This window comes from Nicotiana tabacum, chromosome 9 (genome assembly GCF_000715075.1).
Source record: "Nicotiana tabacum cultivar K326 chromosome 9, ASM71507v2, whole genome shotgun sequence".
In the NCBI taxonomy this organism is placed as follows: Eukaryota; Viridiplantae; Streptophyta; class Magnoliopsida; order Solanales; family Solanaceae; genus Nicotiana; species Nicotiana tabacum.
This window is the reverse complement of record NC_134088.1, coordinates 87,491,557-87,563,645: the sequence shown is the minus strand read 5'-3', so window position 1 is coordinate 87,563,645 and position 72,089 is coordinate 87,491,557. Positions and strand designations below refer to the sequence as shown.

The following is a 72,089-nucleotide window of genomic DNA, read 5'->3' as shown; positions in this document are numbered from 1 at the left end:
CCATAATGAAAACAAACATAATTTAAAATTATGGCTAATAAGTACTATTATTTACATGACTAACCACTAAAAGAAAAATAAGATATACATTTTATCTAAACCATGGAAAAACTAAAAAAATAGATATCCAACGGTATTTTCATTAGTACAATTGAATTGAATATCTTTTATTAGTATTAGTATTGATTTGATTTTGGTTTAGGATTTATTTGAGTTACTAACATTTATGGACTATAAAACTTATTGGAGCATCCAAAATTATAAGCCCAAGCTTGAAATAATACGTTAAAAGAAAAAACTATGAAAAAATTTAAGAAATATTTATAAACTACACTACCATAAATATTTTTATGTATTAACTATTTTTAAAAAATTTATACATATAATGTCGGGTTGGTTTGGTTTCGGTTTGACTTTTTTTAGTTAAAACCAAACCAAACCAAATATGATCGTTTTTTTTCCAACACCAAACCAAATCATAGTCGGTTTTTTTTCTCGGTTTGAGTCGGATTATCGGGTTGGTGCAGTTTGTCGGTTTCATTTGTTCACCCCTACCTATCTCAATGAATATAAAATTTTATTAAATCACATAGTTTTTATTTAAACAATTAGTTTGTTTTTTTTAAAAAAAGTATGATTCTATTTCAGCTAGATCAATAACAAAATTGCAATTAAATTAGTATCTCTTTGATACGATGAATTGCCCTACCACTATCCCACTCTCTTGTGAAAGTTTCTTCCATTATTATTTATGCTATATTATGATTTAATTTGTTAAATAATGTAGGAAAGTAGAAATATCTAAATGAAATCTTAATAATCTATTTCACATTTATCAGAAAATCTAAATCAGACAGATTCTTTTCTAAGAGGGGCCTAAGATAAAGTTTTAATGGTTTGCCACTTTGTTCTACCAATTTAATTGTTTGTATGAATTAATATTAAGTAATTGTACTAAAGTAAGCGCCTTGACCGATTAAAAAAAATAAATTCACAAACAACAAAGAGAATGCAAAAGCAAAATTTCATAAAAGCTAAAATCTTACTTAATTTTGAATTACCAAATTTTAGGAGCTCTATACATTCCAAATAAGAAACGACTTAATAGCTAAAATTTTAGTGAATTTAATTCAAAAAATAATTAATTGATAATTTTATCTAATATGAAATTCTTTTAAAGAAAAATTAGCCGATCATATGTAGCCTTTAAGATTATTATAAAAATATTTATTTAAACTATAAATCCAAGAAGCACTACGACATATATCTTGTCGACTTTCTCGATCATGTGCGCTTCGACTTCGATTCTTGAATTCTTCAACAAATCAAGAACACAATACCATACCCCCACCGATAGCAATGTAAAACAAGTGCTTTTCACGATCGTATCTCTCTATGAATTTATAAGCTAATATTAGAATACGCGTTTTGCGCGTATTTTCTATATCAATAAATATATCGTCTTAAAAAATTAAAATAAATAACATTAACTAAAGTGTTTGAGATACAAAAAAAGTGAGTCCCTAAACTTGATAGAATGTTAATTTCACTTTAGCTAATTCAATAAAAGAAGAAATTATGCATCATAGAAGTCCTTAGAATTATGTGGAATATCTTGTAAAAATTATTATTATTTTGTATCTAATATCAAAAACAAAAAGTAACACAATCTTACTTACCACAATCGATCAAAGATTTGGCAAATAGCACAAATTTAAAAATATTATCTCTTGGTCTTCTTGAGATTCGGGAATGAAAATTTTGCCCTATAGCTCTTAGAAAAAAGGTACATGTGAATAGAGTCTAAGAATGATTAGTATTAAATTAATATTTTATAACAAACAACTAAATATACTATAAAGATATAGGGAGTTCAATTTGTAAGAATATTTATAAAATAATAATAATAATAATAATAATTAATTAATGACAAATCATATAGAATATAATTTTTCTTCTATTGTTTCATCTTTATTGTTTCAAGTTTGCATTTTTACCTACTTAATATTTCACAATAACCGATCTTACCCTATTTCTTGTTCTTTCATTGTTAATGCACTTCTTATGGAACAAATATATGAATGCTAGATAAGTGATGCTTGCTCAGTTAGTAAAAGCACCTCCACCCACGACCGCTAAGTCCTGGGTTCGAGTCATGCTGGAGGGGAAGTGTGAAAACACTATAGATCCTCCTAATTTGGGAGGGGTTTTAAAAAAAAATTAATATATATATATATGAATGCTAGGAGTTTTTTTTATTTGAAAAATACTTTACTTATACGATAATTTTGGGGGAAAAATTGAATCGCATTCTTTTGCTACTTAACCAATTTAATTATTTATTTTACGTATTAAAGAAAATATTTTCTTTCATTAATTTAAAACTTAATATTAACTCATCCCAAGTTTTAATATTTAGCTATAATTACAACTTGGGATAAATTCGAAAACTTTTCTTCGAAATTCTCTTTATAACACAAACTTCTATTGCGGTTTGAGAATTATTCTCACATCTCTTATTTTTATTTTTTATAACAAAATAAATTTCACATAATAACATCTATGTAATGTTCCAAATTGTCCTTCAATAGCATTAGATATTAAACACTAAATTTAGTAATACAAAATTCTTTACATTAATACAAAATAAAAGTATTTGCACTTCCAAAATGATAAACCTGGGATTAGAACTCCTTCGTCTCAAGCTCGAATTTAACCTATTCCATGTTTCATTTTGCATATTTATTTACCTGAACTGAATATTGATCTTTAGAAATGAGGTAAGTTAATCTTTTTTCTATTCAACTATATCTTTCAATTTATTTATTAATATTATAAAATTGTGAATGTATGATAAAAATTTAAACCATAATTTTATTGTGCTAATGTATATTAAGAATCTAAATCACTGAAATATGTCATATTATAAAATATATTAGAAGCAAAATGTTAATATTCTGTATTGCTGTAATAAACAATTAAACTTTCTCGAAAAACAAAACAGAAAGTTAGCAATACTTGTTTAACGAAATAGATTCTGGAAAACAAAAAAAAAACAGTATAGGAATAAATCGAGCCCACTGAATACACAGTGTATCCTTAAGAAAATTATTCCCCTAAAGTACCCGAGGTGCTGGAATATATCCTCCCAGGATAGAATGATTTAACTCACCAGTGTATTGGTACCAAAAACTCTGATGAACTGCGAACCACTCAATGGTCGTAAAACATACTGGAAAATATTGTGCAGAAGAATAAGAAGAAGAAGCTCAGAAAATTTCATAAGGAAAGATTTTGGGATTCAAACTCTATTTATAGAGTTGCTGGCATTGTTTCTGAAAAGGTTTGCAACCTTTCAGAAACAGCCATGGTTGTTGGAAAAGGGGTGTTTGAAATATTGCGGGAAAAATATATTTAAAATAATCCGGAAAAAAAAACGGGCCTGACCGAACCAGATCGCGGGTCATGGGTTATTCCGGATTGAATTTTTCGTTAATTATTTAATTAATTAATTAAATAATTGAAAGAAATTTTGTCCAAAAAGATTAATCAATCAATCTTTGACCAAATCCAAATTCGAATCCGAATTCGAAGCCGAGTCGAGCGAGCGACGACGACGGCGACGACGGCGCGAGACTTGCCTTTTTCTTAACTTTTTAAGAGTTAGAAGAAGAGCAATTATATATATACCCATCAAAAGCCTTTTCTTCCTCCGATATGGGACAATGTCCCTTTCCCAAGGAAAACTCAAATATTTCATTTTCCCTCCATTTCTCATTCACCTTCTTTAAGCTACACAAGCTTAAAATCCCAACACTCCCCCACATGAATGGGGAATGGCTATAAAATAAAGGAATGCACGAACGCGTGTGTGTTTTACATGCAAGAATTAATTGCATCTGGATAAGTAGGTTTCCCTTTGAACTTTCCGTAGTGAACTTATATCGGATATACTCGGTCAATCGGTAGATTTGATATCTTTGAACCGTCGAGCTTTGTTGTATACCTAGACAACATAAGTCACACAATCAATCCTTAACCATCTATGATTCTCACGGTTGTATTCGTTTCAGCCATGAACACCGCCTGGTTTCATGAGTGCTTAGAGAATAGGCCTTTACTTTCATTCCCTTTGAAGCGGCTTACACTTCACACTCACATAGGTGATTTCTAAACGTGTAATCCTATAGACACACTATCTGGTCATATCCTGCTAGACTTAGCAAATCATTAAAAAACCCTTTAAGCTTTGTTGACTCAACAAAAAGCCTTAATGCTTTACCTCGATTTCTGAACATTGTCTTCATCACGAGAATGAGTTGAGTTATTTGACAATGTTGAACCGTCATTCATAACTTTGTTTGATCTCTTTGAACCTAGCTCGTGGGATCTCCAGTCTGCTAGGTAGAGTTACCGTCATGATGAATTGTCCTAGACCTTAACCTCATTCCCTTTGATGATCTTTCAACTGCCTCTCTAGATAGGCCTTTTGTAAGTGGATCCGACACGTTATCTCTTGACTTTATATAGTCAATTGTGATAACACCACTAGAGAGTAGTTGTCTAACGGTATTGTGTCTCCGTCGTATATGACGAGATTTTCCGTTATACATAACGCTCCCTGCCCTGCCTATTGCCGTTTGACTATCACAATGTATACAAATAGGTGCCAAAGGTTTGGGCCAAAATGGAATATCTTCCAAGAAATTCCGGATCAATTCAGCTTCTTCACTGGCCTTATCTAAAGCTATGAATTTAGATTCCATTATAGAACGGGCGATGCACGTTTGTTTGGATGATTTCTAAGACACTGCTCCACCCCCAATTGTGAAAATATATCCACTCGTGGATTTAACTTCAGATGATCCAGTGATCCAATTTGTATCACTATATCCCTCGATCACGGAGGGATATTTGTTATAATGCAAAGCGTAATTTTGGGTATGTTTGAGATACCCCAAAACTCGTTTCATTGCCATCCAATGTATGTGATTGGGATTACTTGTAAACCGACTCAGTTTACTAATAGCACATGTTATATCTGGTCGTGTACAATTCATGATATACATCAAACTTTTCAATACTCTTGCATAATCCAATTGTGAGTCACTTTCACCTTCATTCTTTTGAAGTGCATAACTCACGTCAATTGGAGTCTTGGCAATTTTGAAATCCAAATACTTGAACTTGTCAAGTACCTTTTCAATGTAGTAAGACTGTGATAATGCTAGACCTTGTGGAGTCTTGTGAATTCTGATTCCTAAGATCACATCAGCAACTCCTAAGTCTTTCATATCGAATTTGCTAGCCAACATGCGCTAGCAAATATAAACAAACAATGACTTCATGACCTGGAGTGTATTTAATGTAAACACATTTATCGCACTCGTTAATTTTAAACCCACTTGCCAACATTGTTTGGTCAAATTTGGCATGCCATTGTTTGGGTGCTTGTTTAAGTCTATAAAGTGACTTAACAAGTTTGCACACTTTCTTTTCTTTACCAGTTACCACAAAACCCTCAGGTTGTTCCATGTAAATCTCTTCCTCTAATTCTCCATTTAAGAAAGCTATTTTAACATCCATTTGATGGATTTCAAGACCATACACGGCCGCTAGTGCCACTAACACCCTAATAGATGTTATCCTCGTTACTGGCGAGTAAGTGTCAACAGTTTTTGGTCTGATTTTAACCCTTTTAGGTAAAGGAACTTGTACCTTTGCTAGACACCACCACACTTTGAAATATTTCAAGTTGGGTTTTCTTCCTTTCCATTTTTCATATGGAATAGATTGCGTTTTGCTGTGGGGTACTCTGTTGAGTATTCGGTTAGCTGTAAGGATAGCTTCGCCCCACAAACTTTGCGGTAATCCGGAACTTATTAATAAAGAATTCATCATTTCCTTTAATGTCCGATTTTTTCTTTCCGTAATTCCATTGGATTGAGGTGTGTAAGGTGCAGTAGTTTGATGGATAATTCCATATTCCAAACATATTTCTGCAAATGGAAATTCATATTCTCCACCCCTATCACTTCTAATCATTTTGATCTTTTTATTCAATTGATTCTCTATTTCATTCTTGTATTGCTTAAATGCTTCAATTGCTTCATCCTTACTATTAAGTAAATAAACATAACAATATCGAGTGCAGTCGTCAATAAAAGTAATAAAATACTTTTTCCCACCTCAAGATGGTGTCGACTTCATATCACAAATGTCAGTATGAATTAAGTCTAAAGGATTTGAATTCCTTTTAATAGACTTATAAGGATATTTTTCAAACTTATACTCAACACATATTTGACATTTTGATTTATTACACTCGAATTTAGGCAACACTTCTAAATTAATTAACTTCCGCAAGGTTTTGTAATTGACATGTCCTAAACGAATATGCCATAAATCATTTGATTCCAATAAATAAGAAGAAGCTGCAATTTTATTCATACTGTCAACAACCATTACATTTAGTTTGAAGAGGCCCTCTGTGAGGTAGCCCTTTCTAACATACATTTTATTCTTGCTTACAACAACTTTATCAGAAACAAATACACATTTGAATCCGTTCTTAACAAGCAAAGAAGTAGAAACTAAATTCTTCCTAATAGTAGGAACATGAAGAACGTTGTTGAGCGTTAATACCTTGCCGGAAGTCATCTTCAGGAATATCTTTCCATAACCTTCAATCTTGGCTGTTGCAGTATTTCCCATGGAAAGCTCTTCTTCGGGACCAACAGTAGAGTAAGTCGCAAATGCTTCCTTGACAACACAAACATGTCGAGTGGCTCCAGAGTCAATCCACCACTCCTTCGGATTTCCAACTAGGTTGCATTCCGAAAGCATTGCACACAGATCATCAATGTCATAATTCTTCTCCACTATGTTGGCATGTCCCTTCTTCTTATACTTTTTCGGGAGACGACAATCAGGGACTTTGTGACCGATTTTTCCACAATTATAACAGCTGCCCTTGAATTTCTTTTTGTTCTGCTCCTTAGTCTGTCCAGAAGACCTCTTTCTCTTCTTACTTTTTGGAGCAGTCTCCTCAACGATATTAGCTCCCATGATCGTTGAATTTCCACGAGACTTCTTCTTGGCTGTTTTGTTGTCTTCCTCAATCTTGAGACGAATCACAAGATCTTCCAACTTCATTTCTTTGCGCTTGTGCTTAAGATAGTTCTTGAAATCTCTCCACGAAGGAGGCAATTTTTCAATCATTGCAGCCACTTGAAATGCTTCATTCACGACCATACCTTCAGTAATAAGGTCATGAAAAATAAGTTGAAGCTCTTGAACTTGGGTTCCAATAGTTTTACTGTCTATCATTTTATAGTCTAGAAACTTGACAACCACGAACTTCTTCAAGCATGCATCTTCAGTCTTGTACTTCTTCTCAAGTGCGTCCCATAATTCTTTCGAAGTATTCATCGCACTGTACACATTGTACAAGTCATCCTCTAGAGCGCTTAAGATATAGCCTTTGCAAAGAAAATCTGCCTGCTTCCACGCCTCAATAATCATGAATTTCTCGTTGTCCGGCATGTCCGCAGCAGGCACTGAAGGTTCTTCACTAGTGAATTTCTGCATACCAAGTGTGGTAAGCCAGAAGAACACCCTTTACTGCCATCCTTTGAAGTTGGCTCCGGAAAATTTCTCCGATTTCTCTGCCGGTGGAACAACAGTCCGGCTTGACGAGGCTATCGTCGTTGCCGCAATAGTCGCAGAAGAATTTCCGTTATCAATTTCCATTTCTCATTGTAAACAACATAAGAGTTCAATTAATGGTAAAATCAGAACAGTAAACAATACTGTTATTAACAAAAACAGTATGTATAATAAATAAAACCGAAATTTTTATATATTGTTTCACAGAAAAACGATGAAGTTTTTATGTTGTTCAAATCGTTTTACGAATTTCAATACTCTGATGAAATTTTTTATATCTTCAAATCAGAATAGTAAAATTCAGAAGGAGTAGAAAACCACACAGATTTTAATCTCCACAAATAAAATACAGAATATAAAAAAAAAATTCCTTAAGAATGTTAATATTCCGTATTGCTGTAATAAACAATTAAACTTTCTGGAAAAATAAAACAGAAAGTTAGTAATACTTGTTTAACGAAATAGATTCTGGAAAACAAAAAAAACAGTATAGGAATAAATCGAGCCCACTGAAAAATATTGTGCAAAAGAAGAAGAAGAAGAAGCTCAGAAAATTTCGTAAGGAAAGATTCTGGGATTCAAACTCTATTTATAGAGTTGCTGGCATTGTTTCTGAAAAGATTTGCAACCTTTCAGAAATAGCCATGTCTGTTGGAAAAGGGGTGTTTGAAATATTACGGGAAAAATATATTTAAAATAATTCGGAAAAGAAAACGGGCCTGACCGAACCGGGTCGCGGGTCATGGGTTATTTCAGATTGAATTTTTCGTTAATTATTTAATTAATCCAAAGCCGAAGCCGAGCGAGCGACGACGACGACGGCACGAGGCTTGCCTTTTTCTTAACTCTTTGAGAGCTAGAAGAAGAGCAATTATATATATACCCATCAAAAGCCTTTTCTTCCTCCGATATGGGACAACGTCCCTTTCTCAAGGGAAACTCAAATATTTCATTTTCTTTCCATTTCTCATTCACCTTCTTTAAGCTACATAAGCTTAAAATCCCAACACAAAACAACCCCCCGAAAGTTGTAAGACACTAAAGTAATCATTTCAAACTCAATTTTAAATTGAGTCCTACGTTTTACGTACGACATGTAAAAAAAAATACTTAGACAAACATGTCAAAAAATAAAATGGCTAATGTCATTTAAAATTTCATGAGAAAATTCAATTGATGAACAAAAAAAATTACAATTATTGTTCTTTAATTTTTATTAATAATTCGATATTCCTTTTAATTTTTTCAAATACAATGAGTATTCTACTTTTGTTTGATATATAACTTATGTTTACCTATTTTTAGTAGCTTTAAAGTAGTGCTAATCTACGGAAAAAAGGTAGTACATGTATGAGTACTTAATTTCTAAGTTTTGAATTATAAAAAAATATTATAGTTTACAACAACTTTAATATTAATGGGCTTGAAATAAGGAAAATTATATAAAATAAAATTTAATTGCTTTTGGAATCCTAAATATAAGATTCTCTACATAATTCAGTTATGAAAATTTAATAATAAGAATTATAGTTGATTTCAATGTCCCACATATTAGAAAAATAATTAAATGACTATTACTACATATTAGAAAAATATTTAAATTACTATTTTATCCAATGTGAACTCTATTTTTAAAGGGTAAAAAAGACGAACGACATTTCGCTAAGGGCCTTCGTGCTTTTAATATAGTACTAGTTTTTATGTACGTGCGTTGCATGTTAATAATGACACGTGATGATGTAATCAATTCTTTATATGAAGGGACACCAAATTAAATTAATAAGATAAATATCAATAATAAAACAACCCTTAAAATATATGTATATATAATGCTGCCATAATTTAAAATGCTTAGAAATGTTATTACATATACTAGCATAATATGGGAACTCAAACTCATTGGATATAATCGTATGAGCCTGTAAAAATGATCAATTAAGTCATGTCAGGTTATGACGTACTATTATGCGCTTATTGTTTATAAATATGTAATGTGATGATATGTTACCTAAGACTTCTTTGTATAGGATATTCTTTGTGTATGTACCATTCTGACGCTTTGGTTGCTCAGTAATGATAAAAACTTTTGTTGTGGACATTGATATTTCTCTTGAAAATGCAACATATAGTTGTCCATGCGAGAAAACATGTTGCGGGAGACGCAATCCAGCATTCGAAATTGTTTGTCCTTGTGCTTTATTTATTGTCATTGCAAAACACAAGCGTACTGAAAATTATTTACGAACAAATTTAAAAGGATATCCTTCATTTTTCCAACTCCTTGTGCACAAATAAATAGGTAGAATTAGCAGCTTTCACACGACCATTTATAATGTAATAGTTTTTTTCTGTTGAAATAAAATTTTCCGATCTTCAACATTTTTTTTGAAAAGTACTGCCTTGATCTTTGTCCCCTATAAATTAATATAAACAGAATTGTAGATTAATTAAAAATAATACGAATAAGTAATAAATTATATCAAAATAAATATACAAAAGAAGCCTACTTCTTCGTCAACAAATGTTAAATGCCAATGCAAGCCCTCTCTGTTGTCGTTCTTATATTTTATTATTGGTCTTCTTCGAATAACCAATACATTAATTACCCATTCAACATCATAAGGTTTAAGGTTATTTATTGGGACACATTATTTTTTCAAATCTGATTCCATTACGCCGCGCGAAGTACCTACAATATATAAGTAAAAGCTGCAAAATATTATCTAATAGCTGAAAATTAATATTGTTACACTAACATTAGTTGAAATAACACAAATTACTGATCTCTAAAGATATACAATTTAAACATAATACTACGTCAATGTAAAAGACTTTGATATCCCAAATTAAAAACTACGCCGAAAAACAAAGAAGTACGACACAAAAACAATTACAATAAAAGTTAAGATGTCATTATTTTTCTCTCTAATTCATAAACATGACCATAAAGTATTACTAAATTACGAAAAATGGGAACAATAGAGAGAGCTAATAAACCACTTTCATGCCATTTTTTCATCCCAAGTTTTATCATTATCATTGCCATTGGGAAGGTATCCATGTGAACATCTAGTCATCTAGGGTGTTGGAGAATGGACTTAGGGTTAATATTACAATTAGTTATATCACATGTAGAGACTTTTTCATGTAGAAGATTTTTGAAATTTATAGCTAATTTTGCACGGTAGTTTATTTCATATAAAATTATATATACAAATATATTTTGGAAAAACTATACAGTATAACAGTTTTCAAAAATAATAGTCCACAATATATATTTTTTTGTATGTTAATATATAATATTCATATTTTATATATTTTTTGTGTATATTTAGCTATTCGACCGGCCAAATGTATAACTTGTCCATATATTTTCATATGATATATTCTATGAGTCAAATCAAGAGAAAATTTGAAGCCTTATGGAAAAGAAAAAAAGGGCAAATATCACTTTTGGCTCGCAACAGAAATTATTTATATCTAATAGTCACAAAAGTATATAAAATTTATAATTTTTTTTATATATAACATACAGAAATGTATATATATACTATTTCTTAGCTATTATTTTAAGAGCGGTTGTACAAAGTCATTTTCCCAAAAACAATATAAAGCCTATTTAACAAAAAAGTCCACGGCCCAAGCGAAAAACTCCTCCTAGCAGGCCCAAATAATAAACTTCAAGGGTGATTTGTACAAATAGGACACTTTGGTGTCATTATTTAGTTTTCGGAAAAGGGCCAAAAATGCCCTTAACCTATTGGATTTGACTCAAATTTGCCCTCCTTCCACCTATTGATCCATAATTGCCCTCAACGTTATATTTTGGCCTAAAAATACCCCTAACACTAACAAAAAATATAAGAAGGATTTTAAAAATGACAAGGCACCATATAATTAGTCCAGGTGGCCTTAAAATGCCCCTGAAACTAACAGAAAATCTAAAAGGAATTAATGAACCACTTCACCATAATTGAACCCGGCCCAACCCTCCTACCCAGTTGTCTTAGCGACCCAAACCCCCCATTAATTCATTCTTCTTTCTCCTCAATTATTTCATCCTCTTCACCAACTCGATAACATCAACTTCTTTTATGAACTTGAGAAAAATATTTTAAGGCATCATATAGACATTGTAAAGCTCATCTCATGTTAAGTTTTCTTCTTCACTTCGACTCAGATCTTCCTTATTTATTTTCAGACCCTGTAATCAATTCAAACTATAAATGGGCTAATTGTAGAATACTGCAAAGTTAAATATTTACACATAAAAATAATTTCTTTATATAAAATTCACACTTTTTCTCCAAGTTATGCCAGAATCAATTCAAACAGCAAATGAGTCAACTGCCAAATACATAAAAATTAAATCTTTACCCATAAAAAGTTATTTCCTTTTATACTAATTCATACTTGTTCAGTGAATCTATTGCTAGAGATTCAAATTAACTGCAATTGGGTCAGTGAGCAAAACACCTCAAATCAAATTTTTAGATATAGAAGTGATTTTCTTAATGTATAATCGAACTTGTTCATCAAATTTTAAGGCCAAGAATCGATTCAGACAATAGCCCATTGCCAAATTATCTCAAAATAAAATCTTTACACATTAAAATATATTTTATTTATTCATACTTGTTCGTCAAATATTGATGCTAGAGGAAGAGATGACAGATATAGGGAAGTCGTTCCCTCAAAATGGGATGGGGATGGGTAGGGTGATAGAGATCAAGTTCCTTGAGAAGACTACAACTAGAAGTGAAAATAGGCTAGAAACAGAAGAACCAAAGGGGGATTTGGGTTGTTTTAAGCAATTGGGTTGGACGGTTGGGTTATTGGGTCGGGCCATCAATGTAATTTATAATTCCACGTGGACTAATTATATGGTGTCATGTCATTCTTAAAATCCTTCTTATATTTTCTGTTAGTGTCAGGGGTATTTTTAGGCCAAAATATAAAGTTAAGGGCAATTATGAATCTACGGGTGGAAGGAGGGCAAATTTGAGCCAAATCCAATAGGTTAAGAATATTTTTGGCCATTTTTCATTTAGTTTTTGACCTGACTTTTTTAATGAACAAAACTTAAAATTTAACAAGTGTTGACAATCACTTGCCTATGGGCAACACACATTTGACATTAAAGATTTAATCATTAGTCAAAAAATCAAAACCGTTCATTTTCAAGGTCATTGGGTGCCTTGTTCTGGGTGCCTTTCTCCAACTAGTTGCCTTCATAATTTTCTGGGAACTCTGCAAATTTTGAGTCTTAGCAGACACCATTGCGCGCTTCTTGTTCTGCAGTTCCATGGCGTTGAGGGCAGTTTTGCTAGCGAGTAGTAATCAAATAACTGACTACAAGATCGCAGTATGTGTTGAAAAAATAAATTAAATACATCATCAATTCACTTAGTTCATGTTTTAAGATATTAATGTGACTTGCATCATCCCCCATATTGAAAGGGAATCGAGATTACTCCTTCCTGAATTTCCAACAGTATGATCCTTTCAAACTTTATGATATTAGAATATTGTTGGTTCTTAGCAGCTAAACTTGTTTGAATTACTAGTACTAATTAACACCTATTAAGATTCGCCAGCATTGACAGTTAGCATACTTGTCTTTATTGGTTTACTAGATTCCCTTGATAGTTAGCCTCATTTCTTACATACTAGTTAAATTGTTCGCGCGAAACATTAGTGCATTACAAAGTGATTCTCTTAAGAATTTTAGTCGAGATTAAAAATTTATAATTTTTATAACGCCAACAATATAAAAGATAATGTAAGACATACATATAAAAAAATTATCTTAATAATTGTAATTTTATAAATTAAGCCTTTAAATCCTGTTAAATGTTATTCATAGTAATACTATACGAATTATTATAGATAATAATATTTAGTAGTGATTGTATTTAGAGGCAAATACTGTTCCTTGGTAATATATAGTAATTATTACAAACAATAATATTTATTAGACTTTTGGCATAGGTAAGTCATCCTGCCTTCCAACCCCAACTTAATGTTGTTCCCTAGAGAATAATGGGTCGTTTGCTACGCGCACTAAATTATTACGGGATTATAATCCATGGACTAATTTATCCTATCAGGAAGGTGGAATAATATAATCCCAAGTTTGATGGGATAAGGTGGGATATCCTGTATTAAGACTGGGATTAAATTTATATTATGTTTGGTTGACAGTATATATTTATCCTGGAATAAATTTATACCGTCAATCAAACATGGTATAAATTTAATGCCACATCTTATTCCACATTATCCCGCGTACCAAACGACCCCTTAGGGTGTGGCCCTTCTCATAATCCTGCGTGAACGCGAAATGCATGTGTGTACCGAATTGTCCTTTAATATTTATTAGTAATTAAATTTAAGACTTTTAAAATAATATTTATCTTATTTATTATTAACACTTGATTTTTTTGCCTTCTATTCCTACTTAATGTTGTTCCCTAGAGCTTTCCCCCTCTAGTGGTCATTCATTCTTTTGATGGGGGCATTTGGGAAAGTCGGGCCGATCGGGTGTCTTCGTTCAAGCGATGCATCACACCTTAGGGGTACGATCTTTCCCGGGATCATGCGTAAACGTGAGATGCATTATGCATATACATATCAAGATGACAATACACTATAGTTAAACAGAACTTTCCTAGTCCTATAGAGCAACTTATTTGTTGTTCCAATGTAAAAGACACAACATATGAAGCAAATATTTTTGCTGTGAGGCCGACATGATCAGTTCCTTTAGATGGGCATTATGCTTACTCCTATGAAACTTTTCAAAAAATAGCATTACGTTCTTTTTTCTTGAAATCAACAATTAAGTGTAATAGAGATGAAATTATTTTTTCACCTAATCGAACTTTTAGATTGTATATAATTATTGATTCAAATTTCATTTGTGTCAAGTCCCATCTTTACTTGGCTATTGCCAATCCAGAGAATATATCAATCGTCCCATACAGTCACAAACAGTAAAGAATAGAGTCTATAACCACATTAGTATTTCTCTGTTACAAAATATTCAATGATATTGAGTGGTGGATTTTTTTATTTTTTTCTTTCGAAGAAAGTGCCCAAAGAAGAAAAGAAACATCACTAAAAACTTTAATTAAGAGGCTGTTGTTCACTGCATGGCATAAAAATCATAGAGTGGCTGAACGATTGCCCTGAAATATAAAAAAATATAAGTATGAAAGGGAAAAACCTTTGTAAGTGTCTCGTAAGAGTTTGCAGTTTGGGCGTAAGAAGAAGCAGAAGGGCACAAAGTGCAGAGAAATTAAGATTTCCAGGAGGTTTGAATGTGCGTTATCCAGAAGTTACAGTATGTAACGGTAGCCGTAATTAATAGACGACGGTTAAGGAAAAGATAATGTAATAACTTTTTAAAAGAGGTGACTATTGGATTTTTTTAGTAGAACTACGTTATTTAAAAGGTACAAAAAAGCAAAATTCTAAGAAAAAAGATAAATAGAAAACTTGGCATAACAGAATGCCACATCAGCTTGGCTATCGCCCTCCATTATATTAATATATAGATTGTATACGGTCGAAATGAATTTGGCATGTCCGGTACGGTTCGAAGGGTGATATATCGAAGTAAGATCCCGAAGGGGGTTCACGAACTAATCTAGAGCCTCGGAAGGCCGGTCCGTGTTGAGATCGATATCATAATCAAACTCGAACAAGAATCGAACCATGGCGCGGGTAGATCTATCGTGCAGATAATCCAAAAATCAACCTACATCGACCAGGAATCTGTTCGAGGGCTCGAACCGGGATCGAGTCAAGATCACAAGTTCGAGCCGAAATCAAGCTCGAACCAAAATCGAGGATTCTAAGCAAGATCGGGCTCGTAGACAAAAGCCGTTGTAATCCCACTAGAGGGAATCTTGGCAGAAATTATGGATAAGCTAATTTATCATGGGTTTCCCACTGAATGTTTATTTTATTATGCTTGGAGCCAAAACCCCTTCACTATAAAAGGACTTGTTTATCATTTTTGTAAGGCATCCATTGGAGGACTTACACTATCACAAATTGTATTATCCCATCTACAAGCAAGAGTGATCTTTCTAGTTTCTTGGATTGATTCTATTTTTGTTAAATCCTAAATTTCACTGTTCATAATTGATTGGCATAGATTACGTTTTTCTCCAATCTATATTCGTACTTTTATTTATCCTAGCATTCTGTATTAAGTTGTACCACGTATCTTCGGAACTACGTATAAATTCAACTATATCCCTTTTTTCGGGAAAACAGTTTGGCGCCCACCGTGGGGACGAGGATAATAGTGGTCACTTATTTCCGAAAATAACCTTCAATTCAGTTTCGGCTACGAATAGCCACCGACCAAATGGCTTCGCCGACCGATTACGAAGCCGGCCTTCAAGATGAAACCAACAACTTGGCACTACCCGAGATTCGAGCCGGAATACCACTAGATGTCAATTCACAAATTGCTTTGGAAGCAAACCAGCGTTCCGAGCTGGAAAGAAGCATTCAGGGCGGTGCTCGATCCGTAGCCCAAGACACCCAAAACCCGGAGGAGATCGGGGTCAGCTTACGCATGATCTTCGAGATGTTACAAGCCCAACAATTAGCAATAGCTCAGCTACAGAGCCAAACTCGCGCACAAAGCAGGCCGGTTTCCAACCCACCTCGAGAGGTCACCCCCAGAACAGAGCCTGCCATAGTAAAATCTAACGAGCAGGAATCGGGGACTAATCCCGGAATTACTAAACTACTCGAGGAACTCACGAAACGAGTCGAAGCCAACGACAAGAGGGTGGAGACGTATAATGCCAGGGTCGATCAAATCCCGGGAGCTCTGCCAATGATAAAAGGGCTTGATTCAAAAAACAAATTCATACAAAAGCCTTTTCCATCGAGTGCGGCACCAAAGCCAATCCCCAAAAAGTTCTGTATGCCCGAAATTCCCAAATATAACGGTACGACCGATCCTAACGAACATGTCACCTCCTACATGTGTGCCATAAAAGGCAACGATTTGGAAGATGACGAGATTGAATCCATGCTATTGAAAAAGTTCGGGGAGACCCTCTCGAAAGGAGCTATGATTTGGTACCACAATCTACCACCAAATTCCATCGATTCTTTTGCCATGTTGGCAGATTCGTTCGTAAAAGCACATGCTGGTACCATAAAGGTCGCAACGAGAAAATTAGACCTCTTCAAAGTAAAGCAAAGGCAGGGAGAAATGCTGATGGAATTCGTATCCCGATTTCAAATGGAACGCATGGAATTACCCCCGGTCACCAACAATGGGCCGTACAAGCTTTCACCCAAGGATTGAACGAGCTAAGTTCGGCAGCATCACATCGGCTGAAGCAAAATTTGATCGAGTACCGGGCGGTAACTTGGGCAGATGTACATAACCGATATCAATCGAAAATTAGGGTCGAGGACGATCAGTCGGGGACCCCGTACGGACCTGTTCATCAGAATAAGATGGTTATTAATCAAAAGCAGATCGACAGAGAACAAAGGTCAAATAGAGACCGATATCGACCATACATCACCGATCGAGTAAACAATGGTTCAACACGCAACGCAATTCGGAACAGTCAAAGAATTGACCGAGGACAAAATTCTCGGGGGCTTATAAGTAAGAGCGGCTTCGACAAATATGCCGAGCCTATAGAAGCACCTTGATTATCAGAGTATAACTTCAGCATTGGCGCATCCGCTCTCGTATCGGCCATCGGACGCATCGAAGACACTAAATGGTCCCGACCAATGCAAACCAATCCTGCCCGGAGAAATCCCAATCAAACGTGTGAATACCATGGAACCCATGGCCACAGAACGGAAGATTGCAAGCAATTAAGATAGGAAATAACTCGCCTATTTAACAAAGGGCACATTCAGGAGTTTCTGAGTGATAGAGCAAAGAGCCATTTTAGAAGTAAGGATGTCAGCAAGCAGAACGAGCAAGAAGAACCACAACACGTTATCCACATGATCATCGGCGTCACCGATACCCCTCGGGGACCGATGCTTAAGCGCACTAAAACATCGATGGTGAGGGAAAAGCGATCTCGGACTCAAGAGTACTCACCCATGGGGACTTTGTCTTTTGGTGATAAAGATGCAGAAGGGGTCATCCAACCTCACAACGATGCCCTGGTAATATCCGTACTCGTAAATAAAACTAAGATTAAGCGTGTGTTGATCGATCCAGGTAGCTCGGCCAATATCATCCGATTAAAGGTAGTAGAGCAGCTCGGCCTGCAGGATCGAATCGTGCCTGCAACTCTGGTCCTAAACGGGTTCAATATGGCATGCGAAACCACCAAAGGGGAGATAGCCTTGCCAATAAACGTGGCCGGAACTGTCCAGGAAACAAAGTTTCACGTGATCGAAGGCGATATGAGGTATAACGCCCTTTTCGGAAGGCCATGGATCCACAACATGAGAGCCGTGCCTTCGACCCTGCACCAGGTCCTCAAATTTTCGGTGTCGGGAGAAGTCAAAATGGTATACGGAGAGCAGCCAGCCGCAAAAGAAATGTTCACCGTCGATGAAGCCAAACCAATGTCCTCACTTTCGCTGATAAAGGGACCGGGCCCGAAAGGAGAACGGGACACCAAATAGCAATCACAGACAGTGACTCCAACCCAGCCTAACAACCAGAAAATCAAAGAGAATGAATACCAAAGGGTCCCTCGATCTTTCGTAACTCCAGATGATTCGGATGCCACAAAATCAACGATCGAGGAGCTAGAACAAGTCGTATTAATCGAGCGCCGGCCCGAGCAAAAGGTATACTTGGGAACGGGGCTGAGCCCTGAACTCAGGAAGAATCTCGTTCAATTTCTTATCAATAACATCGATTGTTTCGCCTGGTCCCATTTAGATATAACAGGGATCTCGCCGGACATAACGACGCATCAGCTAAGTTTGGACCATCGGTTCAGACCGGTGAAGCAAAAAAAAGACCCCAGTCGGATAGAAAGAACGCCTTCATAAAGGACGAGGTAACCAAACTTCTCAAAATGGGGTCCATTCGGGAGGTAAAATACCCCGAATGGTTAGCCAACGTAGTCGTAGTCCCTAAAAAGGGGACAAACTTAGGATGTGCGTGGACTATAAGGATTTGAACAAAGCATGCCCCAAGGATTCTTTTCCATTGCCCAACATCGATCGCATGATCGATGCCACGGCCGGCCACGAGATCCTCACTTTTCTCGATGCCTATTCCGGGTATAATCAAATACAAATGAACCCAGAGGACTAGTAGAAAACCTCGTTTGTCACCAAATATGGGACGTATTGTTATAATGTGATGCCCTTCGGGCTAAAAAATGCAGGGGCCACTTACCAACGCCTAGTGAATAAAATATTCGAAGAACAAATAGGAAAATCAATGGAGGTTTATATTGATGACATGTTAGTCAAATCCTTGCGCGCAGAGGACCATTTAGTTCATTTGCAAGAAACGTTCGAGATTCTGAGGAAATACAAAATGAAGCTCAATCCCGAAAAATGTGCCTTCGGTGTCGATTCAGGCAAGTTCCTCGGCTTCATGGTATCATATCGGGGAATAGAGATTAACCCCGATAAAATCAAGGCTGTTGAAGACATCACCGTCGTAGACAGCGTAAAGGCCGTGCAAAGACTAACGGGTCGGATCGCCGCCCTAAGCCGATCCATATCGAGGTCATCCGATCGAAGTCATAAATGTTTTTCTCTACTCAAAAAGAAGAACGATTTTTCGTGGACCCCGAAGTGCCAACAAGCATTAGAAGGACTAAAACGATATCTGTCAAGCGCACTACTGCTTCACACTCCAAAAACCGATGAGAAACTTTGCTTATACCTAGCAGTGTCGGAAGTCGCCATAAGCGGTGTCCTGGTTCAAGAAGAGCAAGGTATGCAATTCCCAGTTTATTATACAAGTTGAACCGTAGGAGAGGCGGAAACTAGGTATCCGCTCCTAGAAAAGTTGGCGCTTGCACTAATAAGCGCCTCAAGGAAGTTAAGGCCGTATTTCCAATGTCATCCCATAATCGTATTGTCTACTTACCCGCTTCGTAATATTTTGCACAGACCCGAGTTATCAGGCCGGCTGGCCAAATGGGCTGTCAAACTCAGTGGGTACGATATCGAATATAGACCCCGTACAGCCATCAAGTCTCAAGTCCTAGCAGACTTCGTGGCCGATTTCACACCAGCCCTCATACCCGAAGCCGAAAAAGAACTGTTGAAATCAGGTACATCATCGGGGGTATGGGTCCTTTTTACGGATGGGGCTTCAAACGTAAAAGGGTCCGGACTGGGCATAGTTTTAAAACCACCCATGGGTGGCATTATTAGACAATCTATTAAAACTATCAGATTGACTAACAACGAGGCCAGATATGAAGCCGTGATTGCAGGTCTCGAGCTAGCTAGAAATTTGGGAGCAGAAATCATTGAAGCCAACTGCGACTCCTTGCTGGTGGTGAGTCAAGTAAACAAAACTTTCGAAGTTCGAGAAGGTAGAATGCAGAGGTATTTAGATAAACTGCTTATCACTTTGCGCCATTTCAAACAATGGACTTTATGGCATGTACCACGGGAACAGAATAATGAGGCCGACGCACTGGCGAATTTGGGGTCATCGGTCGAGGTAGATGATATGGGCTCGGGGAATGTGGTTCAACTTTCGAGATCGGTAGTCGAAGAAGGACACGCCGAAATAAATTCTACAAGCTTAACTTGGGATTGGAGAAACAAGTATATCGAATATTTGGAAAATGAAAAACTCCCATTGGACCCTAAAGAGTCCAGAACCCTACGGACCAAGGCTGCTCGATTCACTCTGGCTTCAGACGGAACACTGTACCGAAGAACGTTCGGCGGACCATTGGCTATATGCTTGGGTCCGGAGGATGTCGATTATGTCCTACGGAAAGTGCATGAGGGTACTTGCGGGAATCACTCTGGAGCCGACACATTAGTCCAAAAAATAATCAGAGCAGGGTATTATTGGATCGATATGGGCAAAGATACGAAGGAATTTGTTCGTAAATATGATAAATGCCAAAGGTTCGCGCCAATGATCCACCAGCCCGGAGAACAACTCCACTCGGTCCTATCCCCGTGGCCTTTCATGAAATGGGGAATGGATATCGTCGGCCCTCTGCCATCGACCCCAGGTAAAGCTAAATTCATTTTGTTTATGACTGACTATTTTTCTAAATGGGTTAAAGCACAGGCGTTCGAGAAAATAAGAGAGAAAGAAGTTATAGACTTTATTTGGGATCATATCATATGCCGGTTCGGGATACTCGCCGAAATAGTATGTGACAATGGAAAGCAATTCATTGGCGGCAAAGTAACAAGATTCCTCGAAGACCACAAGATAAAAAGAATATTGTCGACGCCGTACCACCCCAGTGGGAACGGGCAGGCCGAATCAACGAATAAAACTGTCATTCAAAACTTAAAGAAGAGGTTAAACGATGCTAAAGGGAGATGGAGAGAAATCCTGCCCGAAGTCCTTTGGGCATATCGGACAACATCAAAATCCAGTACGGGGGCGACCCCGTTCTCCTTAGTATATGGATCCGAAGCATTAATACCAGTCGAGGTTGGTGAACCCAGTGCCAGATTTCGATTCTCGATGGAAGAATCAAATAACGAGGCTATGAACACAAGCCTCGAACTATCGGACGAAAGGCGAGAAACTGCCCTCGTCCGAATGGCCGCCCAAAAGCAACGAATCGAAAGGTATTATAACCGAAGAACCAAGCTTCGCCATTTCAAGCCTAGGGACTTAGTGTTAAGAAAAATTACCATCAATACCCGGAATCCGAATGAAGGGAAACTAGGATCAAATTGGGAAGGACCATATCAGGTAAACGAGGACATCGGGAAGGGATCGTACAGGATCAACATTATAAACGGCAAACAGTTATCAAGCAACTGGAATGTATCACATCTGAAATGGTACTACTGTTAAGGTACAACCTTTCCATATTCGTTTACATCTCGAAACTGACCCCTGCAGAAGTCCGAACATGGGACGGATCTCTCATCAGAAAGCACGCGTTGCACTCTTTTTTCCTTAAGACCGGTTTTTATTCCAAATGGGTTTTTCGGCAAGGTTTTTAATGAGGAAACCACTGGCCGTGCAGCACTTATGATAATATCCGAGGCCTCGTAAGAGAGTTACTTCACAGCAACAAGGTCCCGATAGGAAAACTGTAAAGAGCCAAATGATCAAAGCGAGCCATGATCGTATAAGTTGGCCCGAACCCAGGCGTGTAATAACATGTGAAGAATTAAGATATAATGCGACCATTAAGCCTACGGGCTATATATTTTTTTATCTCAAGTTCGAGCAAAAACTGTTTCGACCAAATAAGCCTACGAGCTATTTCTCATTTTGAGTTTGAGCAAACACTCACTCGATCAAATAGCCTACGAGCTGCATTAATTCGAGTTCGAATCATTCACTCGACCAAGCCTACGGGCTATTCTTTAATTCGAGTTCGAGAAAACACTCACTCGACCAAATAGCCTACGGGATGCATTAATTCGAGTTCGAATCATTCACTCGATCAAGCCTACGGGCTATTTTTTAATTCGAGTTCGAGCAAACACTCACTCGACCAAATAGCCTACGGGCTGCATTAATTCGAGTTCGAATCATTCACTCGATCAAGCCTACAGGCTATTTTTTATCTCGAGTTCGAGCAAAAACTCACTCGACCAAATAGCCTACGGGCTGCATTAATTCGAGTTCGAATCATTCACTCGATCAAACCTACGGGCTATTCTTTAAATCGAGTTCGAGCAAACACTCACTCGATCAAATAGCCTACGGGCTGCATTAATTTGAGTTCGAATCATTCACTCGATCAAGCATATAGGATGTTCTTTAATTCGAGTTCGAATCATTCACTCGACCAAGACTACATGCTACATTAATTCGAGCACAAGCAAACACTCGCTCGACCGCCGCGCCCACGGGCTATATTCTCTTCAAAATCGAATCATTGACAATTAAATCGAGCATAAGCAGACGCTCGCTCGGTTGAAGAGACTGCGAGGTTCGAGTTTGATTAATTGGTTTAAAACATTAAGGAAATATTCATGAGACAAATCACAGCAACCGAGGAAACAAATCAAAAGCAAGTCGGCAAAAGAAGAGGCCTATACACAAAATTTCCATATATATGGGTGGCTACAAAAAAAAAAAAAATTAAACGGGAGCGGTCTTTTCTTTATCAGATCCCCCCCGCTCTCAGATCCACTTTTGCTCCCATCGTCGTCATCATCATCATCGAAAACCAGAGCTTCGGCATCAGCCTCGAGTTCTTTTACCCTTTTTATCTCTTCCGTGAGATCGAAGCCGCGAGCATGAATCTCCTCGAGGGTTTCTCTCCTGGATCGGTACTTATCAAGTTCGGCAACCCAATGCGCCCGACCATCGGCGGATTCGGCTGCCTCTCTTGCCTGAACTTGGGCAGCTTCAGCATCAGCCCGATAGACGGCCACGAGCGCGTCCACATAAGTCTTTGCCTTTTCGGCATCGGAGTCGGCCTTGGCGAGTACTGAGGCCAACCGAGCCTCAAGCTCCTCGATTTTCTTTGCTTGAACCAAGTTTTTCTCCTTCACTTTCTGAAGTTGGGTTTCAGACGACGATAACTGGGCTTGAGCGTTCTCTTTTTCTGCAGCAAAGTGGTCCATACCTTCTTTCCACCGCAAGGATTCCATCCTTATCACATCGACCTCCTCACGCAGCCTCCCTATTATCTCGATTTTTTGCTGCAGCTGTGAGATCAAAATGTTAGATACCGTTCCGGTATCAAACCCATAGGTTTTCAAAAGCATCATTACCTGCTCAGACAAATCATTCTGGTCTCGATAAGCCTTGGACAGCTCGGCCCGGAGATCTTTTATTTCCTCCTCTCTCTGTCCTAAGGAAAGTTTGAGAGAGTTCCTCTCATCGATAGCGCGTTTCAGGTCGGCCGCATATCGATGCAGCTCATTCTGGGAACGAAAACATTGTTCTCGATGGACTGCCGCAGCCTACGAAGAAACAAGGAGCGAAGTTAACGAAAGACGAACATAAAGGCAATACCAACAAAAAGGTTTTTCAAAAGACTCACTTGGTCCAGAGCCTGCCGCAAATCGTGAAAAAGATCCGATTCATCACCGGCACCGGCACCGGCAACATCCTCGATATCAGTGAACAGGTCACGAAATGGATCCTCTTCATCATGAGGCCTATCTAGATTAAGGTCCCCCAGAGCTTGACCTTCCTGAATCACCCTTGCAGAAAAAACGGGAAAGAGAGGCGAGTCCTCGATCGCTGCTGCCTCGAGTGAATCACTCGGAGCATTTACCTCGGCTCGGAGGGGTTCGAAGGGCTCCCTGATTATAACCCCTGCGGGTTGATTCCGATGAGAAGTGTCTTCGACATCCGATAGTTCGGGGACTCTGCCGGAACCACTCTCCGGTATATTTTCAGTTTGAGACGGAGCCCCATAGGGCATCATCGATCCAGCGGGCATTGAAGCATCGATGGCTCTCTTCGTCCGGACCACCAGCGTGGACTCATCATATTCTTCTTCTTCTTCTTCTTATTCATCATCATCCCTTAGGCACAAAACGGATTCTACGGTCAAAGGAATGATATTCTTGTTTGGTTTACGAGCCGTCCTCTTCTTCGGTTTTGGATATTCGGACAACGAAGCTCTCTTCTTTTTATTTTCCTTCACAGGCTTTGGAACGAAGGTCGAGACATCCTCCTCATTAGACAGAGGTCTCAAGACCGCATCCTTATCCAAACCTGCATATGGGAAACCTTATCAAAAATATATCGAAAAATGCCTCGTCAGATTCCGAAAAATGAGCTTACCGTGGTTTTTGGCCTCCCACCGACCCTTAGACAAATCACGCCATGAGCGCTCGGCGTATGTGGAAGTCGAAACAAGAGCCCGTACCCATTTCTTGAGGTCGGGAACCGCTTCTGGCATCCAGGGAACCGCTACATCATGAAAAGGGGAGTGTCGATAAGAGAACAAATGAAAGAACAAAATAGAAACAAGAGCAAAATCACACTTACGTTTCAAATTCCATTCCTCGGGAAAGGGCATCTTTTCGGTCGGGATCAGGTCCGAAGTCCTTACTCGAACGAACCTGCTCATCCAACCCCGGTCCCTGTCCTCGTCAATACTCGAGAACAAAGCCTTGGTAGCCCGACGCTGGAGTTTTATTAACCCTCCCCGAAAAAGTCGGGGACGGTATAGCCGGATAAGATGATCAAGGGTGAACGACATCCCCTCGATTTTGCTCACAAAATATCGGATCAGAATAACGATCCGCCACAAAGAAGGATGGACCTAGCCTAAGGTTACCTGATACTATCGACAGAAGTCGATAACGACGGAATCGAGGGGACCCAAAGTGAAAGGATAGGTATATACGTTCAAAAACCCTTTTCACGTGAGAAGTAATGTCTTCGTCACGGGTAGGTATTATCACTTCTTTTTTCCCCCAATTGCAATCCTTCTTTAACAGATCGAGGTGCTTCTCAGTAATCGAACACATGTACCTCGATACCGGCTCACACCGGCCAGGGACCGATGAACCTTTATCAACTTTAAAATCTGAAGTAAGGACGCACGCCCCGGGGACACACTTCTCTGGCCGTGGTTCCACCGGTGTCTCATCGGCGACACACTGTGAAGATGAAGCTTTCTCTTTCTGAGGAACTATTTGCGATGTTTTCGCCATTTTTTTCAAAAATAAGGAGCAGAAGGAGGTGATAGAGATTTGGTAGAATTGAGGGATCCTTTCGGAAAGAAATCACAGTTTTTTTTGTAAGAAGAGATTGAGAAATTTTAGAAGATTGAAGATGTAAAATTGGTAAAAGATAAAGTTGAGAGCGATTTATAGGTTCAAAGCGGCGGCAGCTCATTATCAGCAGTGACCGACCATCGCCTGATATGCATTAAATGCCTTGGGAGACTAAACCGACAGGACATCTATCATATGCGTCATGATCGAACCTGATGGAATCAACAGAATATAATCCGATCAAGCTATTGAAAATCATATCGTTTCTCGCCGTATTTATTTCTGAGAAATGAGGGGACTATCTGTATACAGTCGAAATGAATTTGACATGTCCGGTACGGTTCGAAGGGTGATATATCGAAGTAAGATCCCGAAGGGGGGTTCACGAACTAATCTAGAGCTTGGGAAGGCCGGTCCATGTTGAGATCGATATCATAATCAAACTCGAACAAGAATCGAACCATGGCGCGGGTAGATCTATCGTGCAGATAATCCAAAAATCAACCTACATCGACCAGGAATCTGTTCGAGGGCTCGAACCGGGATCGAGCTCGAGTCAAGATCACAAGTTCGAGCCGAAATCAAGCTCGAACCAAAATCGAGGGTTCTAAGCAAGATCGTGCTCGCAGACAAAAGCCGTTGTAATCCCACTAGAGGGAATCTTGGCAGAAATTATGAAAAAACTGATTTATCATGGGTTTCCCACTGAATGTTTATTTTATTATGCTTGGAGCCAAAACCCATTCACTATAAAAGGACTTGTTTATCATTTTTGTAAGGCATCCATTGGAGAACTTACACTATCACAAATTGTATTATCCCATCTACAAGCAAGAGTGATCTTTCTACTTTTTTGGATTGATTCTATTTTTGTTAAATCCTAAATTTCACTGTTCATAATTGATTGGCATAGATTACGTTTTTCTCCAATCTATATTCGTACTTTTATTTATCCTAGCATTCTGTATTAAGTTGTACCACGTATCTTCGGAACTACGTATAAATTCACACACACACACACACACACACACACACACACACACACACATATATATATATATATATATATATATATATATATATATATATATATATATATACTGGGAAGTGTTTTGACATCCACTACAAAAGAACTATCCAGTTAAAACGTTTAACCATTCTTAATTTCTTGTAATAAAACTTGTTAAGTCTTTCTTTCTATGTCCTGATTAATTATTAAGAAGAGAAATTTATGGTAAGTGAATTATTATGCCTGGCCGCCTGGGGCCAATATTGACAGTGTGCATTATCATCAGCTATAATTTTCTCATGCTGTTGAGAGGCTAATGTATAGTTAGGTTTTGTTTTCTTTCTCTTTGGGGCACATGGGATGAGTCAGGTTAGCTCTATGTCTTGTCAGAAATTTCCATTAAGTGGAAGACAATAGTACTACCATATTCTCTTAAGATTGTTTTTTAACTTCACTGAGTTGAAGACAATAGTACTACCATATTTTTAACTTAGTTAAAGATGTTTGAAGTTCCTTCAGCTTCAAACAAAAAAACTAGTTTGAAGTTCTTGCACAGATTATTGTCTCTATTAACGTAACCTTGTTCCTGTCATTGTAAATAACTTACCAAATTTCACAGTGACACCATTCACCTCTAACTTACAAGACAAAGATAAAAGCCAAGATTCCTTCAGCTTTTAAGACAAGTTGGGAGTCGTTTGGTTAAAAGACAAGTTATGTTGGGATTACTTATACTGAAATTAGTTATATTGGATTAGTTATTTTGATATTATTTTTGATTGACTGTTTGATATGTTGTATTAATTCTGAGATTGTCAATTTTACTTCTTTATCCTAAGATAACTTATCTCAGGATTACTAACCAAACAAGGGATAAAATAGTACTAAATTTTTATCCCAGGATTATTTTTGCTTATCCATCATACCAAACGACCCCTTAGCATCTTAATTTAGACGCAGAAAGCAAGAAAATCAATTAACAAAGAGGACAATATATATTACAGAAGGGGAAGGGTAGCGAGTAGTCATTGGTAACTTTTAAAAGAATAGTCGATTACTAGTAGTCACTTAGTGATAGTAGTTAGCATTAGTTAATGAAAGTTACGTAGTTAGTGATGGCTGGACACAACTAAGTTAACAGTTAGTTAGTGTACAGTATATAACTGAAAGTAGTTAGCCTTTGTATTCACTTAGTTCATTTTGTTATCTGAGAAAATGTTCTTTCCATAGTCTCTCTAATATCTCCTCTCGTTTATTGAAGATTATCCTCCAGAAATCATCAGGGTATCAGAGCTTGCGGATTGATCTGAGTTTCGTTCACTCTTATCTGGTGTTATCTTCAACTACTCTTCATTTCACCCAATTGTTTTCGATTTACCAATTTTTGGTGTGATTCTTCTTTGAGCAATCAGGGTTACACAAATCAGAAATTTCTTTGAGATTTCAACTTCATTATCAATGGCGATTGGAAGTTCAGATGACATTATTGATACTCCTGCACCATCTCCAGCTAGAGGCAGTATTGGAGCAATTCCAGTTATAGATCAGTATCATCCACACTTTCTCCAGCCCTGTGATATTCCAGGTAGCTCGGTCATCTCAATCAAACTCACTGGACCTGAGAATTATGCCTTATGGAACAGTTTATGCGAGTTAGTTTACTTAGAAAGAGTAAATTAGGATTTGTCGATGGTAGGTATTCTAAGGACAAATTTGATCCATCTATGCATGAGTTGTGGGAGAATTGCAATGCTATAGTGCCTTCATGGATAATGAACTCTGTTAGCGAGGAATTACTGAGTGGTATGGTATATGCTACGAGTGCTCAGAAGGTGTGGACAGATCTTAGGAAAACATTTGATAAGGTGAATGGATCTAGAATATTGTACTTTCATAGGCAAATAGCTACTTTAACTCAGGGGATCTCATATGTTTCAGTTTATTTCTCAAAACTAAAAGAATTGTGGGCAGAGTTTGATGCCTTAATGCCTTGTCCTGGTTGTGGTTGTGAAGAGACTAAAAAGTATGTTCAGCATTTTGAGTCTCAAAGGTTTCTGTAGTTCCTAATAGGGCTGAATGAGTCATATGCTTAGTCTAGCAATCAGATAATGATGATGTCACCAACTCCATCTATTTAATAAGGCATATGCCATGATTATCTCTAAGGAAAGCAGGAGGCCATTGACTCGTCCCACACATGTGCCTGAGGTAAATGAGGGAATAGCTTTGTTTAGCAACAATGAAGGGTAAAATGTTGTTAATATATCCAGTCTTGAAAACACTTCCATGTTCAATTGCAAAGGAGGATCTGCTAGTTCAGGACCTATCTATAGGCACAAAAAAAACAACTTGTATTGTGACTATTGTCATTTCAAGGGGCACACTAGAGATACTTGCTATAAGCTGGTAGGATATCCAGCAGATATCAAAACTAAGAAGAAGACCCCCTCTTTCTATTATGCTAGAGACAACCAACCTAGCAATGATGTTAAATCTACTTCCACCAGTGATGGTTTTGGTGCAAGTGTCAATCTTGCTAGAAATGCAGCACCTTGTCAAGGTCAGAATCAGAATATTCAAGCTAGACTAGCTGAAATTCCTTAGTTCACTCAGGAGCAGTATACTCAGATTTTGTAGATGCTTGGCAAAGGAAATGAGAATGGTGGTTCATCTGTGCTGCAAGTGTAGCAAATGCAGTTACTACCACTAATGAGGATCTAATTAAGTGGATAGTAGATTCTGGAGTATCCAACCACTTGGTTAACAACATACAAATTTTGACTGAAAGTAGCTTATGTGATAAATCTAAAGAGTACAAAGTTCATCTACCTACGGGAGAGTCAGTTACTGTCAATCGCATAGGTTCTACCTATCTCTTTCCTGGTCAAAAGATAACCAATGTGATGCATATACCTGGATTCCAATATAATCTTTTGTTTGTGTCAAAGTTGACAAAAGAACTAAAGTGTATAACCTTGTTCTATTCTGACTTCTTCATTTTTCAGGACCTCTTTAGTGGCAAAGTGAAAGGGGATTGGTAGAGAGGACAGTGGTCTATATGTGTTCAACCCCAATAGCATGCTTCATGTTGATTATGCTGTGACAACTGTTCCAGAGAGTAATGCTTCAAAATATTTCTCAAAGTTAGTTGTTATAAATACAATAATTGGCAGTAGAATAAATGTAGATCTTTGGCATAGAAGACTAAGTCATGTGCCCATTAGTACTTTGAAACAAATGAAAGAGTTTCAGTATGTAGAACTTGATAAGTATGAAGGTCATTGTATTGTTTGTCCATTAGCTAAACAATCAAGACTGTCATTTCCTTTGAGTAATACTGTTTCTAATGCTTGCTTCCATACCATCCATGGGGATATTTGGGGCCCATACAGAGTTCCTACATACGATGGCAGAAGGTATTTTCTAACTTTAGTAGATGATCACTTCAGGCACACTTGGATTTTATTGCTGCCTTTCAAAGGTGAAGTAATTGTAGTGTTAAGGAACTTCTTGCTCATGGTTCAAAATGTCTATTCATGTTTTGTAAAAGTCCTCATAACTGACAATGGCTGTGAGTTCTTTAATTCACAGATGACTACACCTCTTCAATCCTTTGGAATCATTCATCAAAGTTCTTGTGTCTATATTCCTCAACAAAATGGAGTAGCAGTGAGGAGACACAGGTACATTTTGGATGCTGCAAGAGCTTTGTGATTCCAAGCATCAGTTCCTCTAAAGTTTTGGGAAGAATGTGCTCTAACTACTGTTTATGTGATCAACGGGCTACCAACACCCACTCTTCAAGGCAGGTGTCCCTATGAAGTGCTATATGGTCATTCACCTTCCTTGAGTCATCTGAATGTATTTGGCTGTCTGGGATATGTCACACATCTCAAAAGAGGGGATAAATTCTCACCTAGGGTTATTCCTGCTATATTCCTTGGTTACTCTATGACACAAAAGTGATATAAAATGTATGTTATTCACTCAAGGGATTTTCAGGTTACATTCAAAGAAGATGTGTTTCCATTTAAACCTCTTCCTACTAATAGACATATCTACTATCTCCTCTACTGCTCCTGTTATTCCTACTTCATCAGAAAGTGCTGGCTCTGCTGATTCAGCTGTGGAATCTGTCATGCCAGAAGCAGTTGTACAACCTACTACCATGATGGATACACCAGCATCTGTTGCACCCACTAAGGTAGTTGATGCCACCAGTTCTACAACACATGGAATTCCCATGACTTCAACTGCACCTGAAGAAGGCAGGAAATCCACCAAAACTAGTAAACCACCAGTTTGACTAAATTGGCTAAAAGACTATGTCACTCAGAAGCAAGGAAATGATATTTGCTGCTATCCTATGTCCAATTACGTTTCCTATGCCAACATATCTCCTTCTTTGGAATTGCTCTCTCTGTATACTCAGCTATTGAAGAACCTAAGTCTTACTCTGAAGCAGTGAAGAATAAGCAGTGGATAGAGGCTATGCAGTCAGAGATTGCAACGTTAGAGGAAAACAACACCTGGAGCATTATTGATCTTCCTTCTGGAAAGATGCCTATAGGCTACAGATGGGTGTACAAAGAGAAGTACACTGCATCAGGAGATGTAGAGAGGTATAAAGCCAGTGGCTAAAGGCTATAGCCAACAAGAGGGGCTAGACTACATATAAACTTTCTCTCCTGTGGCCAAAATGGTCACAGTGAGGTCTGTCATTGCTATTGCAGTAGCCAAGCACTGGCCTATTTAACAAATAGATGTTCATAATGCCTTTCTATAAGGTGATCCCCTAGAAGAAGTTTATATGGACATCCCTCAGGAGTTTGCAAGCCAGGGAGGGATTCCTAAAGTCTACAAACTTCATAAATTATTGTGGCTTAAAACAAGCTCTTAGGCAATGAAACAAAAAAACTGATAGATGCATTACTGGATCTTGGTTTTACTCAAAGTCACTATGATTATTCTCTCTTTACCAAGAAGGAGCAGGTTGCCCTGGTAGTTGTCTTGGTCTATGTGGATGATTTGCTAGTGACAGAGAGCTGTTCTAAGTTGATAGTAAGAACCAAGAATGACTTGAAGCTCAAGTTCAAAATGAAGGACTTGGGTGAACTAAAATTCTTTCTTGGTATAGAATTTGCTAGGTCCAGGAAAGACAGAGGAAATATGCATTGGAAACTTATCTCTGAAATGGGATTAGGAAGATCCAAACCAGTTGGTACTCCATTGGAATCCAATGTGAAACTCACATCTGATGAATATGACTCTTTTATTAAAGGAGACTCAATATCTGAAGTGGCAAAAGATGACAACCTACTTTCAGATCCAGATCAATATCAAAGGCTAATAGGGAGACCGTTATATCTCACTATGACCAGAATTGATATTGCCTATGTTGTGCAAGTCCTCAGCCAGTTTATGCACAAGCCAAAGCAATCACTTAGAGGCTGCTCTCAGAGTGGTGAGATACATCAAAACAGCTCCTGGTCTAGGCCTATTAATGCCTTCAGACAGCTCTGACACACTTGTAGCCTATTGTGATTCAGATTGGGAGGGGGGGGGAGGGGTGCCTACAAACTAGGAGGTTTATTACAGGGTATCTAGTGAAGTTTGGTATCCTGGAAGTCAAAGAAACAGGACACATTAGTTAGAAGCTCAGCAGAGGCAGAATTTAAAAGCATGACTTCCACAGTTGCAGAGGCAGAATTCAAAAGCATGGCTTCCACAGTTGCCGAACTGAGCTGGTTAACAGGCTTGTACAAGGAGCTGGGAGTTAATGTTAACCTATCCATTTCCCCCTCTATTGTGACAAGAAAGCTACTATTCAGATTGCAGCTAATCCCATTTTTCACGAGAGAACTAAGTATATTAACATTGACTATCACTTGGTTAGGGAGAAGATTATTCAAGGTGTGATAAAAAACTTTTCATATTTCAACCAAGGAGCAACTAGCAGACTTCTTGAGGGAGGGTATTGAAAGAATAATCGATTACTATTAGCCAGTTAGTGATAGTAGTTAATGATAATAGTTAATGATAGTTAGGTAGTTAGCTACGGCTAGACACAACTAAGTTAAAAGTTAGTGTACAGTTATGAAAGTAGTTGGCCTGTATATTCAGTTGGTTCATTTTGCTATCTGAGAAAATGTTCCCTCCATAGTCTCTCTGATCTCTCCCTCTCGTTTATTGAAGATTATCCTCCAGAAATCATCAGTAACAATATTTGAATAAAAAATAGTACAGCCTATCTCTACTCTCCAGATATACAAATTGGGAAAAATCTAAAAAGAAGAGATTAGGCCCTTCTACACTATTACAGTTAATACTAATAAACAACATTGCATTCCCCTTGGAAGGGAATCCAGTTCCAACTTTTTGATGCAACAACAAGGTGGAAAACAAGAAAATCACAACAAAAAAAAAAAAGAAAAGAAAAGAGGAAGTGTCCACATGATTTCCCCCCTAACTAATTCTATTCAATTAGAATCAGTCATGCAAATTATATTGCCGTGGCATATGCTCAACTGTCCCTTGTTTTCCTTCCAACCTTTTTTAAATAATTCACTGCCATCTTTAAACCCTTAAGTATACAAAGCTTGTAAACAAAAGGGCCATTGTGAAAAAGATAATGCTGCTTTGATGAATAGCAGTCCCCGCGGAGGTGTCGGTCATGCCACTTCCTGTTGGTCCAAGTCCAAAAACTGGATTTGTCCCTGTTGTGGTTGTGCCTGTTCCAGTGTTCATTCCTGTGCCAGTCCCGGTGCCGGTGCTGGTGCCACCTGTTGATGGATTTGTGGTTCCTGTTGTTGGAGTTGTGGTTCCACCGCTGTTAATGATAACCAGAAACAAAAGGATATCAAGAAACAGCACAAATAGACATTCCAACCAATTAACCGCTATAAAATACTACCTCGGATTCATATTTTCTTTATTATAAGATTTTTGCACACCCTTGTACCCCCTTTACTCTCTTTAAATGTCATAAAATTAACACTCAGACTAATTGAAACCTCAAGGGGTAGGATTTTAAAATTTTAAAAAAGTACTAGCAGTAATGATTTCTTGTTTTTAATAGTTAACCTTGCAAAACAACTAGTCATTTGGCCGGCTATTGAAAGAAAAAGCTTGCATCTGCTTCCCCTATTATATAACCGGTCAACCTAACGTGGTAGTTTCCCATCATAAGAAATTGGAGGACTACCGATTGATTGACTCGGAAGTAAAAAATGACGGTTCGACGAGCTCTTATTCGCTCCTGGCGGACCTGTATACTCTTGTTGGTATAAAGGACACATAGTTGCAGGAACCGAACTTGAGAAAGCAAGTTGCATGATACAAATAAATGAAGGACCTAACATGATTAAAATATGTTAAATGATGGTAGATACACACCTGAAATTTTCATTATAGCAAAAGAGAAAGGTACACCGTACTCATTGAACATTAATAGACAGATGATATCAACATCAAGACAGTTCACATGCGCATATATATAATGAAAGAAACAAACACTCAACAAATGACGATTTGATAGTGACAGTACACTAACAATGGCTATTGGAAGATTTTGGTGAAGTAGAAACAGTACCAGCAATCTTAATTAGTATACAACAATAGACAATTGTGTCATAATCAAGTTACACTTTAATTTGCATTTAGGCATGAATAATTGCAACCTTTTCTTATAAACCTTTTCATACCCAAAGACACAGTTTTAACTTCCATTACCAACCCCTTACCTTCAAACCTACAATTTGTAATTAACACAAATTTGATATCATCAAGTCACCAATTTTATTTTTAAGATTATAAATCTTGCAATTTAAGGTTTTTATATAACTACACTAAAAAAAGAACCTTTTTCTTCCTTTTTTCAAGACTCGAGAGGATGAGAATCAGCTTCAAGTTGAAGCTATTATCATACAGCCAGGAGCAACAGTTAGAATCTTTCCTTTATTTTTAAGGTAAAGCTTTAGGTGGAATCTAAATAAAGTCTTAAAAAGCCAAAATAGAAAAACTGTATATAAAAAAAGAGGCTTTGTAATGGAAATATTAGCAAGATTTCTACATTGAAGAGATGCTTATGTAATGCTAGCTAGATCTAAAATCAAATATGCCATAAGCTTAGAAAACATACCCAGCAGTGGACTGATATACACATCCAGAAGTGGCTGATGATAAAAAACAAAAAAGAAAAGTTAATAAATCTTTGAAAAGATAAAATAAAGGATCAAGTGAAGATAAAGAGGAAACTTACAAGATGGTGCATTTGAACTCAAAGTAGCAGTACCCTTAAAGTCACAACTAGCACCAGACCCACCCTTTCTCTGATAATAGCTATTTACAGCATAGCTGCAGTGATCTTTGATAGTATCAGGGTTGTAACAAGCACCACCTTGATGTATAGCAGTACAATCTGCTCCAGATCCACACGCATAATCTATGTTCTCCTGCAGAATCTTTTCATCTACCCCATCTTTGCAAACACAGTATGAAGCACCTACAACAACAACAAAAAGGCAAAAGACTGAATCTTTTAGCAAAACCCATGTCAAGAAAAATATGAAAAATGCAGAAAATAGAAAAAACTTGAGGGCAGAGTAAAAAGTGACAGCTTACTTGAGTGACCAGTGATAGCCAAGAAAAATACCAAAGACAACATAAAAGCAGCCATGATTTTGTTACAAGATCTTGAAGCAATAATGAAGAGATTACACACAATAGTCCCTTTGCTTTTTTCAAGAATAAGAGGTTGGTAAAGGAGATGAGAGAGGAAACAGAGTTTTCTTGACTAATAAAATGAGAGTGAGAGTGGCTAGTCTTATGAAGTACAGGAGCTAAATGTCTGTTTTAGTGGCTTGTTATATATGTATGAATAAGTGTATTAATGTACTATATTTTCGTATGTGTTTGTTAAGAATGGGAGACAGTGTTTTAGGAAATTGAGCAGTAAAGCAAAAGCCTTTTGTCATGTAATTGACAGTACCTGTACTTGTGTACATGTGTGGCTCTTTGCCTTTCAAACGGTCATAAACTCATCTTCATGGTCAAAATCTAACTCAACTCTGGTTAAACTTACTCCTCAAAAAATGAAAAATAAAAATGAAAAATTCTAGGGTTTCCAGTCTTGTTGCAGAAGAGGCCCCATGATAGGTTGTTTCAGCACACTTTTTCTGGTGTGCTGTCACTCTGAGTTTGCATTATGGTGTCCCTTTGCATTCAATGGAGGTATCATAAATAGTTCAACAGATTCTTCCCACAAGTATAGTAGAGTATATAATAATTACAGCGAAAAAGCTTTAGTTATGATTTGAATATGATCAAATATTTCTCCTATAGAATTTAAGGTTTCATTAATTAACTAATGATATAATAAAGGTTTCAATAATCAAATGATATCATTTAAGTAGATCTAATAATCACGTGGAAGAAAATTTTCTTACTAAAAGCACAAACGTAACAAAAAATGAGACACACTAGAAAAAAAAAAGATATAAGCGACACCATTTAGCTCAAATGTAAAAAAGATATAAGCGACACCATTTAGCTCAAAACATTTACTTTAAATCTTGTCAGAGTTATAAGTAGTACTAAAATATAAAGAACCTCTAGTGTTAGAGATATTTTTTTCCTTTTTGTCAAATTTTATTTTTATATAATATTTGACTCATGAGATGAGCCTAAATGAAGTGATATATATTGAAAGTGATGATTCGTAATAACCAACCACAACTTAAGTACTTGTAGTTAAGACAATTGTTGTTCTATTAACTAATAATATAAAAAATGATGTTCACTATAAATTGGTCGATTTAAATAGAGTACACATTATCTTTTTCAAATTATCAACTTATGGTTAACAAAAAACATACTTTTAAAAAACAAAATTATGTAAATGTTTCTTGTACTACGAATAAATGAAATTCATAGTCAGCTGGCGGAGCCAGAATTTTCGTTAAGGGGTGTCAAAACATGTAAAAGTAAACATACCAAAAAATTAAGGGGAGTCAATATATAGTATATATACATATAAATTATTTTTTTTACCTAGCTACACAGTGTATTTTTCTCGCAAAGGGGTGTCATTTGACACCCCTTCCAATAAGGTGGCTCCACCACTGTGACTGCTAGCTTAATTCTCCCTGTCCACAGCATCTTGTAGTTTAATTTTAAACTATCCAAGGGAAATCAGATATTTTAAAATTCATCCTCTGCTATTTTAAAATTCTAAAACTTCATATATATAAGCTAATCTCAGTTAAAAGATGCTATAGAAAACTGAATTTTTTTAATCATCACATACATGTTCTTTTTTAAAAGCTTACATTCTATATAATTTCTTCATTGCGACTATTCCCATGTACAAACATGTTATATACTGCTCTAATGAAGAACCTTGACACTCTTATTCATAGCGTTATACAAGAATGCTTCATATATACATCTTTTACGTACCTTAGCAAATGGAGGAGTCCTCCTATCTTGGGTAGTTAGTTATCCTACTAAACCATCCCCACTAATTCTTTGTTGACTAGTTATACCACCTTTAGCAAATATACTTGTGTTATCGCCATTAGGATTGGTAGGTTAGATTTATGTTCACCTCCTTTAAACTTTTTGTTAATATTTTAAGTGTGATGTTTGCGAGTCATCGTGCTTTTTACCCATTGAGTTCTAATAAAACATCTGAACTATATTTTTCTTTGATTAAAATTAATATACGAGGTAAAGATTAATACCGATCCCCCCACTATTATGAAAGTGAAAGCCTAAATGGATGGACTTAATTAAAAAATTTAGTTAAATTTGTACTATAAAGTTTGAAAATAGCAACACAACTTGAGACAGAATACAATTTGTTTATTAAGAAATTGAACTGGCGAGAAAATCGAAAAGAGAAAAAGCAGAATTTCTTATTGTTTCAACATCATTTTCTTATTAAGAGAAAAAAGCCTCTTACGACCATAAATAGTATTGAAGTTATGCAAAATCTTGTTTGGTCATTAGTATTTGTAAATACTAAACTTTATTATTTAGAATACTGACGACATACTGAAATTTTGATTAAGGAGTATTCTTGACTTTCAAATATTCTTTTCAACTTCGATTAAATTATAATTTCCAAAATGCCTAGAAAATATTTTGAAAGAGAGACCATAGTATCAAAATTAGATTAAGGAAATGACAGTTATTCGAAATGAAGAACGCTATAAAATGAAAATTAAGAAGCTAAACGTGAGCTTGGTAGATTCTTTTCCTTTTCTCGGGCATTTGTAGACATATAAAATTTGTTGAATTAAGTTCGAAAATTAATTTGGACTATGTTTTAAAATGGCTGGGCTAGCCCATTTAGTTGGGCTACAGATGATGAGCACACTTTATTAGGCCCAATATGTAGTCTAAGGGTGTTCAAAATCGAACCGAAATCGAAAATCGAATCGCAAAAGTGACTTAATGGTATCGGGTTAACGGTTTAACGGACGGGGAACAGATTGAATTTTTTTTATTAACGGCTTATCGGTTTGGGGGCGGATTATTCAATTTTCTTAACGGATAATCCGTTAACCCGTTAAGAATATATATATATATATATATATATATATATATATATATATATATATATATATATATATATATATATATATATATATATATATATATAAAATTTAATTTTATCTATATATATATTAAATAATCAAAAACCCTTCTTCCACTTCCAATACTCTATCTATTACTAATTTACTATTAGACATTTAGTTATAATTTACTATTCCAGTTAGTTACTATTAGATAATTTTGATGTCATGTGTTATACCCAGTATTCTCTTCTATTTCTTCTGATAGTTATAAGTTGTTAATAGGCTCATCCCCAAAGATGATTCTACTGGGAAATACGCTGGAATGTAGCTCTATATTTCTTCTATTTAGTTCTCTTCTTAGGTGCCATATTCTATAGACTAGAATATAGTCTGCTGAGCATAGGAATTTTATTTTGAGTCACAGCGGTCAGCAAACAATCCGATAAGAGCTAAACCGATACCAATCCTCCCGATATCTTATCGGGTGACTAACAGATTATACATTTAAAAGCCGATAACCGATAAGCCAAACCATTAAGAGTAAATAACCGCCTAATCCGCCCGATAAGTAGCCCTAGTTGTTGTAACTTGTAGTAGAAGTCCTTTCATTTATTTTCTATGTGGAAAAGTAACATGAACGAAGATCTTCACTTCAGCGGTCCTCTTCGACATTTCTCCTGCCATAGACTCATCAACTTAAATAAAATATCATGTGCATTACTTGCACAAAGTATCTCACATTTATGTAGTATTCGGGGAAAGATCGTACTTCAACGATGTGATATAGATATTTTATCATAATGCAAGCATTATTGACTATTTTCATGCCTCAAACCCTTGACCTACAGATCCAGATCCACCTTGAGAGGTAGGGCTGCCATGCCACCCACAAGTGAAAGCAAAAATTTTTACGATCTATGTTGAAATTTTCCAGAATATTGATTCAATGTATACGCTGCCGCCCGCAATATCAAACTAGAGGAAAGGTGCCCTTGTTGGGAGTTAGTTTCTCAAAGTTATTCTTATGTTTAGGCTTAGGTTCGAGTCTGATTCTAATGAGGAAATTAATTTTTCGTTTGCTCAGTTTCCCTTTTATTTTATTTTTTCCCTTTTGTCTTTGTCTTTTCTACTTCCTTTGTTTTTCTATCCTTTACCCTCTTTATTTTTTCTTTTTCCTATCTTTTTTCCTTTTGTTTGTTTGTCAATGCATTTGAAAGGGGAACACATAAAAATAAACTTAAAATTATCAAAGTACCATCAATAATTAAAAACCATTGCGCTTAATTCAAAATTTTGCACTTATGTAAATGAAAGGTTTACAAGATTATTCTTTTTAAAATTCCGTTAGCTTGTATATTTTATATACGAAGTGCAATTGTCCTATTGCTGGCATGGTATAATTTCTTTTTCATCTCTTATGCTCTTATAGAATTAGTGTGATTCTCCTGTTAAAAATACTCTTTCACTTGTACAAAAGATTTTAATAAAAAGGCATTCCTTTATTGAAGGAAGATTGCTAATTTTTACTTGTGTTGATTTATTTTTTATATGATTGTGTTGATTTTTTGAGGGGAGCCTTGGCGTAAATTGATTAAGTTACTGACATATAACAAGGGGGTTAAGGGTTCGAGCCGTGGAAACAACCTCTTACAGAAATGCGGGATAAGACTGTGTACAATAAACTCTTTCCCTGGACCCGCGCATAGCGGGAGCTTAATGCACCAGACTATTCTGTTTTTATTGTGATGTTTTAGGATTGGTTGATATATTTGGTTGAGGTCCCGGGGGCCTCGGGTGAATTTCAGATGGTTAACGGATAAAAATTCGACTTTAAGCATAGCTCAAGCTTTGCTGCATCTGGTGTAACTGCACCTGCGCATTTTGGACCGCATGTATGGCACCGTAGAAGTGTCCTTTGAGCCGTAGAAGCGGAATTGGAGTTGTCCAGCTGAGCCCGCAGATGCGGTCATGGTTCCTCTGAAGCGAGCTCACAGAAGTGAGAGGTTGGGCGCACATGCGGAAGGTGCGCAGGTGCGATGGTGAGTTCCGCACTTGCGGTTGCGCAGATGCGAGAGAGAAGACCGCAGAAGCGGAGGCCCAACTATAGTGGTTAATTGCGAAAGCGGTGCATTTTTCACAAAAGCGAGACCGTAAATGCGGTCAAGTGGCCCACAGAAGCGGAGGTCCTGGGTAGTGTTTAAAACCGAAGGGCTTCGTGATTTTTGTCATTTTGGACTTTACAAACTCAGTCTAGGGCGATTGTTGAGAGCATTTTCGAGGAATTTCTTGAGGTAAGTCCCTTGTGTTTATTTTTGATCAATAATATTATTTTTCTGTATGTTTCCTACCTAGTTAGTATGTATTTAAGGTAAAAATTGAGAGTTTGGGGTTAGAGATTTAGAGAATTGATTTGAGGAATTGAGTAGCGATTTGGTGTCGGATTTTGATATTTTTGGTATGGGTGAACTCAATATTAAATGGGTGATCGTATTTTGTGACTGTTACCCGATTTCGAGACGTGGGTCCGGGTCGACCTTTTTGGGCCGAATTGTCTATTCTTTGCTAAAGTCGTAGTTTCATTATTTAAATTAGTTTCTTGTAGTTGTATTCATGTTACGTAATTGCTTTTGGCTAGATTTGGGGCATTCAAAGTCAGAAAGTCGAGGGAAAGGCATTCTTACCAATTGATTGAGCGACACTTGAGGTAAGTGACTTGTCTAACCTTGTGTGGGGAAAATCCCTTTAGGTTTTGGAACTGTTGTAACCATCAGTGATATGTGAGCGTCATGTACGCGAGGTGACGAGTGCGTACACGAGCTGATTATGGAAAATTCGGTTCTTGCTGATTTGTTATCTTTTAAAATACATTAACGAAGTTTTTTTCTTTTAAAATACATTAACTGAGTTTTCTTAACATATGTAGTAATCATGTTTAGCCTAGTATCGCATGCCTACGTGCCTTATTTCTTACTTGCAATTTGTGCAACATGCTTAGTTGAATTACCTGCTTTACTTGATTTGAATTAAATCTTTAATTGTAAGATTCTTGCTGAAAATTTGTGTTTCCCTTCGATTACCTGTTGTATATTTACTTTGGGACTACGAGGCGGTTCCTCGGGAGATCTCCCTGTACTGCATATTTACTTTGGTACTACGAGGCATTTACTCGGGAGATCCCCATGTACTGCATATTTACTTTGGGACTACAAGGCATTTACTCGGGAGATCCCCCATGTGCTGCATATTTACTTTGGGACTACGAGGAGGTTCCTCGGGAGATCCCCATGTATTGCATCTTTACATTTGGGACTACGAGACGGTACCTCGGGAGTGCCCCTGCTGTGTACCTCTATTTATTGTGCTTATATTTTGTGATACTTCTTATTTTTAAATTCTCAGTCATTTCAAAATATTATTATATCTTCTGCCTTATTTTTCTTTTAAACTAGTAGGGGCCTGACCTGGCCTCGTCACTACCCTACCGAGGTTAGGCTTGGCACTTACTGGGTTCCATTGTGGCGTACTCATACTACACTCTACACATCTTTTTGTGCAGATCCAGGTTCTTCTCACCAGACCAGATACCAGTGAGTTGGACCGCACGTAGAGACTTCAAGGTATATCTGCCAGTGTCCGTAGACCTCGGAGTCCCCATTTATCCTAACTATGTTATTTTTCTTATTTTATTTAGATTCTTATTTATAGAGACATTTAGTAATTGGTCTTAGAAGCTTGTGACTTATTTCTACCAGGTTTTGGGAGATGTATTGATTTGAATTGTAATTTTATTATTCAGTTATTCCGCAAATTGTTAGGCTTACTTAGTCTTAGAGACTAGGTGCCATCACGATATCCTACGGAGAAAAATTGGGATCGTGACAAATTGGTATTAGAGCTCTAGGTTCATAGGTTTATAAGATAAATGTACAAAGATGAATAATTGGAGGAAAACTATTTTCACAGTGGTAAAATAGACACTCAAGTTAGTTGATCAACAAAAAGCATGAAAACTTCTTGAGTTTTCTTCATTTCTCGTGATTTTCTCACCTTAGATTAGCGGTGGCAAAACGGATAAAAAAATAGCTATTCATCCATATTATCCACTAACAATGAGTTGGATAATAAAATTTTTTAAAATGAGTTAAATATGCATAAGAATCATATTATCCACTTAGAAAATAGATAACCAAAGGATAACTAATGAATTTAATTTTTACATTCATAAGGACTCAAATTGGAAGTTTCTCAAGCTTGGGAGACTAAGAATTTCTCCCAAAAGTGATCATATTCTAAAAGTCATGGATAATTAATCCGTTTTCTATCCGTATTAAATATGGGTTGGATCGGATAATTTATCCGTTTTGCATTACCCTATTTCAACCCACCCATATTCGATCTGACTCGCCCATTTGCCCCCTACCTTAGATGATTGAAACTTATTATAAATTACCTCATTTGCTGAACTTATGATTAAAAAATCTAGTTATCTTAGTAAGTTTTGTTCTCTGGATTAGTATGTTATTGTTTGATTTTTGCTAACTATTCGTACCATTTCAAATGGGTGTGGTTTATTTGAAGTTTATAAAAGTTTCTTCAACGGGTTTAGACAATTTTGTGTTGGTTGAACTTGAAAAAAAACTCCATTGAAGCTTCAAGTTCAAAGAAGAAAATTTTCTTTTAACGAATTTTGGGTCATGGGGCGGGTATGTTAGGTTAGGGCGAGTTTAATCAGAGGGAAAAGGTTAGGGTGGGTGGGTTTAATTTCGTCCAATAGGAATTCGCCACATAAATAAATAATCTTAAAAAAGAAAAAAATAATTTTTTTTATTAGTTTGAAGGGCATAAATGAGCCAAAAAGGTAAGCAAAGGGATATTTTTAACAAAATAGGTGGATGAAGGATATATTTAGACCTTTTTCGATAGATCAGAGATATTTTTGGCCCTTTGTCCGTTGATTCAAAAGTGTCCCATTCTTCACAAGGTACATATAGGTTTGAACTTAGGAAACTCATTCAACTAGGCAGAAGTGTAGAATTCGGATCCATCGGAGTGTCAACCGGTCTACAACCTGTCATTCTTGTCTCCTCAAGAATGTCTAAGGCATACTTCCGCTGTGAGATCACAATACCTGAGCTAGACTGAGCGATCTCAATTCCCAGAAAATACTTTAGTCTGCCCAGATCTTTATTCTGAACGTGTTGAAAGAGATGTTGCTTCAACTTAGTAATACCATCCTGATCATTGTCGGTAATAACAATATCGTCAACATAGATCACCAGATAAATATAGAGCTATAGTAAATTTCTCAAAGGTTGGTATAGGTAAGACCTCAGATATATCAAAGTGGTCAAAAGAGGTAAAGAAAGGTTTAGACTCAAATAATGTGACGTCAGCTTACATAAGGTACATATGAAGATTAGGTGAGTAACAACGATATCCCTTCTGAACACGAGAATAACCAAGGAAGACACGCTTGAGAGTACGAGGAGCTAGCTTATCTTTCCTATGGGCTAAGTTATGAACGGAACATGTGCTCCCAAAAATACGAGGGGGAAGAGAGTATAAGGGTGACTGGGAAAATAATACTAAATACATAATCTGATTTTGGATGGGAGATGGAGGCATCCGTTTAATCAATTAATAAGATGTGATAATTGCATCGCCCAAAAAATACAGCGGAACACGAGATTCAATGAGAAGTGTGCGAGCAGTCTCAATGAGGTGCCTATTCTTTCTCTCTGCAACCCCATTTTTTGAGGGGTATAAGGACAAGATGTCTGATGAATAATTCCTTGAGAAGTCATAAACTGCTGAAACTGAGAGGATAAATATTCTAAGGCATTATCATTGCGAAAAGTGTGAATAGAAACACCAAATTGATTTTTGATTTCAGCACAAAAATTATGGAATATAGAAAACAACTCAGAATGATCTTTCGTTAAGAAAAGCCAAGTACATCTTGAATAATCATCAATGAAACTAACAAAATAGCGAAATCCTAAGGTTGAACTGACTCTACTAAGACCTCATATATTAGAATGAACTAAAGATAAAACAGACTCTGCATGACTCTCAACACTACGCGAAAAGAAGGCTGGGGTATGTTTTCCAAGCTGACATGACTCACAATCTAATATAGACACACTAGGCACCATCTCTTGAAGCTTGTATAAACTGAGATGTCCTAAACGTATGTGAATTAAGTATGGAGAATCTGTAACTAGACATTATGTGGAGGGATTGAGTGAGTTACTGTAGTAAATGCCTTCTGATTCACTCCCAATCGTCTGTCCCGTACTGCGATCCTGTATAATAAAAGAATCATCAGTAAAATATATACCACAATGGAGGGCACACGTCAAACGACTAACAAATACAAGACTAATAGGACATCCAGAGACATAAAGAACGGAATCTAGAGTGACAAAAGATAGGGGATTAGATTGTCCAACTCCTTTTGTTTTAGTTTGAAACCCATTGATTAAAGTAGCAGTGGGATGAGACTGTGAATACATAATATTTGACAAAAGTGATTTATTACCATAGATATGATCATAAGCGCCTGAGTCCATGAGTACTAGACTGGGAAACACAAGCAAAGAAATTACTGGCAACAGAAGTATCAGTCTGAGCAAGCGAGGCTACTTGTGGAGATGTTTGCTTACTTGCTTGATACTGAAGGAACTCATTATATTCTCTTTCAGATAAAGAAAATCCCTAGTTACCTGTAGTCTCGGTCTGAGCAACATAAGAATTTTTTGGTGGTCGACCATGTAAAGAATAACACACTTCACGATTGTGTCCACGTTTGTGACAATAAGAACACTTGAGTCTAGATTTTCCAAAACGACCTCTTCCTCGTCTATTCTCCATAGTTTAAGATGCCCGATTGTCCAGTGTCTGGGATGTGAGAACAGAGGAGTCAAGTGTCTGTGATGAGATCACTAGGTAACTTGGTGCTGCAATAAGGCGAAATAATGGAGAGAATAATTTATCAACTGTGGGGACAGTCGAACTAGCCAAAATCTGGTCGTGTACTGAATCAAGATCATTAGGAAGTCCTGTGAGGGTAAGAACTAGAAACATCTTCTGTCGTTTCTCTTGTTGCTTTTCAATACTAGCAAAAACTGCCATCAACTGCACAAATTCCTCCATGACTGCCTGTACTTGTCCCAAATAAGTAGACATATCCAATTTCTATTTCTTTAAATTTGTCATTCGCGATATCACATCATAAAAATGAGATATGTCATTAGTGTATAAAGTGCGAGCCTTTTCCCTAACTAAATGACATGTCTGGAATGGACGAAACAAGGGAATCGACTTGGGATCAATAAATCACCACAAGATACTACATAATTGAGCATCGATCTTTTCCCAAAGTGCTTTGGCCTATTCATCTCCCTTACTAGCCTTTTTGGTTAAGTGATCTTGAACACCTTGACCCTTGAACCACAATTCAACAGAGGAAGCCAAACTAAATAGTTTGAACTTCCCATTAAGGGCTCCGAAGTAATCACGAAGTTTGAATTTCCAGAACCCGAGTTTTTAGAACTAAATATATCAACTCCCAAAGACATTGTTGGAACAAACAATTAAGAGGTCACAAAAACAGTTAAAAGGCAGCAGAAATATACAGTTAAGTCAGAAACTTGAACAGTTGCCGGAATCTGCAAATAGTTGCCAAAAAATACAAAAAGTTATCAGAATTTGGTGTAACTTGGTCTGATAGGCTCAGAATCACCTCGCGATCCAATTGTCCAAAAGGAGTTTCTCCAAAAACTGGCCAAAAAATGGTTCACGTGCCGGCGCATGTGACTGACGTGTTATCGGCGCCGGAGGTTCTAGCCGCGCGTGACAGTGCGTGGAAGGTCCTCTGACGGTCTGGTTTCTTGGGCTTTAGTCGCCGAAGCCTTCCGAGTATGTTGGTGGTGGTGTTTTTAGTACAACACACACCAAAAAGGAGGTGACGCGATCAGATTTGGAAAAGTCACTGGAAGTTGATGCACATCGACTGTACGTCCTTTCCGAAATTTCTCACGGGTGTTCTAATACCATGTGAGAATTAATAACTCAGAAAATTATATTATTGATGTATTGACAATGATTCAATGAGTCATATATATATAATACATGTTTTACTCCTACTACATATGGGATTAGAGTTATTTACATGTAACTATTTAACTACCAAACTAACAGGAATGAAATAGGTTCAAATGTAGCAAAATGGACAGAAAAATTCATATCGACTGCAACAAGTTTGGGATTCAGTCTATGTTGTTGTAGTAGTTTCTGAGGTGACATGTCTTTAAAATATAATGCATGAAAATTTGTATTTTGCACTATGGTTTTGGTTACATTTAGGAGCCTCTTGGCTTATGGATAGAATAAAGGAGGGTTCAATTATTTCTTTCGTGTAAGGGTATTGTGTTTGGAATGAACTTTTTAATGTTTGGTTATCTTAAATTACTTTGCTTTGCCTTTTTCACTTTTCCATATATCAAGTTGATCTTGAATACCTACAAATTGATGAAATTAAGATGTAGAATTTATGAGTCTTAAATATCACGAATGTCTTGGTTTTATTGTTTATATGACAAAATATTTCTAGGGGGCATAGCTTTTAAGATAATGGACCAAAAATCATATTTTGCATAGTCGTTTTGGTCTACGAAGAATATTTAGAGGAGAAGCATCGATGCTCCTGCTAGGAGGTGTAAGAGGTTGGCCATGGCGGGTATGAGAAGAGACCGAGGTGGGCTAAAGAAGTACTGGGGTGAGGTGATTGGGCAGGACACGGCGCTGCTTCAGCTTACTGAGGACATGACCCTTGATAGGAAGATGTGGAGATCGAAGATTAGAGTAGAAGGTTAGTAGATAGTTGAAAGTTTCCCTTTTCTCTCCAGTAGTATTAGTAGCACTCATGTACCTTCATATTCTTAGATCTATATTACTTCATGTTGATTAGTTTGCTTCAGTTATTGTATTTTCCTATAGTTAATATTTGGTACTGCTTATTCTTTTCTTCCTCTTTTTCTTCTCTCAGTCTTTTCTTTCTTCTTCTTCTCCTCCTCCTCCTCCTCCTTCATACCTTTTTGAGCCAATGGTCTATTGGAAAGAGCCTCTCTACCTTCACAAGATAGAGGTAAGACTTGCTTGCACACTACCCTCCCCAGATAAAGCAATGCCGATCACACTCTCTTTATTAGACATCAAAGCGGTAAACTCACTCTTCTCATAGTTTATGTTGATGACATAGTAATGACAAGAGATGGCAAAGAGGAATTAACCCGATTGAAGAAACTGTTGGCACAAGAATTTGAGGTCAAAGATCTAAGAAAACTACAGTACTTCTTGGGAATTGAGGTTGCTAGATCAAAAATAGGAATCTTCATTTATCAAAGAAAGTACATTCTGGATCTCTTGAAAGAAACCGGTATGATTGGTTGCAAACCAACAGAATTACCCATCGAATGAAATCACAAGCTACAAACATGGGTTGGAGAGTCAGTTGATAAGGAGAGATATCAGAGGTTGGTTGGAAGAGTTATCTATCTCTCTCACACTAGACCAGACATAGCTTATTCAGTGAGCTTAGTGAGTCAGTTTATGCATGATCCCCAAGACTCTCATATGCAAGCTGTCTTCCATATTTTGCGGTATTTGAAGTCTGCTCTGGGGAAAGGTTTGCTTTTCTCCAAACATGGTCACCTCCGGATAGAGGCCTATACAGATGCGGTTTGGACTAGGTCTCTAAATGATAGAAGATCTACATCTGGTCACTGTATACTCGTAGGAGGAAACTTAGTCACTTGGAGAAGAAAGAAGCAAAGTGTAGGTGTCAGATCAAGTGCGGAAGTAGAATATAGAGCTATGACCCAGGGTGTTTGTGAACTTATTTGGTTGCAAAAGTTATTAGAGGAATTGGGACTGTCTGAAAAAGGAAAACTTTCCTTGTACTGCGACAACAAGGCTGCAATCAGTATAGCTAATAATACTATTCAACATGACCAAACAAAGCATGTTGAAATTGATAGACACTTCATTAAAGAAAATGTTACAAATGTTATCCTGAGGTTGCTTCATGTGTCGTCAAAGAAACAACTAGCTGCTGTACTTACAAAAGGTCTCAACAAATGGACTTTTCATACATTGATTTGCAAGTTGGGCATGTGCGATATCTTTTCACCAACTTGAGGATGGTATTGAATATTTGATTAGCTTAATTGTAGTGATTTGATTAGCTTAATTATAAGGATCTTATTTGATTAGCTTAATTATAGGGATCTTATTTGATTTGATTGTAATTAGCATCATTATTTTTGATTGTCTTTCCTAAAGTAGAGATAGGACTGATTATATAAATATCCTAGTGCATAGGTTGTACAAATATTGAAATATACAAAGAAGTCTTTTCTTCTTCTCAAATTCAAGACTATTTGCATGTCATCATTTTCAGCAGCTCGCCTCCATTTTGAATATTCCTCTATTCTCCTGCACCTTCGTCTTTAGTTATTGCTAAAAAGCCCACCAAGCAAAAAATGTGAGTTTCATGCCATTACTAGGGAACCTTCTTGATGCCACCGTCCACAAGATATTTGCCCCATTTATATAAGAATTACTTCTTAGCGCATAAATGCTATATAATGACATTCCCATGAGCTACTTATGCCAGGATGATTGAGGTTGGCAGGGTATAAAGAAGCTCTGCCTGATGATGAGTCATATGACTTAGTTATTGGCAACTTTTTAAAGAAGATCTCATTGACAATGCCTTAAAATATGTTGATTCATCATTGAAATATGGCTATAGCTATCCATAAATGTATTCAACGAGTGTGTATGTAGTTGTGTTTTCAAAAGCATGCTGGATATATTAGTCTCAATTATAGAGAAACGCAAGGTAGCTATGCCTTTCGTTTTGGTTTTCAAATAATTCTTACTGTGCAGATGTCCCTGCTTGAAATGTATTTTGATATCTGACACTGCTTATATGGTATTGGCAGAAAATAGGTCAAAACAAAGGCTTACTTCCACCTTGGAACATGTGCACACATCTTGCTGATGTTGCACTACAAGCATATAATAGTGAACTAGCCTTTTCTGCCCTAGAGTTCTTTGTAAAATGGATAGTTAGAGGTGAGAGGGTGAGGCCCACTGCTTTGCTCTCCGTTGATGAGGGCCTGCTTGTGGCTGCATTTGGAAATGCTGGTAGAACCCAGAATTCTAAACTTCTCAATGGCGCTTGGGAAGTCCTTAAGCGCTCATTGCGCCAAATGAGACAACCTATTACTGAATCTTTCCTTGCGAAGATATATGCTAATGCTTCATTGGGACACTTGCAGAATACTTTTGCTACTCTGCACGAATTTGTAAAAGCTTATGGAAATTCTATAGAAGGGAGTGAGCAAGAAATATTTTCTCCTTTTACCTCTTTGAATCCACTGGTTGTTGCTTGCTGCAGGAACGACTTTGTGACCTTGGATTTAGTATGTTTTGTCTCTTCAAATTCACCCACCCTAATGTTACTAAATTCAAATAATATTTGTTAGATCATGCAAGCATGTGTGAAGTACGTTGATTAGAAAATCTCTAGGTATTGATGTTCTACTCTAATAGAGTTTACTGCATAAGTAGAAAATAACAGGAAGATAATACTAATGTATTACACTGAAAACACAGAATCTACTTCAACAAAGTCTGAGAATAACCACTCCAACACTGATAACTCTTAAATTTCAGCATATAACATTCTAGACTGACTAAAAAATGACTGAAATCAATACTAGTGACACAGAACCAAAATACATATTACTAATATTACGAGACATGAAATTTCTAGACATTCGAGAGGCTAGAACTCTCCCAAGGATTCTTTATTTTTCTGTTGAATATTTTCTTCCCTACTGCTTCCCTCTTTCTCCAGATAAAATTGCCCAATACATGAGTAACTGTCAACAGACAGTTACTGAGTTTTCAATTTGTTATTTTTGGCCCTCCTGGAATAAGTTTTTATAACCTGAGGCTTATCATTACCCTCCCCTATATGAGTCACCTTGTCCTCAAGGTGAAAGTCAGGAAATTGTAGATCAATGACTGCATAGTCCTCCCAAGTATTCTCAAATTCAAACAGGTTCTTCCACTTGATTAACACTTCCTATTTATCATTAAGTAGCTTCCTAATCTGCCTCACTGCTTCAGCTTCAGCTTGAAGCTCCAATTATGTTGTAAGAAACAGAGGTAGGTATTGAGTAGGAGTTGTTGGTTGCAAGCATTGTCTCAACTGTGAAACATAAAACACTGACTGAATGTGTGCTCCAACAGGTAACTCTAACCGATAATCTATGAGACCAATCTTCTCTAGAATCTTGAAAGGGCCATAAAAACTGGGATTGAGTTTTTCATTAATCTTCTTAGCCAGAGAACGTAGTTTGTATAGCCGAAGTTTGATATACACCATTTCTCCAACCTCAAAATTCACTTCCCTGCGATGTCGATCTACTTGATTCTTCATTCTTTGTTGTGCCTGTACTAGATGGTTTTTGAGTTCAGTTATGATCAAATTTCTAGTATGAACTTGCTCATTTACTTCTTCCACTGCAAAAGTAGTGTCATCCATGTGAAAAATCGATGGTGGATCACTCCCATATAATGCTTTAAAGGGTGTCATGCTTGCAGATCTATTAAAGGACGTATTAATCCAATATTCAGCCTAAGCTAGCCAATGGAACCATTGCTTAGGATTTTCTCCAGCCATACAATGAAGATATGCCTCCAAACTCCAATTCACCACTTCTGTTTGCCCATCAGTCTCTGGATGATATGCAGATCTATAGCATAATGTAGTTCCTTCCATTTTAAACAACTCCCTCCAAAACTGGATAATGAACACACAGTCACGATCAGACACAATAGATTTACGAAAACCATGCAACTTAACCACTTCCTTTGCAAAAATAACAGCCACATCTTTAGCATTAAAAGGATGAGAAAGTGGGATAAAGTGTGCGTACTTAGTAAGACGATACACTACAACCTAGTGTCAAACTTGTGGTATTTAGGAAGACCAGTAATGAAATCCATACTTACATATTTCCACAAATGCTGAGGTATAGGTAAAGGTTGAAGTGATCTGTCTGGACTCAAAGTTTGAGACTTATTCTTTTGAAAAATTTCACACTTGGCAACGAAGTCTTGCACATCCATTTTCATACCCCCAGTAAATATTTTCGGACAACCTCTTATATGTGTGAAGATACCCCAAATGGCCACCTATTGGAGAAGAATAAAACTCCTTCAACAACCCTGGGATTCTGGATGATCCTTTTGGCAAAACCAAACGTCCCTTGAACAGTAGACATCCATTCTTCAAGATGTATTTGTCGTATGTTTGTTGTCCTGTAATTAACCTTTGCGAGATAGAAGCCATTTTACTGTCTCTTTTTACTTCTTGGTCACATTCGTCCTTGTCTTCGTATTTCCAAACCGAAAAGGCATATAACTCTGCATATTCCTCGCATCTGGACAGTGCGTCAGCCACTCTATTTTTAGCACATGGTTTTTACTTGATCTCAAACTTATAACCCATGAGTTTGGAAACGCATTTCTGCTGACTCATTCCAGCAAAAATTTAAGGGCTTTGTAGTCAGTTTTAATAATGAAAAGATGACCCATCAAGTAGTGATTCCATCTCTTGATGGCCAACACAATGGCCATCAGCTCCCGTTCATATACCGAGCATTGTCTTGCTCTAGAAGAAAGCATTCTACTGAAATATGCAATAGGTTTACCTTTTTACATTAAAACTACTCCAACACCAAATCCCGAAGTATTAGCTTCAATTACAAAAGGTTGAGAAAAATCTAGCATCGCTAAGACGATTACTTGAGTCATAGCCAACTTCAATGCCTCAAATGCTTGTTGAGCTCGTTCTCCCCACAAAAAAGTATTTTTCTTCAATAAATCTATTAATGGGGCAACAATCTTACCATAGTCTTTGATAAACTTTCCGTAGTACCCCGTAAGTCCCAAAAATCTCCCGCAAAGACTTCATATTTCTAAGAACTGGCAAAGATATCATACTCTCAATCTTGGAGGGATCTGCCTGCACTCCTTTAGAGGATATGATATGGCCCAAGTATTCAAGTTTAAGCTGCCCAAATACGCACTTCTTCTTATTGATTACCAGTTGGTTCTGTTTGAAAATATCTAAAGCAACCTTCAAATGTTCAAGATGAGAAACATAGTCTCTACTGTAAATCAAAATATCATCGAAGAATACTAAAATAAATTTTCGCAAATGATCCCTGAAAATATGATTCATTAATGACTGAAAAGTCGAGGGTGCATTGGTCAAGCCAAATGGCATGACCGTGAACTCATAATGTCCCTCATGGGTGCGGAAAGTTGTTTTCGGTTCATCTCCAGCTTGAATGCGAATCTGATGATATCCCGACTTGAGATCCAACTTGGTAAATATGGTGGCTCCCCCTAGCTCATCAAGTAGATCATCAATGCATGGTATTGGAAATTTATCAGGGACTGTGATGTCATTAAGAGCCTGATAATCCTCGCAAAAACACCAACTTCTATCCTTTTTCTTAACAAGTAATACCAGACTAGAATATGGACTAGTAGTAGGCCTAATGATTCCAGCATCCATCATCTCTTTGACCAAACGCTCGATCTCAGCCTTTTGAGAGTGAGGATATCGATATGGACGAATGTTTGGTGGTTGTGTTCCGGACTTAATAGTAATAGCATAATCTCGAGAACGACATGGTGGTAGACCCGAAGCTTGCTCACATATTTCTGGATAATCAGATAACAACTCCTCAATCTCCTTTGATGTTATAGTTGTTTCACCTTCATGTACTACCTGATTCAACTCAATCCAGAATCTTTGGTATCCTTTCTTTAGCAAATTGTTCATAGATTTTAATGACACAACTGTCCAAACCATACCTGGATCCCCCGAAGCAACTCCATTCTTCCTGCATCTTCAAATTTCATAGTAAGACATTTTCAGTTTACCCTCATCTCACCCAAAGTAGCTAACCATTCCATCCCCAATACCACATCAGTTCCAATTAGGGATGGGCATAAAATCCGAAAAATCGAATTTCGAACCGGACCGAATTAATTCGGTATTTTAGCATCAGTTTATTCGGTATTTCGATGTAATTCATTATCAATTTTTTGGTTATTCGGTATTTCGGTACGGTCCTCGGTATTGAGGTTTCGATATTTCGGTATATCGAAATACCGAAATACTGAATTAATTTTACCTACAGTCCTACACTGCCCAACGGCCTAGCCCAAAATTTTAAACCCCTAACCAATAAGATTAAGCCCAAGTCCCTCACTCTCTTTGCGTTGTTTCCCAGCCTAACCCAAATATCCAATAGGATTTAGGAATTAGCAATCTGGCGTCTGTTTAGTGCTGCCTCAAAGCAGCTCAACTTGCGAATGGAGATGAAAATTGTTCTGTTAATCAGAACTGAGAACTTGTGCTTCGAAAACTTTCTTAGCTGGAGCAATATATATTACTCTTAATTATGATTTGGTTCGCTTTATGAAAATATTTCTCTGCCCAAGCCCAACTGTTTGCTAATGCAAATAAATGATAAGTTTTTTCAACTATATATATGCGGTTTTCACTGGCAGTGCCACTTCTTATCACATTAGATAGGGACGGTGCGATACAGAAATCGTACCGAACCAAACAAGACAATACCGAACCATACCGAACTGTTTTGGTACGGTATTTGGTCTACACAATTGATATATCGAATACGAAATACCAAATCGTAATTCATAAATACCGTATCGATATACCGAACGCCCACCCCTAGTTCCAATTAATTCAAACAGAAAATATTGTTGGTGAATTTTTACTCCCTACACGTCCAACCTCACTCCTTTGCATATTTCATTCCCATTGACTTGTTGACCATTACCAACTGTTACTTCAAATTTGTGGGTCTTCTCAATAGGTAATTGCAGATGACGAGCAAGGCTGGAAGATATAAAATTATGGGTAGCTCCGCTGTCCACCAAAACTATCACGTCATGCCCATGAATTTTCCCCACAAGTTTCATTGTTCTTTAAAGGCCCACAACCGAATTCATATTCAACACTATCATAGTAGCCTTTTGTTTTCCTTCATCTGCAGCCTCTCCGGCGACCTCAAAGAATTGTTCTGTTTCCTCTTCCTCTGTGTTAGGAGCCTATGAAACAATCAAGAGGTTAAGTTGCTTATTCTTACAATGATGGTTAGGGCCAAATTTTTTGTCACATCTGAAACATAACCCTAACTCTCTTTTTCAAGCAATTTCTAAATCAAACAGTCTTCTGAATCGTCCCTCGAATTTCGCTACAGAAGACACGTTGAAGCCAGTTGGCTTTGTTGAAGCATGCAATTGCGAATCAATGTTGCGTTATGCTGCTCTGACTCTTGAATTACGTGCTTCAAGTACGTTTGTGACCCGAGAGTAATTGGGTCTAAATCCAACTTGTTTGTTGCTTGAACTACCTCTATTTGGTTCAGAATTAAACACCTGAACTTGCTCCAAAATAGAATTTCGATCCTCTACCTTTTGAGCCATCTCCATTATCTCCCTCAATGTTTGAGCCCACAAAAGCATCACTTCTGCTCGGATTTACTCTTTAATACCATTTAAAAACACTCTAGATAACAGTCCATAAGATTCCTCCCTCATAAAACTTGTCACCTTCTCAAATTCTTCACGAAATGTTGCAACAGTGGTGTTCTGCTTTAGCCCCATTAAGACGACATACTGTTGCTCTTCTGCGAATGATGAAATCAGTTCAGCAGCTCTATTTTGAAGTCTTCCTAGGTTTGAACTGGTTGTCTAGGCTCTAACCAATAATACCAAATTAAGGTTTTTCCTTCTAAACAAACACCGGGTGCTTGCAATCTTTCAGAAACTTCATTCACTGCAAAGTATCATTCCACTCTAAAAATCCATCCGATAGGGTCCTCTCCTTCGAAAATCGGTAGTTGTACTTTCCGAAATTTCTTCCCATCTTTTTCTCCAGCCAAGTTAACATTACTTCCCTCTTTTTGGCTTCCCAAAATTCTGGTTTGAGAAGGGGATGCTTCTGCAATCACAGTTCTCCCTTGTGCTTCAGTTCTCGCAAGAGACTCTCTCATTTCTTGGAACCATTCTTCCAGCCTTCTAACATCTTCTCTTACCCCAATCAAATTAGTTTTCACTTGCTCAACTCGTCCCTCAATTTTACTCCTTACCATACTCGAATGCCACCGCTTTGATACCAAATTGATAGAGTTTATTGCACAAATGAAAAATAACAGGAAAAAATACTAATGTATTACACTGAAAGCACAAAATCTACTTCAACAAAGTCCGAGAATAACCACTCTAACACTGATAACTCCTAAATTACAGCATATAACATTCTACACTGAATAGAAAATGATTGAAACTAATACTAGCGACACAAAATCAAAATACATATTACTAAGATTATGAGACATGAAATTTCTAGACATTCGAGAGGCTAGAACTCTCCCAAGGATGCTTTATTTTTCTGTTGAATATTTCCTTCCCTACTACTTCCCTCTTTTTCCAGATAAAACTGCGCAATACATGAGTAACTGTCAACTGGGTTGGAAAAAAAGGAAGCCTCGCGTCGTTATCGCTCGCTCGCTCGGCTCGGCTTCAGCTTTGGTCAATGATTGATTGATTAATCTTTTTGGTTCTTTCCTGGATTATTTTAAATCCTTTTTTCCAGAATAGTTCAAACATGAAATGTTCCCACCTGTTTCAATAGCTATGGTTATTTCTGAAAGATTGCGAACCTTTTCGGAAACAGTGCTAGAAAATGGCTATAAATATGGCTTGATCCCAGAATCTTTTCTTACGAAATTTTTCTGATCTTCTTCTTCTTCTTCTTCTTATGCACAAAATTTTTCAGTGTGTTTTACAACCATTGAGTGGTTCGTAGTTCATCAGAGTTTTTGGTACCAATATACTGGTGAGTTAAATCGTTCTATCTTGGGGGAGGGGGGTAATATTCCAGAACCTCGGGTACTTGAGGGGAATAATTTTCTTAAGGACACACTGTGCATTCAGTGGGCTCGATTTATTCCGAAATTATTTTCAGATATTATTTCGACATTCTATTGCTGCTAACTTTTTGTTTCGGTTTTCTATTTCAGAAAGTATACTGTTTTATTATTCATTATAGTAATACAGATTGGATAACATTCTTAAGGAAATTATTTTTTATATTATAATCTGTAATGTTTTTGGAGATTAAACCTGTGTGATTTTCTACTCCTTCTAAATTTTTCTATTCTGATTTGAAGATATAAAAACTTCATCGGAGTATTAAAATTCAGATTTGAAGAACATAAAAACTTCATTATTTTATGTGAAACAATATATAAAAACTTTGATTTTTATTTATTAAACGTACTGTTTATCATTAATTATAGTATTTTTTACTATTCTATTTTTGCCATTAATTGAACTCTTTTGTTGTTGACAGTGAGAAATGGCAATTGATAATGGAAATCCTTCTGCGACTTTTGCGACAATGATGATAGTCTTGTCAAGCCGAACTGTTGTGCCTTCGGTCGAGAAACCGGGGAAAGTTTTTGGAGCCAACTTCAAGGGATAGTAGCAAAGGATACTTTTCTGGCTTACCACGTTTGGTATGCAGAAGTTCACTAGGGAAGACCCTCCAGTGCCTGCCGCCGATATGCCGGACAATGAGAAGTTTATGATTGTTCATGCGTGGAAACAGGTAGACTTTCTTTGCAAAGGCTACATCCTAAGTGCTTTGGAGGATGACTTGTACAATATCTACAGTGCTATGAAAACTTCGAAATAATTCTGGGACACACTTGAGAAGATGTACAAGACTGAAGATGCGTGCTTGAAAATGTTTGTGGTTGCCAAGTTTCTAGACTATAAAATGATAGACAACAAAACTGTTGGAACCCAAGTTCAAGAGCTTCAACTTATTTTTTACGACCTTATTGATGAAGGTATGGTAGTGAATGAAGCATTTCAAGTGGCTGCAATGATTGAAAAATTGCCTCCTTCGTGGAGAGATTTCAAAAACTATCTTAAGTACAAGCGTAAAGAAATGAAGTTGGAAGACCTTGTGATTCGTCTCAAGATAGAGGAAGACAACAAAACAGCCGAGAAGAAGTTTCGTGGAAATTCAATGATTATGGGAGCTAATATCGTTGAGGAGACTGTTCCAAAAAGTAAGAAGAGGAAGAGGTTTTCTGGACAGACTAAGGAGCATAACAAAAAGAAATTCAAGGGTAACTGCTACAATTGTAGAAAAGCGTGTCACAAAACCCATGTTGTCATCTCCCAAAAAAGGATAGGAAAAAGGGACAAGCCAACATAGTGGAGAAGAATGATGACATCGATGATTTATGTGCAATGCTTTCGGAATGCAGCCTAGTTGGAAATCCGAAGGAGTGATGGATTGACTCTGGAGCCACTCGACATGTTTCTGTTGTCAAAGAAGTATTTTACGACTTACTCTACTGCTGGTCCCGAAAAAAAGCTTTCCATTGGAAATACTGCAACAGCCAAGATTGAGGGTTATGGGAAGATATTCCTAAAGATGACTTCCGGCAAGGTGTTAACGCTCAACAACATTCTTCATGTTCCTAATATTAGGAAGAATTTAGTTTCAACTTCTTTACTTGTTAAGAATAGATTCAAATGTGTATTTGTATCTAACAAAGTTATTGTAAGCAAGAATGAAATGTATGTTGGAAAGGGTTACCTCACAGAGGGCCATTTCAAACTCAATGTAATGGTTGTTGACAGTATTAATAAAATTTCAGCTTCTTCTTATTTATTGGAGTCAAATGATTTATGGCATATTCGTTTAGGACATGTCAATTACAAAATCTTGCGGAAGTTAATTAATTTAGAAGTATTGCCTAAATTCGAGTGTAATAAATAAAAATATAAAATATGTGTTAAATCTAAGTTTGTAAAATATCCTTATAAGTCTGTTGAAAAGAATTCAAATTCTTTAGACTTAATCCATACTGACATTTGTGATATGAAATCAACACCATCTTAAGGTGGGAAAAAGTATTTTATAACTTTTATTGACGATTGTACTCGATATTGTAATGTTTATTTGCTTAATAGTAAGGATGAAGCAATTGAAGCATTTAAGCAATACAAGAATGAAGTGGAGAATCAATTGAATAAAAAGATTAAAATGATTAGAAGTGATTGGGGTGGAAAATATGAATCTCTGTTTGCATAAATATGCTTGGAACATAGAATTATCCATCAAACTACTGCCGCATACACACCACAATCCAATGGAATTGCGGAAAGAAAAAATCGAATATTAAAGGAAATGATGAATTCTTTATTAATAAGTTCTGGATTACCACAGAGCTTGTGGGGGGAGGCTATCCTTACAGCTAACCGAATACTCAATAGAGTACCCCACAACAAAACACAATCTATTTCATATGGAAAATGAAAAGGAAAAAAACCCAAATTGAAATATTTCAAAGTGTGGGGGTGTTTAGCAAAGGTACAAGTACCTTTACCTAAAAGGGTTAAAATCGGACCAAAAACTATTGATTGCGTTTTCATTGTATATGCTACAAACAGTAAAGTATGTCGGTTTTTGATTCATAAATCCGATAATCCCGAAATTCATATTAATACGGTAATGGAATCAGATAATGCTGAATTCTTTGAAAGAATCTATCAGTATAAAACTGAATGTGAGTCGTTACGTGAAAGACCTAAACGACCTCGGGAAGAACCAAAGGAAAATACTCCAAGTATAGAAGATCCAAGGCGTAGCTAACGTCAAAGAACATCTACTTCCTTTGGACTAGATTTTGTGACATTCTTGCTTGAAAATGAGCCTCAAACTTTTAAAGCAGTTATGTCATCTTCTGATTCAGCATTTTGGAAAGAGGCAGTCAATAATGAGATTCAATCAATTTTGGATAACCATACATGGAAATTGGTAGATCTTCCTCTAGGAAATAAGCCTTTAGGTTCGAAATGGATCTTTAAACGGAAAGTGAAAGCTGATGGCACTATTGACAAATATAAGGTAAGACTTGTTGTCAAAGGTTATAGACAAAAGGAAGGACTTGATTACTTTGACACTTACTCGCCAGTAACGAGGATAACATCTATTACGGTGTTAGTGGCACTAGCGGACGTGTATAGTCTTGAAATCCATCAAATGGATGTTAAAATAGCTTTCTTAAATGGAGAATTAGAGGAAGAAATTTACATGGAACAACCTGAGGGTTTTGTGGTAACTGGTAAAGAAAAGAAAGTGTGCAAACTTGTTAAGTCACTTTATGGACTTAAACAAACACCCAAACAATGGCATGCCAAATTTGACCAAACAATGTTGGCAAGTGGGTTTAAAATCAACGAGTGCGACAAATGTATTTACATTAAAAACACTCCAGGTCATGAAGTCATTGTTTGTTTATATGTTGATGACATATTAATAATAAGCAAAAACATGGCAGATATAAATGCTACTAAGCGCATGTTGGTTAGCAAATTCAACATGAAAGACTTAGGAGTTGCTGATGTGATCTTAGGAATCAGAATTCACAAGACGCCATAAGGTCTAGCATTATCACAGTCTCACTACATTGAAAAAGTACTTGACAAATTCAAGTATTTGGATTTCAAGATTGCCAAGACTCCAATTGACGTGAGTTATGCACTTTAAAATAATGAAGGTGAAAGTGACTCACAACTAGACTATGCAAGAGTATTGGGAAGTTTGATGTATATCATGAATTGTACGCGACTAGATATAGCATGTGCTATAAGAAAACTGAGTCGGTTTATAAGTAATCCCACTCAAATACATTGGATGGGAATGAAACGATTTTTGGGGTATCTGAAACATACCCAAAATTATGCTTTGCATTACAACAAATATCCTTCCGTGATCGAGGGATATAGTGATGCAAATTGGATCACCAGATCATTTGAAGTTAAATCCATGAGTGGATATGTTTTCACAATTGGGGGTGGTGCAGTGTCTTAGAAATCATCCAAACAAACGTGCATCTCCCGTTCTACAATGAAATCTGAATTCATAGCTTTAGACAAGGCTGGTGAAGAAGCTGAATGGCTTCAGAATTTCATGGAAGATATTCCATTTTGGCCAAAACCTTTGGTACCTATATGTATACATTGTGATAGTCAAGCGGCAATAGGTAGGGCAGGAAGCGTTATGTATAATGGAAAATCTCATCACATTCGATGGAGACACAATACCATTAGACAATTACTCTCTAGTGGTATTATCACGATTGACTACTTAAAGTCAAGAGATAGCGTGTCGGATCCACTTACAAAAGGCCTATCTAGAGAGGTAGTTGAAAGATCATCGAAGGGAATGGGGTTAAGGCCTAGGACAAGTCATCATGGCGGTAACTCTACCTAGCGGACTGGAGATCTCAAGAGCTAGGTTCAAAGATATCAAACAAAGTTATGAATGACGGTTCAACATTGTCAAATAACTCAACCCATTCTCGTGATGAAGACAATGTTCAAAAATCAAGGTAAAACATTAAGGATTTTTTATGAGTCAATAAAGCTTAAAGCTTTTTAATGATTTGCTAAGTCTGGCAGGAAATGTTCAGATAGTGTGTCTAAAGGATTACACGATTAGAAATCACCTATGTGAGTGTGAAGTATAAGCCGCTTCAAGGGGAATGAAAGTAAAGGCCCATTCTCTAAGCACTCATGAAACCAGGTGGTGTTCATGGCTGAAACGAATACAATCATGAAAAGCATAGATGGTTAAGGGTTTATTATGTGACTTATGTTTTCTAGGTAAACAACAAAGCTCGACGGTCTAAATATATCAAATCTACCGATTGGCCGAGTATATCCGATATAAGTTCACTACGGAAAGTTCAAAGGGAAACTTACTTATCCAGATGCAATTAATCCTTGTATGTAAATCACACACTTGTCCATACATTCATTTGTCTTATAGCAATTCCCCATTCATGTGGGGGATTGTTGGGATTAAAAGATTACTTAATGGGAAATAGAGGGAAGAAAGTGGAGGGAAAGTGAGCTCCCCTTTGCTTTGAAAAGAGCAAAGTGTCCCTCATTGATAGTGGAAAGAAAAGTGAATGTGCTTATTTTGAGAAAGCACTTCTCTTGGTGTTAAATGGATTGGAAAGAAAGAAAGCCTCGCGTCGTCGTCGTCGTCGTCATTGCTCGCTCGGCTCGGCTCGGCTCGGCTTCTGCTTCGGATTCAGATTCAGATTCGGATTTGGATGTGGATATGGATTTGGATTTGGTCAAAGATCGATTGATTGATTAATCTTTTTGGACAAAATTCCTTTCAATTATTTAATTAATTAATTTAATTAATTAACAAAAATTTAACCCGGAATAACTCAGGACTCGCGACACAACCCGGTCCGGTTCTTTCCTGGATTATTTTAAATCCTTTTTCTCGGAATATTTCAAACGTGAAATGTTCCCACCTGGTCCAACAACCATGGCTGTTTCTGAAAGGTTGCAAATCATGGTTCCAGAAAATAGCTATAAATATGGCTTGATCCCATAATCTTTCCTTACGAAAATTTTCTTATCTTCTTCTTCTTCTGCTGCACAAAATTTTTCAGTGTGTTTTACAACCATTGAGTGGTTCGCAGTTCATCAGAGGTTTTGGTACCAATAGACTGGTGAGTTAAATCGTTTTATCCTGGGAGGGCAATATTCCAGCACTTTGGGTACTTGAGGGAAATAATTTTCTTAAGGACACACTGTGCATTCAGTGGGCTCGATTTATTCTGAAATTATTTTCAGCTATTATTTCGACATTCTGTTGCTGCTAACTTTTTATTTCTGTTTTCTGTTTCAGAAAGTTTACTGTTTCATTATTCATTATAGTAATACATATTGGATAACAATCTTAAGGAAATTATTTTTTATATTATAATCTGTATTCTGTATATGGAGATTAAAACCTGTGTTATTTTCTACTCCTTCTGAATTTTTCTATTCTGATTTGAAGATATAAAAACTTCACTAGAGTATTATTATTCAGAAATAATTTAAAGAACATAAAAACTTCATCGTTTTTTGTGAAACAGTATAAAAACTTCAGTTTTTATTTATTAAATGTACTGTTTATCATTAATTACAGTGCTATTTACTATTCTATTTTTGCCATTAATTGAACTCTCCTGTTGTTGACAGTGAGAAATGGCAATTGAAATCGTTCTACGACTGTTGCGGCAATGACGATAGCCTCGTCAAGCCGAACTACTGTGCCACCGACCGAGAAATCGGAGAAATTTTCTGGAGCCAACTTCAAGGGATGGCAGCAATGGGTATTTTTCTAGCTTACCATACTTGGTATGCGGAAGTTCACCAGTGAAGACCCTCTAGTGCCTGCCACCGACATGCCGGACAATGAAAAGTATGATTGTTGAGGCGTGAAAACAAGCAGTCTTTCTTTGCAAAGGCTACATCCTAAGTACTTAGGAGGATAACTTGTACAATGTCTACAGTGCTACAAAAACTTTGAAAGAATTATGGGATGCACTTGAGAAGAAGTACAAGACTGAAGATGCATGCTTGAAAAAGTTTGTTGTTGCCAAGTTTCTATACTATAAAATGATAGACAGCAAAACTGTTGGAACCCAAGTTCAAGAGTTTCAACTTATTTTTCACGACCTTATTGCTGAAGATATGGTAGTGAATGAAGAATTTCAAGTGGCTACAATGATTGAAAAATTGCCTCATTCATGGAGAGATTTCAAAAACTATCTTAAGCATAAGCGCAAAGAAATGAAGTTGGAAGATCTTGTGATTCGTCTCAAGATTAAGGAAGAAAACAAAACAGCCGAGAAGAAGTCTCGTGGAAGTTCAACGATTATGGGAGCTAATATCATTGAGGAGACTGCTCCAAAAAGTAAGATGAGGAAGATGTCTTCTGGACAGACTAAAGAGCAGAACAAGAAGAAATTCAAGGGAAACTACTACAATTGTGAAAAAGTGGATCATAAAGCTCCTGATTATCGTCTCCCGAAAAAGGATAAGAAAAAAGGACAAGCCAACATAGTGGAGAAGAATGATGACATCGATGATTTTGGTGCAATACTTTCAGAATGTAACCTAGTTGGAAATCCGAAGGAGTGGTGGATTGACTCTGGAGCCACTCGACATATTTGTGTTGTTAAAGAAGCATTAACGACTTACTCTACTGCTAGTCCCGAAGAAGAGCTTTCCATGAAAAATACTGCAATAGCCAAGATTGAGGGTTATGGGTAGATATTCCTCAAGATGACTCCCGGCAAGGTGTTAACGCTCAACAACAATCTTCACGTTCCTACTATTAGGAAGAATTTAGTTTCAACTTCTTTACTTGTTAAGAATGGATTCAAATGTGTATTTGTATCTGACAAACTTATTGTAAGTAAGAAGAAATAGAAATTTTATTAATACTGTCAACAACCATTACATTGAGTTTGAAAAGAACTCAAAAAGTCAAATATGTGTTGAATATAAGTTTGTAAAATATCCTTATAAGTCTGTTTAAAAGGAATTCAAATCCTTTAGACTTAATTCATACTGATATTTGTGATATGACGTCAGCACCATCTCGAGGTAGGAAAAAGTATTTTATAACTTTTATTGATGATTGTACTCGATATTGTTATGTTTATTCACTTAATAGTAAGGATGAAGCAATTGAAGCATTTAAGCAATACAAGAATGAAGTGGAGAATCAATTGAATAAAAAGACCAAAATTATTTAAAGTGATATGGGTGGAGAATATGAATCTCTTTTTGCAAAAATATGTTTGGAACATGGAATTATCCATCAAACTACTGCCCCATACACACCTCAATCTAATGGAATTGCGGAAAGAAAAAATCGTACATTAAAGAAAATGATGAATTCTTTATTAATAAGTTCCGGATTACCGCAGAGTTTATGGGGGGAGGCTATCCTTACAGCTAACCGAATACTCAATAGAATACCCCACAGCAAAACGCAATCTATTCTAAATGAAAAATGGAAAGGAAGAAAACCCAACTTGAAATATTTCAAAGTGTGGGGGGTGTTTTGCAAACGTACAAGTACCTTTACCCAAAAGGGTAAAAATCAGATTAAAACTGTGGATTGCGTTTTCATTGGCTATGCTATAAACAGTAAAGCATGTTGGTTTTTGGTTAATAAATCTGATAATCCCAAAATTCATGTTAATACGGTAATTGAATCAGATAATGCTGAATTCTTTGAAAGCATCTATCCGCATAAAACTGAATGTGAGTCGTTAAGTGAAAGACCTAAATGACCACGAGAAGGACCCACGGAAAATACTCCAAGTAATGAAGATCCAAGGTGTAGTAAACATCAAAGAATATCTACTTCCTTTGGACCAGAATTTGTGACATTCTTGCTTTAAAATGAGCCTCAAATGTTCAAAGCAGCTATATCATCTTCTGATTCAGCATTTTTAAAAAAAGTAGTCAATAGTGAGATTCAAACAATTTTGGATATCCATACATGAGAATCGATTGATCTTCTTCTAGGAAATAAGCCTTTAGGTTCGAAATGGATCTTTAAACGGAAAATGAAAACAGATGGCACTATTGACAAATATAAGGCAAAACTTGTTGTCAATAGTTATAGACAAAAGGAAGTCCTTGATTACTTTGACACTTACTCACCAGTAACGAGGATAATATCTATTAGGGTGTTAGTGGCACTAGCGGCCGTGTATGGTCTTGAAATCCATCAAATGGATGTTAAAACAACTTTCTTAAATGGATAATTGGAGAAAGAGATTTACATAGAACAACCTGAGGGTTTTGTGGTTCATGGTAAAGAAACGAAAGTGTGCAAACTGGTTAAGTCGCTTTATGGACTTAAACAAGCACCCAAACAATGGCATTCCAAATTTGACCAAACAATGTTGGCAAGTGGGTTTAAAATCAATGAGTGTGACAGATACGTTTACATTAAAAATACTCCAGGTCATGAAGTCATTGTTTGTTTATGTGTTGATGACATATTGATAATGAGCAAACATATGACAAATATAAATGCTATTAAGCGCATGTTGGCTAGCAAATTCGACGTGAAAGACCTAGGAGTTGCTGATGTGATCTTAGGAATCAGAATTCACAAGACACCACAAGGTCTAGCATTATCACAGTCTCACTACATTGAAAAAGTACTTGACAAATTCAAGTATTTTGATTTCAAGATTGCCAAGACTCCAATTGACGTGAGTTATGCACTTCAAAAAAATGAAGGTGAATGTAACTCATAACTGGACTATGCAAGAGTATTGGGAAATTTGATGTACATCATGAATTGTACGCGACCAGATATATCATGTGCTATTAGCAAACTGAGTCGGTTTACAAGTAATCCCAATCAAATACATTGGATGGCAATTAAACGAGTTTTGAGGTATCTGAAACATACCCAAAATTATGCTTTGAATTATAACAAATATCCCTCAGTGATCGAGGGATATAGTGATGAAAATTGGATCACCGAATCATCTGAAGTTAAATCCACGAGTGGATATGTTTTCACAATTGGTGGTGGAGCAATGTCTTGGAAATTATCCTAACAAACGTGCGTCGCCCATTCTATAATGGAATCTGAATTTATAGCTTTAGATAAGGTCGGTGAAGAAGCCGAATGACTCCGGAATATCTTGGAAGATATTCCATTTTGGTCCAAACCTTTGGCACCCATATGTATACATTATGATAGTCAAGCGGCAATAGACAGGGCAAGGAGCATTATGTATAACGGAAAATCTCGTCACATTCGACGGAGACACAATACCGTTAGACAACTACTCTCTAGTGGTGTTATCACAATTGACTACGTAAAGTCAAGAGATAACATGTCAGATCCATTTACAAAAGGCCTATCTAGAGAGACAATTGAAAGATTATCAAAGGGAATGGGGTTAAGGTCTAGGACAAGTCATCATGGCGGTAACTCTACCTAGCAGACTGGAGATCCCAAGAGCTAGGTTCAAAGATATCAAACAAAGTTATGGATGATGGTTCAACATTGTCAAATAACTCAACCCATTCTCGTGATGAAGACAATGTTCAGAAATCAAGATAAAGCATTAAGGATTTTTGATGAGTCAATAAATCATAAAGCTTTTTAATGATTTGCTATATCTGGCAAGAAATGTTCAGATAGTATGTCTATAGGATTACACGATTAGATATCACCTATGTGAGTGTGAAGTGTAATCCGCTTCAAGGGGAATGAAAGTAAAGGTCCATTCTCTAATCACTCATGTAACCAGGCGATGTTCATGGCTGAAACGAACACAACCATGAGAACATATATGGTTAAGGGTTGATTGTGTGACTTATGTTGTCTAGGTATACAACAAAGCTCGACGATTCAAAGATATCAAATCTACCGATTGACCGAGTATATCAGATATAAGTTCACTACGGAAAGTTCAAAGGGAAACCTACTTATCCAGATGCAATTAATCCTTGCATGTAAATTACACACTCGTCTGTGCATTCCTTTGTCTTATAGCCATACCCCATTCATGTGGGGGATTATTGGGATTCAAAGATTTTTGAATGGAAAATTGAGGGAAGAAAATGGAGGGAAAAGGGAGCTCCCTTTTGCTTTGGAAAGAGCAAAGTGTCCCTCATTAGTGGTGAAAAGAAAAGTGAATGTGCTTATATTGAGAAAACACTTCTCTGGGTGTTAAATGGGTTGGAAAGAACGGAAGCCTCACGTCGTCGTCGTTTTCGCTCGCTCGGCTCAGCTTAACTTCGGCTTCAGATTCGGATTCGATCAAAGATCGATTGATTGCTTAATCTTTTTGGGCAAAATTTCTTTCAATTATTTAATTAATTAATTTAATTAATTAACAAAAATTCAACCCGGAATAACCCAGGACCCGCGACATGACTCGGTCCGGTTCTTTTCCGGATTATTTTAAATTTTTTTTCTCCGAATATTTCAAACGTGAAATGTTCCCACCTGGTCCAACAACTATGGCTGTTTCTGAAATGTTGCATACCATGGTGCCAGAAAATGGCTATAAATATGGCTTGAACCCAGAATCTCTCCTTACGAAAATTTTCTTTTCTTCTTCTTCTACTACACAAAATTTTCTAGTGTGTTTTACAACTATTGAGTGGTTCGCAGTTCATCAGAGTTTTTGGTACCAATACACCGGTGAGTTAAATCGTTCTATCCTGGGAGGGTAATATTCCAGCACCTCGGGTACCTGAGGAAATAATTTCATTAAGGACACACTGTGCATTCAGTGGGCTCGATTTATTCCGAAATTATTTTCAAATATTATTTTGACATTCTATTGCTGCTAACTTTCTGTTTCTATTTTCTGTTTCAGAAAGTTTACTGTTTCATTATTCATTAAAGTAATACATATTGGATAACATTCTTTTCTTGTTTTCTTTCTCTTTATGTCACAACGTGAGGCCTTATAACAGGCTATTGACTTGAACCCTCTCTTAATCTTCTTGGATCCTATTAAACATTTGAGCGCAATTATAGGCCGTCTGGTTAGTAATTGTGATTGTTTTCAGTGTTCATGTCCAAATGATTGTTTACTTAAAAATAGTATTCAAGGTTCATTATTTTCCTTGTTTATAGCGAAATGATTCTTGTGAAGCAGACCTATAGTTTATAATCAATGGAGATAGTCATTTTGCATATCTTTTGTCTTATGGTTGCATGCATGTTGACGCAGTTCCTCTTCTTGTTGTAGAGGGATGAAGCTGCAAAAGTGTATGATCACTTTGTAGGTTGCATACGGGTTAAACCGAACTCGGGGTTTGACCGAGCATCCAACACGATAGTTTGGAATCGAGAGATGTGATAAAATCCCAGAGATCGGTTCCTGCCTTGCCGAATTAGCCACTGGAACCACCAGACTTGCCTTCGAGTTTACCGAGGTCATAACTGGCCCCAGTTATAGTGGTCTCAAGGAAAATATTGCCAGCTTATCCGACAAGGATCTGAAATTCCCGCAACTAACCGGACATTACGGCGGAAATCACATAACATACCAAAAAAGGGGGATCAACAGTCAGCAAATCAATGATTTTTTTACCTTTTATAGAACAATAGAATAATACCCTAAAAGTAGGACTTCTCAAATATTTAAAGGGGGCTAGCAATTCATGGGGGAAGATGGTAACATACACTTATAAGAAATACATTACTATTGATCCTTGAAGTTCTTATTCTTTGGTTTCACAATACTGATCTAAGCACGTTTCAACTCAAGGGCAGCCAACCTCCCTAGGTTGAAATTATCCAATTCGTGTGGTTTGCACTTAATTTATCATTATTTATTTCAATTGCAACCTAATTTATCATTTAGTATCGAATTAATCCGCATATCCTTTAAACCACTAAGAAATTCAGTTATTATCCGATTTTGAGGGTAAACAGTTTGGCGTCCGCCGTGGGGCTGAGGATAATAGCGGCAATTTGGTACAAATCACCATAACACACCCTATTTTACACTTGTTCTTTGAAGTATTTCTGATTTCAGGTCAAGATCGAAATGTCAAACCCACAATCTGTCCCTCTAAACATGGACACGGAATCCAGCCACCATGGCAGGAACAACAACGCAACACTCGACAACGAGATACCCATGGTCGATCCCGGTAGAATCCCGATGGCTGTTCCCATCGACGCCTGTTTGCATGTGGCCATCGACACAAATCAGCCTACTAACCCCAAAAACAGTGTGCGGAGGGAAGCCTGTTAGATCACCCAGAGCACACACGACGGCGAAAATGATGCGATCAACCTATGTATGATCTTTGAAATGCTATAGTCCCAACAGGCGGCGATAACTCAATTGCAGAACCAAAGTCTAGCACTGAGCAGAAGTGAGTCCGAGCTCCCCAAGGAAGTTGTCCGCATGAATGAGCCGATCATAGAGAGGGTGAACAAAAATGAATCAGGATCTAACCTCGAGATCATAATAATACTCGAAGAACTGACGAAACGGATAGAATCAGGGGAAAAGAAAATCGAAGCCAACGATAAAAAAATGGAAACCTACAATTCCAGGGTCGATCAAATCTCGGGAGCACTCCTAATACTAAAGAGCCTGGATTCTAAGAAATTTATTTAGAAACCTTTTCCCCCGAGCGCGGCTCCAAAGCCGATCCCCAAGAAGTTTCGCATGCCCGAGCTTCTTAAGTACTATAAAACAACCGACCCAAATGAGCATGTGACCTCATATACACGTGCCATCAAAGGGAACGACTTGAAGGATGATGATATCGAGTCTGTCCTGTTGAAAAAACTCGGGAGACCCTATCGAAAGGAGATATGATATAGTATCACAACCTGCCTCCTAATTCTATTGACTCGTTTGCTATGCTTGCGGATTCTTTCGTGAAAGCACATGCCAGAGCTATAAAGGTCGAGACCAGGAAGTCAGACCTTTTTAAAGTAAAACAGAGGGATAACGAGATGCTCAAAGAATTCGTATCCCGGTTCCAAATAGAACAAATGGATTTGCCCCCGGTCGCGGATGATTGGGCCGTTCAGGCTTTCACCCAAGAGCTCAACATTCGAAGCTCGCTGGCTTTACAGTAGTTGAAACAAAACTTGGTAGAATATCTAGCAATCACTTGGACCGATGTCCATAACCGATACCAATCAAAAATCAGGGTCGAAGATGACCAGCTCGGGACCCCTTCCGGATCCGTACACCCCGTCAGGATCATCGACCGAGTCAAGAGAGAGACCGATCATGAACCTAGATCAAACCGGGATCGGGATCAACCGTACAATAGTGATCATAGAAGTAGTGGGTTCGGGAGAAACCCTATGAGAAATGAATGAATAAATGACCGAGGACAGAACAACTGAGGACTCATGAGCAAAAACAGCTTCGACAGGCCCATCGGGCCTAAAGAAGCACCGAGGCTATCAGAGTACAATTTTAGCATCGATGACTCTGCTATCGTGTCTGCCATCGGACATATCAAAGATACCAAATGGCATCGACCTTTGCAATCCGATCCAGCCAAAAGGGATCCTAACCTAATGTGCAAATATCACGGTACTCATGGTCACAGAACGGAAGATTGTCGGCAACTAAGGGAAGAGGTAGCCCGGCTGTTCAACAACGGACATCTCTGAGAATTCCTCAGTGATCGGCTAAGAGCAATTTTAGGAACATGGATTCTAATAAATGAACCGAACCAGAGGAACCTCAGCATGTCATAAACATAATCATCGGTGGGGTCGACATCCCCCAAGGACCAATTCTGAAGCGTAGCAAACTATTCATCACGAGGGAAAAATGGACTCGAGATTACCTACCGGAAGGAACCTTGTCATTCAATGACAAAGACGCAGAAGGGATCGTACAACCCCACAATGATGCATTGGTAATATCGATACTCATAAATAAATATCGAGTTAAACGTATGTTGATTGATCCAGTTAGCTCGGCCAACATCATCAGGTCGAGGGTCGTGGAACAACTCGATCTACAAGAACAAATCGTACCTGCAGTCCGAGTCCTAAACGGGTTCAATATGGCCTGTGAAACCACTAAAGGGGGAAATAGCATTACCGGTGAACGTCACCGGAACCGTTTAGGAAGCCAAGTTCTATGTAATCGAAGGGGATATGAGATACAATGCTTTGCTCGGAAGGCCATGGATTCACAACATGAGAGTGATACCCTCGACATTACACCTGGTGCTGAAATTCCCGATGCCCGAAGGAATCAAAATAGTTTATGGGGAACAATCAGCCACTAGGGAAATGTTCTCAGTTGATGAGGTGATCTCGGCATCCACACTCTCGATATATAAGGGTCCAAATCCGGTGGTCGAAAATAGGTCCAAATAGCAATCACCGATATCAGCCTCGACAGACTCGGGGGAGCGAGGGATAGACGAGGGCAACGATTACGAAGTCTACAGATCTTTCATAGCCCCCAATGATTCTGACGCTACAAAGTTAACGGTCGAGGAACTAGATCAAGTCATACTAAGTGAACACCTGCCCGATCAAAAGGTATTCCTGGGCACGGGGTTAAACCCCGAGCTCAGGAAAAAACTCGTTCAATTATTTATAGCTAACAAAGATTGTTTTGCTTGGTCCCACCTCGATATAACAGGGATACCGCCGGAAATAGCCACTCACAAGCTAAGCTTGGACCCGAAGTTCCACCCAGTCAAGTAGAAGAAGAGACCCCAGTTCGAGGTCAAACATGCTTTAATCAAGGACGAGGTATCGAAACTCCTTAAAATAGGGTCCATTCGGGAAGTTAAATACCCGAATTGGTTAGCAAGCGTAGTGGTAGTCCCCAAAAAAGGGAATAAATTAAGAATGTGTGTAGACTATAAGGATTTGAATAAAGTATGTCCTAAGGACTCCTTCTCTCTGCCCAACATCGATCGCATGATCGATGCCACAACCGGACACGAGATCCTCAATTTTCTTGATGCCTACTCCGGGTACAACCAAATACGGATGAACCCGGATGATTAGGAAAAAACCTCCTTTATCACTAAATACGACACGTACTGCTATAACGTAATGCCATTCGGGTTAAAAAACGCCGGTGCCACTTACCAATGCCTAGTAAACCGGATGTTCGATGAACAAATAGGCAAATCAATAGAGGTTTACATTGATGATATGTTGGTTAAGTCCTTGCGAGCAGAGGACCATTTAAAATACTTGCAGGAAACCTTCAACATATGGAAGAAATACAATATGAAGCTGAACCCAGAGAAGTGTGCATTCGGAGTTGGATCAAGTAAATTCCTCGGATTCATGGTGTCCAACAGGGGAATCAAGATCAACCCCGACAAAATCAAAGTCATCGAAGATATCACGGTTGTAGACAACGTAAAGGTCGAGCAAAGGCTAACTGGGCGCATAGCCG

At 37.3% G+C, this 72,089-nt stretch overlaps 2 protein-coding genes across 2 annotated transcripts; one reads left to right on the top strand and one right to left on the bottom strand.

Moving 5' to 3' along the window:
* The first annotated feature begins 29,596 nt into the window (after positions 1–29,596).
* On the top strand, positions 29,597–32,041 carry LOC142164009 (uncharacterized). The gene is made up of 4 exons (XM_075221172.1): positions 29,597–30,201; positions 30,521–30,807; positions 30,951–31,140; positions 31,474–32,041. Exons 1-4 carry the CDS (start codon positions 29,597–29,599, stop codon positions 32,039–32,041), a joined length of 1,650 nt encoding a protein of 549 aa, XP_075077273.1.
* Positions 32,042–32,720: 679 nt separating this feature from the next.
* LOC107768893 (PLASMODESMATA CALLOSE-BINDING PROTEIN 1) lies at positions 32,721–35,354 on the bottom strand. The gene is made up of 4 exons (XM_016588058.2): positions 35,141–35,354; positions 34,779–35,021; positions 34,659–34,692; positions 32,721–33,347 (listed from the first exon to the last, which is right to left on the bottom strand). Exons 1-4 carry the CDS (start codon positions 35,193–35,195, stop codon positions 33,095–33,097), a joined length of 585 nt encoding a protein of 194 aa, XP_016443544.1. The 5' UTR covers positions 35,196–35,354; the 3' UTR covers positions 32,721–33,094.
* Between the last annotated feature and the right edge of the window lie 36,735 nt (positions 35,355–72,089).

Bases quoted from the DNA above. Each gene is read 5' to 3' on its own strand.
- LOC142164009 (XM_075221172.1), top strand. From the start codon at position 29,597: ATGCTTCATGTTGATTATGCTGTGACAACTGTTCCAGAGAGTAATGCT. The intron at 30,202-30,520 runs GTACATTTTGGA...AGGGATTTTCAG, and splicing joins GTAGCAGTGAGGAGACACAG to GTTACATTCAAAGAAGATGT. The intron at 31,141-31,473 runs GTATAAAGCCAG...TTTTACTCAAAG, and splicing joins GCATCAGGAGATGTAGAGAG to TCACTATGATTATTCTCTCT.
- LOC107768893 (XM_016588058.2), bottom strand. From the start codon at position 35,195: ATGGCTGCTTTTATGTTGTCTTTGGTATTTTTCTTGGCTATCACTGGT. The intron at 35,022-35,140 runs GTAAGCTGTCAC...TTGTTGTTGTAG, and splicing joins GGCTATCACTGGTCACTCAA to GTGCTTCATACTGTGTTTGC. The intron at 33,348-34,658 runs GTATGTTTTCTA...TATCATTAACAG, and splicing joins GTATATCAGTCCACTGCTGG to CGGTGGAACCACAACTCCAA.